The sequence below is a fragment of the Gracilinanus agilis genome, chromosome 1 (assembly GCF_016433145.1).
Source record: "Gracilinanus agilis isolate LMUSP501 chromosome 1, AgileGrace, whole genome shotgun sequence".
Classification (NCBI taxonomy): domain Eukaryota; kingdom Metazoa; phylum Chordata; class Mammalia; order Didelphimorphia; family Didelphidae; genus Gracilinanus; species Gracilinanus agilis.
Genome location: NC_058130.1, coordinates 739,155,633 through 739,227,721, shown reverse-complemented (window position 1 = coordinate 739,227,721; position 72,089 = coordinate 739,155,633). Strand labels below are relative to the sequence as shown.

Here is a 72,089-nt window from a genome sequence, read left to right as displayed (position 1 = left end):
GTCTGGGGTGGCGTCTAGCAGGAGGATGGCCAAGGGTCTGAATGTGTGTATATGTGGGGGCCGAGGAGGATCTTTGGGAGCATCTGGCAGGAGGGGTGACTGAGGAGCTCTAGTGAGGGGAATTTGACAGACTGGTTGGGGGGAAATGCCTAGGAGGAGGCAAGGTTTCTGGGTCTGCATCTGTGGCAGCAAGGGGTGTCATTATGAGGGTGCTGAGGAGAAGGAAGGGTGACAGTGAGTAGGGGGATTGTTAGTCTGGGGCCCCTCCTGGCCATCACTTCTGACTGGAAAAGGAGAGAACCCAGCTGAGCATGGGGACTTGTCCAGGAGGCTAATCAAGCTGCAAGAGGCCCCTAAGGCAGTGCAGGACACAGAGCTGGCTTGAAGAGGACAGTGATGGGGGTATGGGGTGGTAGGAAAATTTAACTTGAGTCCTGGGTTGAAATCTGACCTCAGACACTCCCTAGATTTGTGATCCTGGGCAAGTCACTTAATCCCCATTGCCTAGTGCCTACTGCTCTTCTGCCTAGGAACCAATAGACAATATTGATTCTAAGAGGGAAGGCAAGGATTATTAAAAAAAAATTTTTTTTAAGTTTAACTTGGAAACCCAGTTCTGCTTACCTAGCTTTTAATTCTATGGGGCTGGTGGGGTTTAGTTTCCTGTGCTTTTAAGTCAAGGGAAGGGCAGGGCCTCTACTTCAAAGATTGTGTCTCCTGAAAAGGGAGTTAATTATTACCTGAAGCCCAACTGAACCCACCTTTCCTGGCTGTGCTTTCTGTGTTTAACTTCCCTTATCTTTTTGTTCCTGGGGTTTGGCCCCAGAGTGGGGATTAGTCATCTCCTGCCTGAGGCCAGGTAGATGAAATACCCTTGTTGGCTTTCTCACAGAGCCTACTGAAAACCAGATCTTCCTCTGTTATTTAGTATGTTCCTCTGTCTGGGGGAAAACCATTTTTATGTTTTGGAATTGGAATGTTTCTTTGAGATCAGAGGTGGCTTGATGTAGTGGAGATAACAGTAAACTTGGAGTCTGGAGACCTGAGATTGCATCCTTCTTCAAAGAGCTGTGGACCTAGGGCAAATTTCCTCTGTTAAAAGGAGATAATACCGGCACTTATGTCCCAGGATTGTTATGGGAATCAAATGAATTTAGGAAGGTGTTCTATAAGTCTTAAAGCATTATACAGATGTTATCTGTTATTGTCTAATTCGGGGGCCCAACTCTTATTTTCTTTTAGAACACAGAAGACAATGTCGGTCACCAGCCACGAGACCAGGAAGTCTCGATCCAGCTCTGGCTCCATGAACATACAGATTTTTCACAAGCCGGGCCATGCAGACAGCCTCTTGACCCATCTGAACTTGCTTCGACAAAAGTGTCTTTTCACTGATGTGGTGCTCAAGGCCGGGAGTGGTGTTTTCCACTGTCACCGAGCTGTGCTGGCTTCTTGCAGCTACTACTTTGAGGCCATGTTTGGAGGGGGCCTGAAAGAGAGCCGAGAGGGCCTCGTGGACTTCGGGGACAGACTGCACCCAGAGGTATTGGAATTGTTGCTCGACTATGCCTACTCAGCAAGGGTGCTAATCAATGAAGAGAATGCAGAATCTCTCCTGGAGGCCGGAGACATGCTGCAATTTCATGATATCCGGGATGCCGCTGCAGCCTTCTTGGAAAAAAATCTGCACCCAGCCAACTGTCTCAATATGCTGGCCCTGTCTGATGCCTTTAACTGTGAGAGGCTGTTTGAGCTGTCCTGGAGGATGGCGTTAGCTAACTTTGCTTCTTTGTACAAGTCTGAAGATTTCCTTAAACTCCCCAAAGTGAGGCTGTTAGAGCTTGTGCAGAGTGAAGACCTGGAGGTGGAGGAGGAAAGCCTGGTATATGAGGCAGTTGTTGGCTGGATCAAGCATGACCTAACTGCCCGGCACGATGACTTGCCCGCACTTTTGCGCTCTGTCCGCCTAGCGCTCCTGCCTGAGGCTTACCTCAAGACCCAGGTGGCTCAAGAAGATGTCGTAACAAGCCACAAACTAGGCGGGGAGATCGTGGCAGATGCCGTGCGCTGTAAGATGAGGCTCCTGCAGAATGATGGGCTGGTGACGGGCTTCTGCGCCCGGCCCAGGAAGGTCAGCCAGGCTCTCCTGCTCCTTGGGGGGCAGACATTCATGTGTGACAAGATTTATACCATTGACCAGACAACCAGCGATATCATCCCTAGGACAGATATTCCAAGCCCCCGGAAAGAATGTAGTGCCTGTGCCATTGGCTCCAAAGTCTACGTCACTGGTGGCCGGGGTTCTGAAAACAGTGCCTCCAAGGATGTGTGGGTCTATGACACCCTTCATGATGAATGGGCCAAAGCCGCCCCGATGCTAGTGGCCAGATTTGGCCACGGCTCTGCTGAGCTGGCTCATTCTCTCTATGTAGTTGGGGGCCACACAGCTGTGAGTGGCTCCTTTCCGGCCTCCCCTTCCGTGTCACTTAAACAGGTAGAACATTATGACCCTCAGACTAACAAGTGGACTTTGGTGGCCCCACTCCGGGAAGGGGTCAGCAATGCTGCTGTGGTTGGGGCAAAGAAGAAGCTTTTTGTTTTTGGTGGCACCAGCGTGAACCAGATCCATCTGCCCAAAGTGCAGTGCTTTGATCCCTGTCAGAACCGCTGGACAGCCCCTACCACCTGTCCCCAAGCATGGAGATACACTGCAGCTGCTGTGCTGGGCAGCCAAGTGATTGTGATTGGGGGGGACACGGAGTTCTCAGCCAGTTCTGCCTACCGCTTCCACAGTGACACCTTCCAGTGGTCTAAGTTTGGGGATGTGACGGCCAGACGGATCAGCTGCCGAGCAGTCACCTGTGGAAATAGGCTCTTTGTAGTGGGGGGCTACTGTGGAACTCAGCGCTGCAAAACTCTTGATTGCTACGACCCTACCTCAGATACCTGGAGCAGCATCACAACCGTACCTTATTCCCTAATCCCCACGGCATTTGTCAGCACCTGGAAATACCTGTCGGTTTGAAGGCCTCCCCCGCAGGAGAGGGAATGAAGAAGGTAAAAACCCGAGTTTCTTAGTGAAGCCTTGGCCAGAGCCTCCCTCTTGTCCCCGTCTTCTGCTGGTTTACAGTGAGACAGAGGATGAAGATGGTGACGTGGGTCCTTCCTACAGCCAAGCCAGCCTTCTGCTGGATTGCTACTTTCTCAGTTCTTGCGGTGGTTTTGCTTTCAGTTAAGTTTCCTGAGCTATATTTAGATCTCCTTAGCTGTGGATTTTTGAAGTGCAGTTTGTGAGGAAATGTCATCAGTAACTCAGACCACATTATAAAACTGCACATGCGTAAGCTGGCTTCTTCTAAAACAGATTTACCGTATCCAATTCCGGGGTTCATTATCTGTAAGTTCAGGGCAGGCACACAGGTTCAGTAATGCCTCAAAGATCAAAGAGTGAAAAGTAATGTGAGTGGGTTGAGAATTCTGAATGGAGGCAAAGACTTGGGTGGGAGCAGTGAAAATGTTCGTGAAGATTCAGTCTGGTTTGGCCACACTGCTCATCGGAGCTTGTCCGGTTCCTGTGTGGCCCCAAGATGGCTTTTCAGGGATGTGCCCTTTATGTGCTGTCCATGGCATTTTATGGCCTTTTCACAGCTTGAGTGCTCTGCTCACACTGATCTTAAACCTTTGAAGGGCTTCTTAGTCATGTCCCAGACAGAGCCTCTAACTGCTTAATGAGCCATGAATTACATTATAGAAACTGTGCTTCCAGGTTGTTGGTCATAGATAAGGACCTGATTTTCTCGGGGCAAAGGGCAGTTAATTTTCACTTTCCTTTGAAAAACATGGAAGCTTTTTTCTGTCCTATGACAGGGAAAGGAAAGGACCTTGCCAGGCATTTTCTGTAGTACCTCATATGACACCCATCTCAGTGCTGTGCACCTAGCAAATACTTTTTGAATTGAAAGCTTTTGTCTGTATGTACTAAAAGGAGAGCCCACTTCTCTAGCCTTGTGATTCTAATTGGGATCTGTTCTACCTATAGGCTCTGTGTGCCTCAGGCAATGTTGGTCCTTCTCTCTCCTGCTCCCTCCTACAGCCTCCCTTCACTCTGCAGCAGTTAACTACATGGTGCCTTCCTTTATTCTCAACAGGTGGCCTGGCATCTACTACCATTTTCTTGCTAGAGGATCCTCTTCAGCAGCCAAGTGTCACCTGCTCCTAGAATGTTCCATTGGCACCAGAATCCTGCCTTGCAGTTGGAAAAGTGGCATCTGTTATGTATGTGGTTCTGGGAACACAAGAAGAAAGTGGGCTTGCCACCTAATGAGTGAAGCCTTTGACTTCTGTTGGTTATATTTGGGGCAGGTGCAGTGAGCCCAGTTGGCTGGTGAAGAAGGGCCTAGAGACTACAGTGCAAGACCCTTGTTGCAGGGAGCACAGTAGTCGTCGTCATCGATTGTCCACTCTTACAAAGGATAAGGTGCGGCAGTAGAGAGAAGCAGGGACACTGACTTTTGAAGCAACACACCAGCACCTCCCTATCCCCAAGTAAGGCGATAGTCCCACCGATGTCCTTGATGCTCTCTGGGGCCTGCTTTGCCAGATGTAACATATCTTTGTCCATGACAGTGGCTTTGGGACAGTGAAGAATGTTAACCAGTGTCAACCCTTCTGGTGGATGTGGCGGATGACCTTGCTTAGATTCAAAATGAAATGACATCCAACATCAAGTGACTTGAAAATGCCCTACAGGGAGTTCCCCGAGAGATCCACAGTGGAAGCATCTCTGTAGAGTCTGTGTAGCTTTCCAGGATCAGGCATTTGAAGAAGACTCCTTTTTGGGATAGTATAAGACTTAATTACTGTAGACATCCCTTACTTAAAAAAAAAGTCTTTGGGGACATTTCTTGTCTTGTTTATTCCTTACTTTGATTTTGATATTTTCCTGACTATGGAGTTTTTATTCTGTATTATTATTCTTTATTAACTTTTAATTATTAATTAACTGCTTCATTTATTTAAAAATGATTAACGGCATCTATTTAAAAACATGTCTGTTTTAGTCCAACTGTGGATAAACTTTGTTTTTTGTAAATTGAGTCCAGAGTAACTTAATAAAACCAAGTCATGAGAGAAGAGAGGGCAGTCACTTCTCTTTGATGTGCCCTGAGTTCTGACCACCTTTCTGCAGCCTAAGATTAGGAAAATAGAGATTTCAGTTTGGCTTTTAGGCCACATCACAACTGCATGGGACAGAGCCCCCATTGAACTGATCTGGGGGCTGCTGCTGCAGAGGCAGTGCTTCCTAGAAAGGAAACAGTGGAATCAAGAGGCCCTAAGCAGGAAGTCTCCAAAGTTTAATCATAATATTCTAGGGTTTCCGTACTTTTCTCCTTTCCAGAGTTGCAGACAAGGACCTATGTATTGACTCACCCAAGATCATTTAGCAAGCCTGACCCCTACTCATTCAAAACTGTTCAGACCTAATGAAGTCAGGCCAAGCATTTCAAAATTGGTTCTAACAAAACAGTGGGTTTGAGGGCCCTGGTCCATCTTGATGAACTAGTCAAGACTTAGAGTTGGAATGTGACTCAAAGATGAAGCCTCGTCTCATTTTATAAATGAGCAAACAGGGTTTTGACCCAGAGCTGGCGAGTTTATACCTTGGCTTGGACCTCTGCCTTCCTGTTATCAGCAAAGAGGCCATACAAACATCTCCAGTGTCTCAGCAGTAACCCATGTGCACACGATGCCACTTTGGAAACTCGATGTGCTTCAGATAACAAGACCGCTCCTGGGAAAGGAGGGCAAATGAGAGGATGTGCCAAATTCAGAATTCTGCTCTCGGCAACTGCTGTGGCGTAGTGAATGAGACCTGGGCCCGGGTTTGAACGTCACCTCAAACACTTCATAACTGTGACTCCCTGAGACAACTGTGTAAGGCTCAGGCTTTTGTTTTCATACCTGTAAAAGTAGGAATCATCATAGTAGCTACCACACAGGGTTGTTGGGAGGCATCGAGTGAGAACGTATGTAACCTCCACGTGTTCCAGATATACACGTGTGTTAAAGGAGAAAGAATGATGCTGAAAGTAGTCCCTCATTCCTGTTAGAATTTAGGCTCCAGCTCCTGGATTTTGACTGGAGGCTCTTAAGAGTAGAGAGCAGCTTGGCCTGGGCAGAATCAGTTCAGGAAAGATGCCTGCTCTTTGCTGAAGGCAGGAAGCCTACCTACTGCTCATGCAGGGGTAGGGGGACGTGTTTCTAGATGACTGGCTCTCCCTTAGCCATCAGCTGACATTTACACATTCAGGTCCTATCAGGTCCACTTTATAGAGGAGGGAAGCGAGGCTCAGAGTTGTGGTTTAGCGTTATAAACTCCACGAAGGCAGGAACTAGGTTTTAACCAAACCTTACACCAAATAGGCCAGCACTCCACAGAGCTGGACATATCTCCAATAATTTGCAGAGCCAGCCCCCAAACACCCTGCCCTTCTGACTGGGGTTCTTTCCAGGGCACCATAGGGTGCTCCCCTAATAAACAGGTCGTGTGGTGGCGTGAAGAGGCTGGGGCTCCTGGAACTGTTTTTTGGTAGTTCCTGAAGGTTTCCAGAAACACTAGTGTTCCAGTAGACAGATCACTCCCTTTCTGATTCTGTGCTTTCCCAGGCCTGGAACGAATTATCTCCCCCAGCTCGCTTTGGCTCACACAAGCTTCTTTTCTGGCATTTGGGTTGAGCACGTCTATGAATGCTCCATCACTCTAAGGACTCTTGGGGCTCTCTCCTCGAGATTCAGTTCTTTCAGATAATTAGCATGTGGCTGCTTGAGCCTTAACTTGTAACTTAACTAATTAGCTTTAACTCTTCCCACCTGACAGGACCATTATCTACTAACACATCCATCCAGCGGTCCAGGAATACCTTCCTTTCCCCTTTTATGCCTAGTCCCATCCTTTCCTTCCCCATGAGGGCCTTCCTTACTGAGACAAAACCATTTCCAGAGCCCTGTGTAACAGAAATCCATTCCCCACCCCTATTCTGAAGTGTTATGCTGGCCTCAGTACAAACATTTCTTCAATTATTAGCTCCCCATCCCCCAAGACATACCCTTCATTTTATTATTTTTAAACCCTCACCTTCCGTCTTGGAGTCAATACTGTGTATTGGCTCCAAGGCAGAAGAGTGGTAAGGGTAGGCAATGGGGGTCAAGTGACTTGCCCAGGGTCACCCTTCATTTTAGCTCAAATATTCAACATTGTCATCTACTTTATTACGTAGTTGTACTTATGTGTCACATTCTTCTAGTTGAGGGCAGGGACTGTGCTCCATTTTTGTCTTCCTCAATGCCAAGAGGCTTAGGCAATCAGAATGCTAAATTGAAAAATCAAGACTTGGGTTCAAGTTCTGCCTTTCAAATCATGAAATAGGGGCTGAATCTCATTTCTTGATCTGTAAAATGAGGACAACAATGTACAAATACCTACTCTACTGAGCTGCTGTTTGGACCTCAATGAAGGTCAAGCAGTTGGTAATCCCAAAATGTCATCTTTTATTATCCTATCACTGTAGGTGTTTCATCCATTTTTACTGAATTTCACCAAATCCAAGAGAAAATCTTCCTATCCAAGTGGTATAAGGTGGGGAGACCATTAGAAAACTAGCCCAGATCAGGCTTGAGCGCTGTAGTGGCCCCCATGGAATATTTATTGTAAAGCCCAGAGACGTCCAGTGCATTGCATTGGGAAGACGAGGCCTCTGAGGGGTTCGTGGAACGACGTGGACTCAAAGTGCTCAGAAGGAGGCATGGGTAGATAGTGAAGAAGTGCCTGACCCCAAGTTCGTGGGTCTACACAGAAGCATTTAAGTATATTATTTAAGGCTCGCATGCGCAGTGCAGTGTTAACTCCATGAAGGAAAGGGGCGGTGCCTCCTTTTAGGGTTCTTGGTCACTCCACACAGGACCCAATAGAAGGCCCTAAATAAGTTATTTGTTTATTCTTAAAAAAAGATATTTACACAATAACACTAAAGAAACACAACTGAAAGACTTAACTGGTCAATGATGGATCGCGTTTCCGGAGATTAGTTACAAGGCACTATGAGGGCCGCTGGCTCGATGAGCCGGCCGGACTCGCTGGCCCTGGATCCTCAGTGGGCAGGAGAATCTGAGGCTGCCAAGCCCAAGCCCAGTATCCGGGGAGCGGCTGTATGCATGTCCACAGCTCCCTGGCTTGGGGTTGGGTTAGCCGATAAGGCTGCTTACGGGCTGCTTGTCATTGTGCTAAAGGGATAACGCTATTTCTGACTGCGGTTTGAGGAGTCCCTTTCCTTACAGCTATAGGTGTTTACTAGCCTGGGAAGGAAGGCCAATCTTCCCTTGGATTAAGTTGTAACAGGGTAAAACAGGACAAGGAAAGAGGTGTTGGGAAATGCTACACTAAGTCTATGGAACTAAAATCTGTATCTAAGAGCAGTAGGTTGATACTGGCTGGAGACTCTTCCCCTCTCACAGTCCCCAGTCCGGCCCGGCCGTGGCCTGAACCAAAGAAATGGAGGGATACGATGTTCTTAGCAGCTGTGCTGTTCTTGTCTCTCAGCTCAATAGAGTCGCAAGGTGAATGCGGCTTCTTGTGATACTGAGATATGGATGCTGGATTAGCGGCCTATGGCCTACTTACCCTTTTGCCACCCACTCCCAAGGTCCCCTTCCTCAAGACCGAGGTCCTGGGTGGCTCCGTCCATGGGCGTTTATAGAGGTGGTCCCAAATGTCTTTTGCCCTTGGCTCATGCCACCCGGGGGGGAATTCCAAGTTCTGTAACCGACAATCCTGTCACTCAAGCTGTTCTCCATTTTGTCCAGAAGTTCCTTGTTACAGAAACGACGAAGAAACTTCCTGACACAGAAGATGGATACCCACAATATAGCAAGGGGCCAGTGCGGGAATTTGTTTTGTGCTTCTTATAAAAGTTTTGTTTTTAATTTTTCCTCTTGGGGTGAGTGTGTGAGAGAGAAAGTTTTTTGTTCAGTGAAAGAGAGAAAAATTTAAAACCAACCAAAATAACAGTTGAGGCTGGAAGACTGATTTGCTCAAAGCCTGAGGTGCAACTTCTCAGCTTTATCATTACCTCCCCCCCCCCCCAAACTTAGGCTCAGACATATTTCAACCTGAGACACAGGGCTTATTTTAGTAATTTTTTATTGCTATAAATCAGTACTTGGGTTCCAAGGCTGTTCTGAAATCGTGCAGCTGAGAGCCAGCACAATCATTGTAAAAAAAACCCAAACAAAAACAACAAACCAGGGGGTGAACTAAGATCACAGAACAATTAACGAAGTGCACGGGTCAACAGAAATATTAACATGTGCTTAACCATCAATTTTACAAATAAAATTAGATACTAACAAGAAGTGACAGGGCTATTACTGGCAGGAGAAGAATATTTACAACAATGCCATTCTAGCAGAACTGAGGACCCTCCCCAACCACAGGGAAGACAGTATGGTTGAATTTCAATCCCCTGAACCTCCTCGCAGGAATATTCACTAGATCACAAAGTCACTGGACTGGACATCAAACTCTCACAGCTCAGTAAAGAACAATGACGTGAGCACAGCGACAGAATTACAGACAAGAAATTTTCCTTCCGAGATCAAATGAATTTAAAGTAAACTTTTCTAAAGTGCTCTAAAACTTCAGTACAAAAATAGAAAACACTGATTACAAAGATGGCACAAACAAAACTGAATGTGTGGTACATTTGTGGTACAAAGGGCAATGAGAATGGCTGATGAAAAAGGCTTTAAAAATGAGAACTCAAGCTTTTCTCTCAGAACTTCACTTGCTGAGCACAATAGGAGTTGGAATGAATGCTGTGATGGTTGTTAAATCCTTTCTTCAAGAGGAGTGAGAAGAGATTGGGTAAAGATCAGAAAGAAGCATTAGGAACTCATTTCTGAGCAAACAGCAAAGCAGAAAATTCCAAATGCTAGAAAGGGCATTTCCCTTGCTAGAGCAAAGGTAAGAAGGAAGACAGTTTCTGCTTTCAGTCTCTGTTGCAAGTTCATGTGGAATAGGTTTCACCAAACCAAGCCCACTTACTTGCCCCGACTTTCCAGGTGAAACACAGCACTGCCCTAATAACACAAAGTAGCACTCTGGTGGACAAAGCAAAACCAGGAGAGCCATCCATTTTTATAGAGGAAAAACGTGGCCACAAAACGTTGGGAGAATGGAAAAGAAAAAAGAAAGGTCTCTGATTCCAAAACTGTGGTACCAGGCAATCTCTCAGGACTACCGGCCTTTTCTTCTAACCAAGAGCTTGGGCTTGTCTGTTCTCCAGTCTGCCTTTTCCCCACCTCCCAAGAGTGTTCTGTGTGTAGTATATGGTAGGCAGACAGCACATCTGGCAACAGCAATGGTAGAATCCCAACAGCCTCAACAAGGATGTGACTGGAACCTAATCTTGCAGGTGGCAGTTCCCAACGGTGGTCAGTAGCCAAAGGTACTGGGTTCTCAGGGACAGGCCCTAGAGAGGCCAGTCCAAGGCTACTTTTGAAGGAGTCCTATAGTGCCTCTTTGCAAAAAGCTTCAGGCAAGACAGATGGTGGCTTGTAATTCAGTTTCCCAGGATCAGTAAGGCTCTGGTTTTGATTAAAATAGGAGTTGGTCCTTAGATTTTTAACAAAATTTATTAGGCTTAATTGGATAAGTGAAGATGAGAGATAGAAAAGGGACCTAAATCTAATCTTTCCATGTGGCTCCTTCCTGTAGACCCCAGCACGGAAGGTTGTAGGCAGAGCACCAGAGTCACAGAGAGGATGAACTTCCTGCTTAGCCTTTTTTATAGCCTCCTGACTACCCTGCTCCTGTCCTAGCCATCCGGGTCAAGTTCAGGCTGACAACAGGCATTCAGGTAGTCAACAAGAGATGATGCCACCTGTGTGACCCCAGAAAGGGGGGGAGGGTAGATTTCCTTCACACATGTCAGTAATATAACAGTTTGCCAGGACTAACTCATTTTCTTACCTGTGCCTATGTTCCCTTCATTCCCAATATGTTGCTGCCAGATCTGTGTAGACACCAGCACTGAAACCTCCTATTTTGTATGGTAATAAATGCCTCCTTTAGCAGGACATTCACTGTAACAATCTAGAACACAAAGGATCATAAAAGACAGTAACCTATTGCACTCTCAACCTTGCTAAAATTTTTTAAATTTAGCATCTTCTTCAATGATCAGGAAAACATCCCAATCTCGAGGTTCACTATGAACCAACATATAATTTGCTTTGGGAATTTGTACCACACCCAGCAAAGCCTCAGAAGTGGAGAAGAGCTTCTGACTGCAAATCTGGGACAGCCAAGAAGGCACCTCCAACAGAATGGATACACTCCCTCCCTTAGCCTATGGGGCCTTAAAACTAAATGTTAAGGCCCACTTGGACTCCTGGACTCTAGGTACACCTTCCAGCTCACATGTGGGCCAAGAATCAACGAGCCTAGGATGACCCTAGAATGGGTAGTTTGCTGGCTGGTTGCCTGACTGCTTTCTGAAATTGCATCTACTGGCCTCAGTTCTGTAAAAACATATTCAAAATAGATTTCTATTTCTTATCCAAACAAGGTCCTATTATTTAGAACAGTTCCTTAGTTCATTTATGGTTTAACTTCCAATTAAAACTTTTTCTAAAAAAGAGATTAAAAACTCAACCAAAGAATCATTGCAAATTCACCAAAAAAGAGCATATCATGGTGGATAACAACATATCATCGATTTGAAATTGATCTCCCTAGGCCTGTGATGGTGAATCTTTTAGAGACCAAATGCCCAAACTATACCCAGATGCCACATGTGCACTGCCTCCTTACCCCAGATAGGGGAGGGAGGAAGCGCTCCCATTGGGCTGCTGGGAAGAGGGGCAGGTGATAGGAGAAATGTCCTTAGGAACAGTGGAGAGGGGGAAGGGAGTAGCCCCCTCTGGCAAGCGTGCCACAGGTTCACCAACATGGCCCTAGGCCATGTTCAAGTCCATAGTGGTTATGCCTGAAATAGAGAAAAGCAAATGCCCACATTGTTACAATGACCTTTCGGGAGCCCCTAGGTGAACACTGTAGCAAAGGAAATCTGGCTTCATCTGAAGCAGATGTCACTGTGGAGGAGATGGAAGATGCCAGCCAGCACAGGGTCTCTGCTGCTCTGGAGTCTCCATGGAGAGAAGATAGAACCAGGAACACCTGGAGCTACAGCAGTTTAGAAAAAGATAACATCTTCCTTGTTGGCATCTTCTTCGGAGGTGAGGTGCATAGGTAGCTGGGCTGGAGGGGAGAGGATAGGAGTACTGTTTGGCCTGAACATATTTCCTGGGCCGAGAGGGGAGATCTCTGGGGGCTGGATGTCCACTGGGATACAAGATTCTGAAAAATACAAGATCAAGGTGATCCCAACTCAGCAGTCACAAGTCATTCTAGAAGATTGCCCATAAAATATCCACGAGACCCTCCTTGCTAAAGCCTTACCTGGATGTACAATAACATTCTGGCTTGTCAGGACAGGACTTAGGGACCGGCGGTTTCTTATAGTGTTTTCTTCTTTGCCCATAAGCTTACTGAGCATCAGTTGCTGTTTTAGGTCAAATGAGGCTGAAAAAAAGGAGAAGGATTTCCAGGGACTCTATATGGAGGCTCACAGATTGTCTCCCCCTAAGCTGCCTCCTAGGTCTTGATGAAGGACTGCTGCCAGGTTTTGGGCAGGAATATTTTAGATAAGGGGAAGGAAAAAGTTGGTCTTTTTTTAGAGCCTCCATTTGTTTACATACAATTAGACATAAGATAGTACCCTCTGTCCATATGCCTACCTTTCATCATGGATGTCACAGCTTATTATGCAAAGCCAAGAATTACTTCCTTATCTTAGAAGCCTATCCTGAATCTATGTTTCAACCTCAAATTCATATCCAATTAAAACACAGAATGGTAAAGACTCCACCAGATACCTCCAGTTTTGCCTCCCTGGTCTACTGCTAATCAAACATTGAAAAGTTTTGTGGCAATTATTTTATTCTTGGTGTATATATCTGATCCACTTAGCATAGAGTCCCTTCTCTCACTTTCTTTCTCCCAAACAGCAGTAACTGTATGAGTAACACTCAGGAGACAAAAGGCCTAAGACCTGGAGTGTGTGATGCATGAATAATAAGCCAAAGAGAATCAGGGGTTCTTCTTTGTGTCTCATGTCTCATCTCTCAGCTTCTGTACCACAAGATAAAAGAGCTTCTAATTCTAGGGAAATTAAGTACAATCTAAAGCTCCTACATTTTTTTTTCCCCTTTTTCATTTGTGAACAGTCTTCTGTGCTCTTTGCCATAACCAAGGCCCACCCTGTTGTGGGAACCCATGCAATAAAGGACTATAGCCATCAAGAGGAATAGTAGACAGACTACAATTACTCAGGACCAAACCACACCCCAGGCTTTGAGAGGCACCATTCTACTCTGTGGGCAACAGTATAAGGGGCTCCCTGACTTCACATCTGAAGCATAGCTAAAAAGGATGTTAAAGCAGCTTTCAAGTAGCCACAGCTGTGGCTTTAGTGTTGTCTCTCACTGGTAGAAACCACAGCCTCAAACAATCTTCTTGGGGGCAAAAATAACTTATGCTTCTATTTCTGCATCTTAAGAAGCCCTTTAATGCTGGCCTAGTCTAGCATGGCCCCCACCGAGGCTAATGTTAGCTCATTTGAGGAGTTCCGTCTCTTATAATCCCTCCATCTCTCTTTCGACCAAGACAGAAAAAAGTGAGGTCTGTAAATGGGCGACCTCAGCATTGTCACTAGGTTAAACAGGTTCCATTTTCTCTTCAAAGTTCTTCTTTCAAAAAATGAGCCTGTGGTAGTTTGTTACTGATAAAGACTCCCAATTAATTGTATTCAACAATAGCACTGACTTTAAATTCCTCTCAAGGCTACTTCTCTGTCCAATGGTTGACTGGCTTCTCCTCTGTCCCAGGGAAAGTGGCCAATGAGCCTTCTATCAGGACTCCAAGGACCAGTGTTGGGAATGGGCATTGGGGATTAGTCATCAGCTGTGATCTCTAATAGAGGAGCCTGGCTCAGCCCAGAGCTGGACACAAAGACTGCTCAGGTTTTCCAAAGGACTTTCTGCTCTAGACATTTTCTGAAAGCCCCAAAAGGAGAGGAGAAGCAGTACAAATACTAACTGGAGCTGTCAGACCGCTGGGAACCTTTGCCTTTTCCTCCCTTCTCTTTGCTCCCCTTGGTGAACACAGCGAGCTTTGTAGGAATCTGCTGCTGGACAGCAGCTTGCTTCTGGATCTGGTTGGTGGCACTCAGTAGCTGAATCGGCACATCATTCTTCACTGGGCGACCCTCTGCTGTTGTGCTGTCCCTACGAGCCACCTCTGGACGCTCCACATAATCAGATCCAGACAACAGTGTGCTGGTCCTTCCCAAGGGTTTGGCTAGGTGTCCAGCCCCCTCAAGGCCTTCACCATTGAAACTCATGGAGGTGCTCAGTATATGGCCCTAGAAGAAAAAAATCACATTCAATTCTGACTTGGCTCAATCCATCATTACCATTGTTGCTCCATTCTTAGTGTTTACTTTAGTGCTTTTCTATTTAAGCATATCAGGAAACATTGCTTCAAGGTGGAACCCAAAGTTCTCCTCTTCTAAGAAACCTTGTGATAATCCCATCAGAAAGTTAATTCTCCTTTTGTTGAATTCCTGAAGCACCTACTATCAGCATATGTGGCCTCTTTCCTCAACTAAACCAGAATGATGGGCAGGGAGTATGATTTGTAACCTTTGGTAGCCTCCAGAGATCCTAGACATTCAAGTAATTTTAAATAAGTGAATATTCAATTCGGGTTCTTCAGAACAGTCAGGTTATACTTTGGTTTGCTTCAATAATTGTTTATAAAGACTTTTTATGATTCACTTTCCAAATCTCTTAAGACTTAGGACTTCCTTTCTAGGTCTCATTTTGAGTTAAGAAATCATACTCATCCTAGAGCTGGAAGGGCTTTAAATCATTTCACCAACATCCTTGTCAAATGACAAAATTCATTAATTCAATGGTTAATGTCCATCTAGAAAAGGAAACTATGGTCACAAAGAGCTGGCATGATAGACCCCATCAATTTTGCTCTGCTCATGAAAGACAGACAACCAAAGCCAGAGAGCTCCATTTAGAGCAGATTAACCTTGTTTCCTTTTTTTGGGCATGGTTACTAATTTAATAAATCAAAGGAATGTTGCAGTTATAGTTTAACTAGATATTTTGCAAAGTATATGATAATACAAACAGATGGAATTGGTTGAATGGCTAAGCCCAGAGTCTGATGGAAGGTGGTCTCTAGTGGTACAACCCAAGGATCTATGGTATTTAACATTTTTATCACTGATTTGAATTAAATCAAATATGTATGTGACAAAAAGCTGGGAGGATTAGTTAGCTCACTGGATGACAGGGTCAGGATTAAAAACTACCCTAAATCAAAAACTCAATGAGTTAGCAATGTGAGACAGCAGCCAAAAACCTTCAAGCTGTAGTCTCATCCTTTATTTGTGCAATTTATTATGAGACTCTTGCAGTTATCCATCTTGAATTTCCCAGTAGATTCAATTTTAACTACTTCCCCCAATAAACTAGTTCTGTTATGAAAGCCAGAAATTCCTTTTTTTTAAACCCTTACCTTCCATCTTAGAATCAATACTGGGTATCTGTTCTAAGACAGAAGAATGGTAAGGGGTAGGCAATGGGGGTCAAGTGACTTGCCCAAGATCACACAGTTGGGAAGTGTCTGAGGCCAGATTTGAACCTAGGACCTCTGTCTCTAGGCCTGGCTCTCAATCCATTGAGCTACCCAACTGCCCCCCCCCCTCAATTCCTATTTTTGATGAGAAAAGCTCAATATTCAGCCAAAGACTAATACAAAGAACAACCCATTTCCCATGTCTTCTCAAAACCAAGTTCTCCAAAAGAACATCATGACCGTACCTCTATTCCTTCGGGAGGTAAGGTGCCAGACACAGTGTTCTGTTTTTTCAATTTTTTCAGATGTTCAATCCGGTCCTTTTCCTTTTCCACGGCTCGCTGGGACTCCCGGAGTCTCTCTAGGTCATGCTGATAGGCTTCTCGCTGCCTGTCCAGTTCCTCTTTATCCTGGGTCAGCCGTTCCTTAAGCTGCTGGGACTCATTCTCGCGCTCCTGGAGCCTGGCCTCGGTGTACTCCAGTTCTTTCTGCTGCCGCTCACGTTCTCGCTCCCATCGTTGCTGTTCCTGTTTGAGCTGATTCTGGAGTTTTTGGACATTGGCCAGTTCTTCTCTCTGTTTCTCAAAGTTCCTCTGTTTTTCTTGTTCTAACAGGAAGTTTCCACGTGTTGACTGCAGCCTATACTGCTTTTCTCTCTCCAGGATCATGGCCCTCTGCATTTCAATGTAGCTGTCCTGCTGAGCAACCACTGCCTGAAAGACCCAGCACAAAGGATGATCAATGAGAGTCAGAAACACCAGGGGCCCCTATTAAACAAGGCTGAGTCTCTGTCACCATTAAATTGTAGTCAGCACTGATCATAGTTTTCTTTTTTTAACCCTTTCCTTCTACTTTAGAATCAATACTAAGGGCTAAACAATTGAGGTTAAGCAATTTGCCCAGGATTATATAGCTAGGAAGTGTCTTGAGGCCAGATGTGAACCCAGGACCTCCTGTCTCCTAGTCTGGTTCTCTATTAACTGTGCCACCTAGCTGCCTAATTGATCATAATTTTAAAAATATGATTAAAAACTATGCCCTGCCTTAGACTATAAATTATATAAAAACAAGTAATTAATCTACTTTCTAAATGTGCATGTTTTACCTGAAGGTTGAGAAGTAATTGTGACAGCATCTGTATTCTCTGTATAAGCTATGGAGAAGGAAGAAAGCAAGGTTTTTACAAAGAAAACATCACTGGCTTGAAACTGTATTTAGGTGGGGGGAACAACAACAATGACTGTTTATCAAGTACTCACTCAGTAAAGGCATTGTGCTAGGTGTTGGTGATGCTACAAAATTTAGATAAAGACCACATGGAGCTAAGAGTCTAGCAGAGGAAAAAGACATTCACTGTTGCATTACAGCCTAAATGCATTCAGTGATTTGGTGAGGCTTGAGATAGGTCACTACTGACCAAAGGGAGCAAGGAAGGTACAAGGAAAAGATGGCATTTGAGTTGGGCTTTATTATTAATATCATTATTATTTTTTAAAAACCTCTACCTCCTGTCTTAGTAACAATTCTAAGACAGAAGAGTGGTAAGGGAAAGGCAACTGGGATTAAGTGACTTGCCCAGGGTCACACAGCTAGAAGTGTCTGAGGCCAGATCTGAACTTGGGTCCTGACTCCAGGCCTGGCACTCTATCCATTGGGATATCTAGTTGCCTCTGAGTTGAGCTCTTTTCCTCTGAGGAAAGACAGGTGGTATTCAACAAGCAGGAGGAAATGGGAGAGCACAATGTGTGTTTTCAGGTTAGAGAGGTCAAGACCAAGTCAATGGCAAATAGTGTAGAAAAGAGTAATACAAATTAAAGCTGGAAAAGATGCCAGATTGTGAAAAGTCTTGCCCATTGAGCAGAGGTACCTAAGCTGTGTGCAGTTGTGCTCAGGTCTTTTAGACCTATATATAAAAAGATGTTTCCTGGCATATGTAAAAAGGGTGAACTGAGCAGAAATGGAGGTAAGATAGGAATATCTGTTAGGATACTTATAACAGCTCCGGTGGGTGGTAAAAAATAAGGACCTGGAAATACAGAAGACAATGCAGAATACACCATGGAGGTGGAATTGGCAAGCCTTTGTAAGGGACTAAATACAAGAAGCCAAGATAATGTCCAAGATAATCAAAATGGGAAACGGGGTGAATATAGATGCACCAAACAGATACATTGGCAATTGGAGGAATAAGTTTAAGTTTGGTTTAGGACATCCTGGTAGATGTCTTAAAAGCAGTTTTTAGAACCTCTTTAAATAATAAGCATTTATTTTATTTTTCCCACTTCATATTAAAAAAAAAAAAAAAGAAAAGAAAAGCCAAAGCCTTATAACAAACATGTGTAGTGAAGCAAATGAATGCCCATACTGCCTATGCCCAAAATGCTCATCAGGAGAGGAGGTGAACTCTGGAGCTCAGAAAAGAGGGCAAGATGAGAAATAAAGGTAAAGAAATCTTGGCTATAGAGATAAAAGTTCAAGTTCTGAGATTAAAAAGACTGTTAAAAGACTTGAGTATATAGAGAAAAAGAAGGCCAAGCACAAGTCTTTCTGTTCTGTGACCAGTGTCGCAAACTCAGAACAAAGAAAGAGATCCAAGTGAACCTGACCAAAAAGCAGTCAGCTAAGAAAAGAGTGTTAAAAAACCATAGACACCAGGAGGCTCTAAAATAGATGAAAAAACCTTCACTAGCTTTGGCAGTGATCTCTTCCAAAACTGACAGCAGTTTCACTAGGACAGGATCACATAAGCCTGGGGAGAGCTGGGTGGTAAAGAAGAGGGCCCACTGGCCACAGACAAGGGAAGAACTCACATTAGCACTGAGTTGAACCTAAAACGACAAGACTGAGAAAGCAAAGGTGACATGTCAGGGGTGAGTACCTCAGATTCCAAGATGCTTGACAAACTGTTGTTCCAGTCCACTCGGGTTCCCTCTGTCTGAAAGGATAACTACAGAAGGATACAAATTAGTTTCTATTACATAGAAAATAACATACAATTATGCTGTTAATAATAGTGTAGCATTCTATGTAACATGTAATTATATTTACTAGAGTATATTATTTTACACATTAACAGTAATATATGCTTGCAGAGTTAATAATATCACAGTTTTACATTTATAATTTTAAAACAAGAGAATAATTGAAAAAGTCCTAAGCTATTGAAGCTTATATAGGCTGAGGAACTTGCCCAAGGTCACACTGGCAGTCAGGCCTCCTAGGCTTCCTAAGACTCATCATTACTTTCCACAAGATTGGACACTGAAGGAGAGCCCCAAGCACTCATTTATCTCCCTCAATGGACTCCTCTCCTACCTCCTCCTATCTTCTCCATCCTGTTGGTGATGAACTGCCCACTCCATCCCTCTCATCCTCCTCTTCCCCCTCTATGTTGCAGTCCTTCCAATGTGCCTTCTAGAATGTCTGCCTCACAGCCAAGGAGATGATTTTCATCTTAAAGCTTTTCCTTTCTTCCTCCTTCCATCTCTGGATGAAACCTGGCTCTTCCTGATGGCACTGCATCAGCCCTGGTTGCTATTCCCAGGAATGGTTGTAGTCTCACTCACATCAGCGAGTTCACTATTCTTGGTGGGGGAGTTAGCATACTCTTTGCTCCCCATTCCCATGCTGTTGGATTCAATTTTAGAAGACAGAGAATCAAAAAGAAGAAAAACATACTATTTGTGATCCCTCTTCAGAATCTCCTGAAAGGTCACCAAGCTGTGAGTCTGAGCTGGTAAAGGGATTTCTCCGGTCTTTGAACCAGGTATCACTATTGCTGACCTTTTTCTTAAAACTGGCATCTTAAAAACAGACCAAAAAAAAAAAAAGTCCTAAGACAGTCTTGTTAGGATGCCACATTTCGAACATTTAGTTTTAGAACCAGAAACTAGCATATATGATACTAGAAACAAACTTGCCAATTAGTAGAGCAACCCTCAAGTTCTCAAATTGGTGACTAGATAATCACTCTGAAACCCAAGGGGTTGTGAGTTTCCACTGGTTACTTTTACAGAAAGCAGAAGATGAAGCTTCTATGACTCAAGACAATAGCATTAACCCTGAGAGGAGACCTGTCAAGAGTGCCAAAAACAGGACAGAGTATAAGAGGTAATTTGAGATGGATTCAAGTATACTTTTAGAAATAGCTCTCAGAGTCTACAGAAAGAGGGGCAATGAAAAGTCTTTCCAGGGCCTGCCTGTATGGCAGGGTTTTGCCTAATTTACAGTGTTTCCAAGCAAGCTATATAACATTAATTCAAAGAGCATCAGTGGAGAACATCAATGGAACAAATTAGGCTAAAAGTTAGGGGCTATCTATATATGAACCAAGACAAACTAGACTGGGAAGCATTAAATTCATGCAAAGATGGAGTTCCCGATGATGTCACTTTTCTGCGCGCGTGCGCGCGTGTGTGTGTGTGTGTGTGTGTGTGTGTGTGTATGTGTGTGTTGTGTGTGTGTGTGTGTGTGAGAGAGAGAGAGAGAGAGAGAGAGAGAGAGAGAGAGAGAGAGATTGATTGAGATTCTGAGATTCAAAGGGGCTGTTAAAGCTCAGATACAGGCAGAAAGAGGAATATACTTTATCATTTGAAAAGTTGAAAAGTTTCCCCTAACTCTCTTCCCAGGGTGTTTGGTTGCTTACTTTTATTTGTATTTGCATTATTGTCATAGCCTCCAAAGGTCTCTGCTCTCCTGGGTAATAACAGATCATCCCCACCACCACCACCATCTTCACTTCGACAGCTGACACTGCCCAGCTGTTTATAGATCAGGTTCTGGATATTCTCAACTAGAGAAGAAAGAGAGTATAGTATTATTGCCGCCATATAACAGGGTAGTCAGACAACAGAAAAGAAACACAGAACATCACATCCCTTTAACAGTGACTTGAGTTTTGGTATTTGCTGAAACCCATCTTTATTACTGCTACCAAGAGAAACAGATGCCAATGTCTAAACAAGAAGTTAAAGACATATTATGGGATCTCTAATTTCTTTCCCTTTGAAAATGACCACTAATTACCACTAAGGTTCATATCCTGAGCTGTGTTTAGAGAAGTGTTGATAGATTCACACTGAATTAAGCTATGCTCTCTTGCTCAGCCCTCAAGAGTATACATTAGCATGGTGTCAGGCCTCAGAACAGGCTTAGTCAGTGGAAGAGACAAAGCAAAATAACCCATAATGAAATTTTATCCATTAACAATGCCAACCCATCATAGATTTGGTCTATCAGTGCAAGAAAGTTACATTTTCTGAAACTGAATTGATTTCAGATTTGAAAGTGAATTCAAAATAACCAAGGAGAAACATTTGACAGCTTCATCCATTAGCACACATGTGAAAGCATAACTGAGGGCCAGCACTGTGCCTGTATCAACTCTTGCAAGTGAGTTCCAGGCCTGGGACAATTCACCTGTTGAAGGACAGACTAGGTGGGCCTCTTCCACTCCTTAACTCCAATAAAGTTAAGAGATACACCCACACAGGGCTTTGAACAATCTGGGTGCTCAATTAACGAAATACATGTAGCACAGTGTATAAGACAAAACAGTGTAGAAGGAGATCTACAATATTCTAATCTAATGTGACTTCCTAGTAGCTGTGTGCCTCAGCTGAGTCACTGACACACTCTCTGGGCTTCAGTTTTCCTCTGCAAAATGAAGGGGTGCTAAATGAATTCTTGTCAATTGCTCTATTCTATGGCTCTAAATAACATCTGTTATGTGGAGATGCAAAGCATGGAGAACTTTGGGTGAGGCAGTCCCTGTATCTTTGCAGGGACTCCATGCTTTGCATCTCCACATAACAATCTTCATAATTAGAGAGTGGGGCTATCATGTGTATCCCTGGCCACCATTTGGAAGGGTCTTTTACTACCTACTTTCAGATACTGCCGACTTCAGAATCATCTCGCCTTGTAGATTCTCTGAGGGTTCTCCTCCTCGGAAAAAGAACCTGGGCCGGGAACCTTGAGGAAGATCTTCAAAGCTATTCATCTCGGACATTTCCAAATAAATCTGTTGTTTCTCAATGAGACTCTGAGCAATCAGTTCATCCTTCCGGCTTAAACGCTCTAAAAAAGGAGTCAAGTTAAAAGAGTGTCAAGTCTCTTCCATGTTAATTTATGATTTACTCAACAGAGATTTCTCAGTGTCACTGATTGTTCAAGGCCAAAACATGCACCAGTGTTAAGGTTACCTCAGCCAGATGGGATTTTCACAAGAGGATGTTTCAGAGGCAAGTGTGAAACTGGGTTGGACTACCTTAGATTTTAAAAAGCATCATTTCTCTTAAAATCTTTTGAATGCTCAAAAAGTCTAGCTTGTGCCCAAGTCTTGTAACTTCTTAGAAGAGCCTTACACCATTCAATGCAAAGAAGGCAGGTCTGAAGAGCTGACTTGTGACAAAGGTCAGTAATAACCAATCATGTGTGTACCCTGCAGACTATAACATTTATAAAGTGCTATCTTCACAACCACCTGGCCGAGAATTATGCCTATTGTAGAGTTAAAGTAACTGAAATACCTGAGGTCAGATTTAAACCCAGGCCTTCTGACTCCCACTTCAGCACTTGTTCTACTTCTATCACATTATGCTGCCGCTAAAGGGCAAAGGGTCCCTATCAGAGTGTGCAGAAATCTCAAGAATACCTTTAAATGATAATAAACCAGAAATAGTTACTACCAATGTGCTGGTTTATCAACATTGTTCTGAGATGCATTCAGGAATCAGGAGACTTGGCTTCAGCCTACGTGCAGTATGCTCCCTGATAATCCACACCAGAACTTTATTTGCTCTGTTAAATGGTCCCCAGGAAGACCCTGACGATGCAAAGTCAATGGCCCTCAGAAGCCTCTGTTGATCAGAATGGCCCTTCTATTTATGTTATGGACTGCACCTCTAGGTTAGAGAACAGCAGACTTTATTTTAGAGGACCCTCAGCTCCAGAGAGGTCACTGCCTAAGGACACTGGCTTGGTCACTGAAGAATTTATTTGGTCCTACAAAGTAATTAAGATTCTTCTTAAATCCAGTTCTGGTACATACTCTTCAAATATACTATGTGCTCATTTTTCCTGGCAGCTTGGCTAAGGCTAATTTCCACTCATTTGCTTGGTCCTCCCTCCTGATTCCTCAATCCTATGTCAACAAGCTGCCTAAGGAGGATCCTTGAATAGGATGAGAAGTATTTCTATTTTTTGCCCTCACATGAACATCTGAAATAATCTTCTAGGTAATGTTGGATTGAAACCAAACTATAAGCTGTTGGCAACTTTGAGGAACCCTGGATTTGGGCACAAATTGAGCTCTGCCACTGATGAGCTGTGTGAACCAGAACAGGCCTTTTTGCTTCTCCATGACTCAGTTTCCTCATCTATAAAATGAGGGGCCTGGTCTAGATGACTTCTAAAGTGTCTGCCAATTCTAAATTTATTATCCTAAACTATGATAAGGTGCTAGATCTTAGATTCACAAATGACTTCTTGGGAGCCTCAGTAAAGGGTAAAAAGAAGGCAATACCTGGGATCAACCTTCCCCTCCCCACCATCCCAAAGCAGACTCTCTCAGTAGAATTTGCTTCTGGCCCCTTTACCTTGGAATTCTTTCAATTTTATAGTTCGGGCCTCAGCCATTTTTCTGTCTTCTTCAGCCTCACTGAATGGCTCTTCTTCTCCATCAGGGCAACTGAGGAAAGAAGGGAGAGACACTGCTGTGATCCGAGTCTGTGCTTTGCTCTGGACCATTCTCTGCTTTCTTAAAAAGGGACGCTATTCAAAAATCCACTATTTGACAAAAACTGCTGGGAAAATTGGAAAACAATATGGGAGAGATTGGGTCTAGATCGGTGATTCCCAAAGTGGGCGCTACCGCCCCCTGGTGGGTGCTGTAGCGATCCAGGGAGAGTGGTGATGGCCACAGGTGCATTTATCTTTCCTATTAATTGCTATTAAAATTTAAAAAAAATTAATTTCCAGGGGGCTAAGTAATATTTTTTTCTGGAAAGGGGGTGGTAGGCCAAAAAAGTTTGGGAGCCACTGGTCTAAATCAACATCTCACACCCTATACCAAGATAAACTCAGAATGGGTGAATGAACTGAATATAAAGAAGGAAAACTATAAGTAAATTAGGTGAGCACAGAATAGTATACTTGTCAGATCTCTGGGAAAGGAAAGATTTTAAAACCAAGCAAGTTAGAAAAAATTACAAAATGTAAAATAAATAATTTTGACTACATTAAACTAAAACATTTTTGTACAGACAAAACCAATGCTATCAAAATTAGAAGGGAAACAACAAATTGGGAAAAAAATCTTTTTAACAAAAAACTCTGACATGGGTCTAATTACTCAAATATACAAGGAGCTAAATCAATTGTACAAAAAAATCAAGCCATCCCCCAATCGATAAATGGGCAAGGGACATGAATAGGCAATTTTCCAATAAAGAAATCAAAACTATCAATAAGCACATGAGAAAGTGTTCTAAATCTCTAATAATTAGAGAAATGCAAATCAAAACAACTCTGAGGTATCAACTCACACCTGGCAGATTGGCTAAAATGACAGCAATGGAGAGTAATGAATGTTGGAGGGGATGTGGCAAAATTGGGATATTAATGCATTGCTGGTGGAGTTGTGAAATGATCCAACCATTCTGGAGGGCAATTTGGAACTATGCTCAAAGGGCTTTAAAAGACTATCTGCCTTTTGATCCAGCCATAGCACTGCTTGGTTTATACTCCAAAGAGATAATAAGGAAAAAGACTTGTACAAAAATATTTATAGCTGCGCTCTTTGTGGTGGCAAAAAACTGGAAAATGAGGGGATGTCCTTCGATTGGGGAATGGCTGAACAAATTGTGGTATCTGTTGGTGATACTATTGTGCTCAAAGGAATAAAGAACTGGAGGAATTTCATATGAACTGGAATGACCTCCAGGAATGGATGCAGAGTGAAAGGAGCAGATCCAGGAGAACATTATACACAGAGACTGATACACTGTGGTCCAATCAAACATAATGGACTTCTCTACTAGCAGCAATGCAAGAATCCAGAGCAAGGCTGAGGGACTTATGAGAAAGAACACTATCCACATTCAGAGGAAGAACTGTGGGAGGAGAAACACAGAAGAAAAACAACTGCTTGAACATGTGGGCTGATGGGGATATTATTGGGGATGAAGACGATAACTCTAGTCCAACTATCAGTAATATGGAATTAGGTCTTAATCAATGATACATGTAACTCAGTGGAATTGTGCATCTGCTAAGGGGGTGTTAGAGGGGTTTGGGGGAGAGGGAAAGAACACGAAACATGTAACTATGGGAAAATATTCAAAATAAAAATTAAAAAAAAAGTACCCTATTCTTCTGAGGGTTTTAACAAAAAGAGGTGTTAAGAATTTTCTCTAATTAAGTAAAACCTTCTGTTCATCATTAGATTAGGAAAAAAGGCAAAAGGGGCTAGAGGAAATAAACCAATCAACATTGCAGAAGACTACATACACAAAGCATCACACTAATATTTATGAGTTAAAAAGAAAAATGTATGCACAGCCTTCAACATCAGAAAGCTCATAACTTAAGATGGGGAGAACACAGACAAGAGAAATGTAAGAACACACTCAATAAACAGAAAGAAAATCCAGTCAATAGTCATTTGAAGGCTCTGTGCTAGGTGTTTTCAATACTTAACCTCGACTATATGCAATACAGATGGATTTATGGAATGGGGAAATGTGGATGAGATTAGCCTAGGAAGACTTCCTAGAAGTGGTGAATTTCTAACAGAATGGTAAAACAATTTGGCAAGAGAAAAGGAACAGCATTCCAGAAAGAGGGAACAGAATTCAGAAAATACTCAGGAAGTTCTATAAGGGCAGAAAGCAAGTTTGCCTACTCAGAGATAGCTAAAAGCCAGGGATTGAAGGTCCCCTGAGTAAAAGCACATAGGAAGTATAATGGGGGAAAGAAACAAGACAAACATGACAAATGGGGGAAATCAAGTCTGCAAACAACTTGCTGCTGTTATGATGAATGCTCCATCTGGAATCCACCCAATGCCCACACCTCTGGACTTTTACATAGGTAAACTAGCAGTGAATGCATGGGGATTTTTTTTTTATAACTGTCAGGACCTACAATCTGGCTGGAAACATTTTCAGCATCTCAAAGGCTAATCTACTGTCAAACACAGACTGCTCTTCTCACTGACGGGACAATACAATCTGTTCCTTTGAGATAAAAAAAATATCCCCCACCCCACTCCTCTCAGAGAGGTATGGAAGACAGTAGAGGAAGCAAGAGTGCTATCTATTCTGGCTGCCTAACAGAATCTACATCAACTATTTAGTTTTTTTAATTAAACAATCTCTTGGTGGGGCTTTTAAGATAAAAAAGATAGTTAATTTTCTTTTGACCACGAAAATAAAATATTCACTCTGACGTGAGCAAATGTACAAATGAGAAAGAAGACCCTCCTAAATTTTTTATGTACCTTTCCACAGCTCTGCGGATCTGGGCCATCCAAGAATTTCTCTCATCTTTGGAGCAGGTATAAATTTCATACATTTCTGGTCCTTTCAGGGAGGCACTGATCAGAAACATTGCTTTTTCCTCATTTGCTACTTCCCTAACAATTAGCTTTTGCAATGAAATAACAGGTGGCTTTGAGTCCTGAAAAACAAAATCAGAATGGGGAGGAGGTTACCATCACTTTCTCATACAACTAGCTGAGTATAATTTCTCTCTAGAAGCAGCAGCCTGTTGGTGGGAGTACAGATGTGCCCTTTTCATTTTCAACCTAAGGAAGAAACCTAGTAATAACACATAGGAAAACATGTTACCAGCAGTTTTGCTGCAGAAAAGGTGAAGGCAGAGCAATTCATATTTTCTGACACCATGGGGTCACAGAATTTTTCATTAGTTAATGCTGTGTTGTAACATTATCTAAGAAGTAGAAACAGAGATGATACATTTTTAAACTATTTGCATTTGGTCAACAACACTGCCCAAGAGAAGAGTTGAGTCACTTTCTGTGTCTCTTCTCATCCCTTCACAGCTGATTTTCTGGGAAAAGCCATCTTCATAAAAGCTAGTCTACAGAGGAGGCCACTGGTACCACCTCATCCTTAGGCGGCTCTATTCACAACTCCTCTGAATCTCAATACCAAATCTAATAGTGTCTGCTCAATTCACTCTGACTACTTAGAAACATCAGATTCAATTCATCAAATATTTACTAAATTCAGTAAGTTGAACATTTATCAATACCTACTTATTACTCTGACCACCGTTGAGATCCTTGTTGCAATCTCTTACCAATCTCCAGATTATTCTCCCTTTTTTTAAAGAGTTCAATCTTCTTTCTCCAACCCAACTTTTGCCCTCATTCTCGGGAACTTCAATATACATATTAATATCCTTACCAAAAACCTAGCTTCCACCCCATTAACTTCAACTCCCCTGTCCTACATCCTCATTACACCTCAGCTCCCCATAGAGATAGTAACATTTTAGCTCTTACCATCATCCATAACTGTTCCCCCCCTAAGCTGGAAGTCTGAAATTTTCTCAGATTGGATTCCCTACTGCTCTTTTCCTCTGCTTCCCTCTACTTAAACCCGTTTAATGTGGCTTCCAGTCCTGCTCCACTCAAACTCCTCTGTCAATTCCAGACCATCACCATTACCTCTGCTCCAGCTGCCCTTTCTTTCCCTTAGAATTCTGACTCAATGGTTAACCACTTCAACTATGCACTAGCATTTATCTTCAAATTCTTTGCTTGCCCTCTTGTCCTGATTCCACTCAAAACTTGTCACTGTGTTGATTAGGTCCACTACAAATTTGCTACCTAATTTCAAATAGGCTTCACTGATGTATGGAAATTTGACAATTTTTATTCTCGCCTATGAACTTTCAATTGACAAAATATATAAAACACCAACATGCTGTCAAATGAATCTGCCAGTGTACATGACTAAAAATCAAGAGTGACTGAAAAACACCTAGAAAGCCAATCACATTGCTGCTTCCACTACTCTTCTGATTAATGTTTCTCTCTCCTACATGACTAACTTCAGCTCAGCCCTGGATACCAAGCTTCACTTCATGCCTTCCTTTCTAGTATCCTACAATTCCAGCCTTTAACCAGGAAGCTCTGCTCCCTAGACTGGTGGTCCTTCCTTTTCTACCCCTTTTCCTATCCAGGTCTGGAAGCAAGATCAAAATCAATTGTTGTAGCTCCTGAATGGAGTATGTCCCCCCAAAACCTTATCTACCATCCCAGTAAACTTAAAATGTCTAGACCAAAGAGACCTTCCCAGATCACCACTCCCAGAAGTGTTGAGTTTAAGATATCTGAGACATCCAGTTTGAGATAGATGTCCAATGGGCAGCTTGAGAGATGAGTGTGAGATCAGCCCAGAGTTAGGACCCAAATAAACAGATATGAGAATCATCAGCATTAGGATGATCATTGAATCCTGGGGATCTGATAAGATCACCATGTGAAACAGTATAGAGGGACAAGAGAAGAAAGGGCAGGATAGCCCTCTGAGACACCAATGATTAATATGTATGACCTGGATAAAGATCTAGCAAAGAAGATTGAGAAGGATGTTGTGAGGATCAAGTGAGTTAATATGAGGGGGAAGGGGGAGGGGTGTTGGGAGAGAAAGGAGGGGAGAGGTGGGGAGAGAGACAGGCAGAATGAGCACTTAGCATAATGCCTGGAACATAGTAGGTCCTATATAAATGCTTATTGCCCTTCTTCCTCAACTCTTCCTGTGAAAAACAGGGATTAAAAAGACACTGGCAGAAGGTATCTGACTGATGTGAGATGAGGAATAGGGAAAAAGAGAAAGTTTTCTGTGAATGGCTTCAGTTTTTCAGTTAAATAAGAAGAATTCTAAGCTAAAAGGGTGGAAGGAGAGTCTAAGAAGGGATGGAAAAAGTCTGAAAGAGCCAACTTGGAGTGGTGATGGTGGGAGATACAAAAAGACACCTTGGTGCAGTGAAGGTCCTATTTCTTTGAAGGGAACTACAAGTCCTCCGTTCAAATTAGTTCAAAACCATAGATCGATCCTCTTCAATCGCTCTCACCTCTTATTTCTAATCAGTTGATCAATTTTACCCCCATATTCATTTCTTGCATCCATCCTCTTCTTATTTATTCAATTCCCACCTTAGTTTAGGCTCTCCCCAGCAGCTTGTCTGGACTACTTGCTAGTGTCTAGCCTCTCTCTTTCTACTCAATCCTTTATACTGCTGTCAAAAAGTCTCCCTAAGGCACACCATACACTCCTCAACTCAAATCTTCAGGAGATTGCTATTGCTTCTAGCATAAAATAAACTCCTTTCCCTGGAAATTCAAAGTCCTTGATCATCTGAACCCAGACTACCACCTTTCCAGGATTATTTCTTATTATTTCCCTTCTTAACCTTTTTATACTCCAGAGAAGATGATCTATTGGCTTATTTTCTGACTTGGCCATCTCCCAGCTCAACTGTCAATTCCTACTGTATTTCACCACCCCCACCCCAATTCTTCCTGTCTTCTCCCTTCTCCAAGTGCGCCTAAAAAATACAAACTCAAGCAGACCAGGTTTCATTTTTCTTTGTATCCTTGCCCAAAGGATGCATTTTAAAAATGTGGAAATTAACTTCTTGCTGGCATCACAAACTCAATATCACTGGAGAAGCACCATGACATAAAATAAATAAAGATTTTTAGAGCAAAAAGGATCTAGGCTCAAATCCTAGCCCTAATACTTTCTACATACATGACAATTCTAGGCAAATCACTTCCCCATTCTGACTTTCACTTTCTTTTCTCATCAATAGAGAGAGGTCTCTTCTAGTTATCTCCCATTTCCTTCTGATCTGCTATAAAAGATGCAACTTCTCTAGGGTGAGGTGAGGGGTAGAGCTAAAATGTGATTAAAATGACTGAAAGAGCCAAGATGACATGGAACTTCCCAGGTAAGCCCTCTTGTCCTAAGGAGAGTGGTAACTCTTTAGCTGAGTTCTAGTCCTGGAGCATGGCCTGGAGCATGAGAGGTCCTGTGCCTTGAGACTAGCTCTTACTCCTCTACATTGGGTGGGGTGGGGCGGGGTGGTGGAGGTGCCTCTCCACTGGAAGAACCATTTTAGATAAATATAAACTAAATTCATAATAGGATGACTCCCTTTAAAAAGCAGCTTCCTATCACATAGGAAACTTACAACAGTTAGATCACGGGCCTATTGGTTGAAACTAATGCAGTTCTTCATGTAGAGAACTGTTTTCAATTTTTGAAAAAGGTAATTGGCATCAGTTTAATCAGAAAAAAAAAAAGAACAAAACCAGGTCTGCCTGCTGCCCCTGCCTAATCCAAATCTACACAGCAAGCAATCAGGATCATGAGGGCTATTCAGAAGGGTACACCAACCAGAAAGTAATTTGAACCAAACTAACATTCACTAAAAGGGATCAGAAACAAAGATGGGCCTTGGACCTGGAGGTCTGGCAGTAGGTGTGCCACAGTAATCACATCTGGACATGGGGCTTATTAAAGCTGCTTAGAGAAAGCGCTTCCAATCTTCTAGCATCCAGTTGGTTCCTGGTTACCATGGTCATGAATTAAAGGCAGAATGGTATGTACTGTTTCTAGGATAAAATCGTGGGTCTAACTCCCCTCCCCACAAATCAGGCCCTTGAATTAACACCCTGCTTGACAAAAGAGCTCTTAGAGTGGGATTCTAGCACCAATATATGTGATGGCTGTGTAGTCTGGATGCTGAGGAAGAAATGGAAAAATGCAAAAAATATGCTGCAAAAGGGTCGATTCCTTCTGTTAATAATAAAACTTGTTCACATTTTTAAAGTACTACAACTCCTGAACTCATTGAAACTCTCTCCCTTTATTTTCTGTCTTACTCAGACAGAAGAGCAAAGGCTAGGCAAATGTGGTTAAGTGACTGGCCTGGGTCTACACAGCTAGGAAGAGAAACTTAAACTCTCAAAAGCATGCCCGTTTTAGAGAACAAGAACAGTGGAGGGCAATGGAATTCTAACCCCATCCTCAGATCTGCAATTACACCACAGAATGAAGGAAAGTTGGAAACCCTTCCTTCATAAAAGAGAGTCTACCTGGTAGTTGTAGAGAACAATTTAAGGCCAGAAAGTTCTGTGGTATGCAAAACTATCATTTCTCTTGATGTGTTAGCAGCATAGCTGCCCTCAAAAGTTATAGAAACACATGCCATCCTGTGCAATATTCTTCAGTGACCCATGGTGCCTATTTGCTTTGCCAGATTATTGCCACTGAACTTTTGTTCCTCAGTATCATTATAGTCAGGTTTTGGTGGGACCTTCACTCAGAGGCAGGACAGGGAAAAGATTCCAAGATTGCAGTGGGTTCTTTGGTTACACAACAAAGATCATGGCATCTCTACTATGAGAGAAAAGGAAACTTCTGCCTGCATCCCTGTACCAACAACTTGACTTGTCCTTAGTCTCCTGACCAGTCCACTGACATGCTCACTAAATGGCCTTTCCCATTTTCCATCACTGGCATCGATGCTGTTATAGTCTTGTTCAGAAACAAAAGGCAGCCGTCTGCAAGCTGGGCAATAACAGACCAAAATTAAGCAGCCTTTGGGAGATCTTGACCTCAGGAATTGTCAGTGAATGTTCCAGAATGACTCTCTGGAAAAGACACAAAGTACATACCACAGATGCAAAGACGTATTTTTGGTCTTTCTCTTGTAGCAGCAAAAGTACATCAGTCAACAGGACGGCAAGAACATCTATCAAGAAAGCGGGAGAAGATCAGGAAATGCTGTGAAGAAATAGACAACTGAGAAGGCTAGGAAGTCAAGAGGGTTCAATCTGCATCTCTGAGATGATATCTCTGGCATGTCCCCTGGCCACTATGGGACTCACAGTCCTCATCTGTAAGGTGAAGGGACTCCTTAGACTGTTTATGTGCAGTCTAGACAGGTTCTTCTTTTTTTTTTTTTTTAAACCCATACCTTCCATCTTGGAGTCAATAATGTATTGACTCCAAGGCAGAAAGAGTAGTAAAGGCTAGGCAATGGGGTTAAATGACTTGCCTGAGGTCACACAGCTAGGAAGTGTCTGAGGCCAGATTTGAACCTAAGACCTCCTGTCTCTAGGTCTGGCTCTCAATCCACTGAGCTACCCAGTGCCCCCTAGACAGGCTCTTTTAAGTACAAATTTTGCTCTCCTGAGTCTAAGACGCTCTTTGGAAAGAGAAGTTCCTGACCTTCCTTCAATCTGGATTAGAAAACATGGAGATATGTTGTTTTCCCATTTCGGCCACAAGAAAACCCTGCAATAAGTCAATGATCAAGGTAGAGTCCATTTCTAAAGGTGTTTCCCAAAGGAAAGAAAAGGCTAACTATAATCTTAGACATGGAAAATTGAGCAAGGAACATTTCTGCATTGTTTGTAACAAGTTCTAAAAGGAGTGCATTCCTATGGCTTAGCTACAGGGATATCCAACTGTGGGTTACTGGAAGGAAAGAAGCAGATTTGAAGCTAGGCCTCCTTTGGCGATCTGAAGAGATTCTGCCTTTTAAAAATAACCTTTCTTCTTGCCCTGATCTTTTGTGGGCAAAAAGGTGTTATGGGGTTGACAAGACATGGGTTGATATTTATTTCCTTGACTGCAAACCCTAAGTCTCAAAATAATGTGTTTTCATGGAAAAGAACCCAAGAGCTGAATACACTATTGCTAGTTTCAATATTTTCCTAAATTAGGAAAAGAAATGATTTGTACAGTTAATTTGTTATCCCACCTAAGAACCATAATGGTCTCATCTTGGTGCAAATAAAACAATGAATCTAGTTGTTTTCCCACTCAACAGGTGTCTGCTGACTGACCCTGGCAAACCTAAGTGACACCTGCCAACAATCCACCATGTCTTTTGACCTGATGAGATGTTTACCTTTCAACCGCCCTGATGCAGTTTTCCAGCACAGCATTCCATCGAGATGGAGCTGCCTGTGGAGCATATCCTCCTTCCGGAAAGTCAGTCCATTTTTGAGTTTGCCAGAAGATTTGAGGTCCATTTTGCCAACAATCTCTTTGAGACGCTGCCCCTTCTCACATTCATTCACTTTAGCATCAACTTGTGTGATGATGTCTTTTATTAGGCCAAGAGCCTGGTTCAAGTCTTCATAATCTTCAGTACCAGCTACCATAGAAAGGAGAGTTAGTTCTTCACATTTTTTAAAAAATTCAGCAAATCTAAGAAATGACAGTCTCAACCTTCCAACAAATTTAGAAAATTCATAGGGCTTCCTAAAACAAAGAACTACTATTTGTGCCAATACATAGTTCTCATTTTTAATGCATCAAAATAAATGTAGCTAAAGTGACCCCAAAATATCCTCCATAGGTCAGGGCCAGGGGGGAAATTCCGTAAGAAGTCTGCTCAAAGTCAACAGAAGATCTTATTTGGAGTATAATAGATAATATATGGAACAAAAATGAAATGATCACAGTAGTTAATTATCAGGTAGTAATAGCAAATCTGGTACCTTCAGTATTCTGAATAATACGCTCCACCAGCACAGGGTACTTGGTAATGCGCTGAGTAACCAGAAGAATGCACTCCTGAACACCAAGCCGTCTCACAATGGAGAAGTTGCCAATTTTCTATGGAAAGAAAAAGCCAAAGCTTACAAATGTTAACTAATGAGCTGCCAAAATTCATTACCCTAGGCAGAACTTTTAATTCTTGAGCAACCAAAATTCAGTCCTCTACTCAGACCAATTAACATGTCAATCTGCTATTTCTCCATATTCTGATCAGAAATACCCAGCCTTCTGACATTGGTGTTATGGGGTATTAGGTTGCCTGAACACTTTTGAAAACATATACATTGCACTTATCTGATATGATGGTTTTCAACTTGTAAAAATCAAGAATAAAAAAAGATAGGGTGCATCTTCCAGGGAGAACAAGGGATTAAGCCTGGTTGGAACACGCCTCCCCCCCCCCCCAACACACACACACACACACAAATACTGGCAGGACTCTAGCCATTAATCCAGAAAAAACTGAGAACATGACCTTTGATCTATCGGGGCTGGACAACCCTAGTGACAATGTTGCATATTTGCTTCTTTTTTCTATTGAGTGAAATTATTTCATTTGGATATTTTTCTGGTTTCTAAGATTGGCATATGCCCTCCAGGAGCCTTCTTCTCTCCCTCCCTGTTTAGTTCAGGTTCCTTCTGGATCAAATTCCTATGCTTTTATTGTTTTTTTATTTTAATTTTTAAAATTTTAAATATTTTTCCATGTTTACATGATTCTTGCTGTGCTTTTAAAAAGAAATATTCTTTTGAACTATTTATGACTTTGCTGTTCATGAACAAAAAGAATCAGATGGAGCCAAGTTTTCAAAATTTATAGCTCCTGGGTTCTGACTTCTTTTTACCTTCATCATGTTTTGGAATTTCTTGTTTTGCTGGAGCAATTCCTTGTAATGACTGACGGCTTCATTGTGACCACCACAAAATATACCATATTTTTCTTTCATTCTTTCTCCATTTTCACCTGAAAACTAACATAAAAGAGATGGAAAAATAAATCTCAGGAAGCCTATTTATAATCACCACATAGGCTAGTCATTTCATCAGGCTTCAAAACAAACTAAGTGTCTTAATTTACTTACACTTTTAGTTTCTCCTCTAAAAAAGAAAAAAAAAACCTTTGAGGCACAGAGCTCAGCTTCACAACATGACAAAAGAAAGATTTTACTAGGTTGCAAAAAGAAACAATGCTTTGATAACATAAGCCAGAAAGATAAAAATATCTCAAAATCCAGAAAATGTTGAAAAAGCTGATAAAGAAACTCAGGTTGCTATAATATGTGTTATGGATAAAATAGAGGATACCCTAAAGTTGGGGGATGCTCTTCTTCCCTTGCTGAGTGAAGGAGGGGCAAAAGGTGATTGAGGTAATAGGAGAGGTATGAAAGGGATGGCTGGGTTTAGGGAGGAATGGATAAGGCAGTATTAGGATGGTAAGGGTACAGGTGAAGGTGTTCAGGAGAGGCAGGTGACACAGACTAGACACTCAGGCTAGAGACAGAGGATATTGGGGTAACAGGTTGAACCCTTCCAGGCAGGAAAGGTACTTTTATAGACACAAGGAATAGGGTGAGACAGAAGTGGTTTGAATCTGACTTGAGGGCTTTCTTGTCAGTTTCTTAAGTCCTCAAAGGAGGAATCACAAAGCTCCTCCCTGTCAGTGAAACAAAAGGGATTCAGGAGGAAGCATTGGGCAACTACTTCCTCCCAAGATGGATGCCTCCAGTTTCCCTCAGGAAATAAAAGAGAATTATTCCTTCCCCTTCACCCTTGCTTAATTCTTCAACACAAAGATTCTCCAGAGGGTTTAAATTAAGTAACAAAGGGTTTTATTAATGTTTCAGGATTGGTCTCAAGGAGAGAGGGGTTCAGGATTTCTGTCAGCTGCTATGGAGAAACTCAAGATGGGGGAGGGTCACAGAAATGGGTCAGACTGAGAGAGAACCTGCTCTCTCAGCCTGGGAAGATTTGGCTACTTTTAAGGTAGAGGGTATAGTAAAGGGATAGTTTGAATTCAAGGATGTCCTACTTGTCTATTGAGGAAAACTAAACCCACAAAGTCTTTTCACTAAAACCCCAAAGCCACCCTGCCTTCCAAAGCCCCGGGAAAACAAGCAGGGAAAACAGGGAAATAATATGGAAAAGGTCAGGGAGAGGTCCAGAGAAATTAGCCAGGGACAAATTATCCAAAGACAAGGCTCAGGCCAAAGCAAACCGAAAGCCAAAACAGAGCTCTGGTTGATCCTTCCGCTCTGTTCAAGCATCAGGGAACCAACTGAACTCTCTCAGAATTCTAAGACTCAACTGCCAGAAGTTTTCAGTTGGCCCCCTACAAGAGCAAAAACCCCTCTTGCAACTTTTGCATTACATATGGATTCTTATAAAGAATACAAAATAAAATCTGGCTTAGAAATTGATTCAAGAAAGAACCCTGGAGTCAAGAGAAAGATTTGCAATTCTCTTTGGGAATTTCTACTTGCCATTTCAAAAGTGACCCAAAGCATGCATACCACCTGGGAACACGCTTGGTACATTTTGCTCCTTTCACATAAAATTTTCTGCGAAGAGAAAAGATCTTCCCAGAAGCTTACTACTGAAACAACTCCCTAAAACAGGCATATACTATCTAGTTCTCGACAGGCACAAGATATATGCCTACCTACTGATCAGAGATGCTGAAATTTCTATTTTACATTGATGTTTCCCAATTATCATAGCTCCCACCTGTTGTACCAAGAGGTCTCCAATTTTCTGGATCACATAATTCTGATCACTGCCCTCTGCCAAGGATTCTCGGCGTCGTTCTTTTAAGCAGTACAAAAACTGCCCATGCATTTCCAGCAAGTCATCCACACATGGAAAGATGCGGTTGAGGACTCTGCTACTAAACTGCATTTCTTCCTTCAGTGCTTTGGAATAGACTTTCAACATTATCTTCAGAGTTCGGACATGGTGCACTTCAGTCTGCATTAACTCTGGAGGAAACACAAACTGCCAACATTGAGAAGCAACTCCAGCAGTATCACAGTCCTTCCCTTCATCTATCTCTGGTCCCCATGCATTTGTCCAGGCTAACCTGACATACCCTGAATTCACTTCTTCCACCTCTCAGAATCCTCTTTCTGCAAAGCTCAGCTCTGGTACCACCTCCTTGAAGAAGCCTTCTCCCAGATAAACCCCACTGATTAGTGCCTTCCTCCTCCTCAGATTACCCTGCAATTATTTATTTGTCCAGGCAATGTCCTTTCACCATAATGTAAGTTCTTGTGGATAGGGAATATTTTCTTTTTGTTCTCCTATTCCCTGTTTAGCACAGTACTGTACAAATATCTGAAACCTTAATAATACCTAGATTAGAATTAATGATTCTAATCACTAGTTAACATTGATTTAATTTTCAAGTTTTCCAAGTGTTTCATATATACAAATTACTTCAATAGATCCTAGTAAGCCTAGGAGGGCTGCTTGTCTAAGGTCACATAGTAAGTTAACACTGAGCAAACATCACAGGAAGTATTAACAGAAAGTCCAGCAAATCCACTAAGCCTAAGCCTGAGTGAGAGGAGCTTGGTGCAGACATAGCAGCAGAGGTAAAAGAAGGCGAGAAAGAGAGGGAGAGCAGTCTGGAATTAGAGTGTAAGATGGTGCAAAATAGATCTGGAGTCCTAAGACTTGGGTTCAAATTCTAGCTCTCCTAATTATTACCTGCATTGTCTCAGGCAGAGATTTAATCTTCTAGGCAGGGCCTCCCTTTCCTTATCTAGAAAAAGGACAGGAATTGGCCTAAGTGATCTATCTAGTCCCTTTCCACCTTAAATCCCACAACCTTACCACAGAGGCTGGTTTCTCTGTGCAGTTGGTAAACTGACCTCAAAGGTGACTCCAAAAGGAGTTCCAAAAGTATAGGGAGCAAGTGGTCAAGACAGCATGAGCACCTGACAGGTGAAGATGTAGAGTAAGAGAGAGGGAGAAAGAGAGAGCAAGAAAAGATCTGCTGTCATGTTGTTTTACAATTAGTTCTATTCTCAGCAAAATCTTAAAAGTGTATTATTAAAGGGATAGTCCATGAACATTTAAAAATGTAAACAGTGAACAATAAGAGCTGGCTTGGACATAACAATATGTCAGAGCAAGCACTACATTTGCCTTTTTTTTTGGATTGGGTTACTAGACTGGCCTATCAGGAGAAAGTCACAGACAAATAATACCCACAAACAAATAGTACTGGACTTTGACAAGCTAGCAATGTAATTAAGGGAATATAGAGACCACACCTAAAGTCTGGTGCTAGGACTATGTTTAGTCTTGAGCCGAGTATTCTTTGACTTGGTCCTGGGCCCTATGCTATGCAATTTTTTAAATCAATTAATTGAATAGAGGAAGAGAGAGTATCTCATCATATTTTTGGATGTTGTTAAAAACAAAGAGAAGGATATTGTTAAATGAAATTTAGCCTGTTAGATAAAAATTTAGATTCTAAAAGATCTTAATAGGCCAAAAAGATGATCTGAAGTAAATTCAAAAGGGAGAAAATAAAGTTTTACATTTGTTTAGGAAAAAAAAGACAAACACCAGTAGCAATGGAAACAACAACTAATAAAGCACAAGAGGATGGAGAGAAGGAAAGACTTAACGCTGAAGGCTTTCCAAAGTGAAATGAGGTAACTCCAAAGAGAAGTTGGGGAGACTGTAAAAGAGGGAGATGAGATGATCTGATGTTTCATAATATTAGATATGATTTGTTTTAATTGCATTGTCCTGCTTAATTTACAATGTGCTTTAGAATACTATATACTATTTATGATATGTCAAATAAAGCTGAATAAATAGGGCAGCTATGGCATCTTCTATAAGAAAGATGGACAGGTAGGGGGCATGGTGCACAGAGAGCTTGGCCTGAAATCCGGAGAACCCAGGCTCACATCTGGCCTCAGACCCTTCCTAGCTGTGTAACCCTGGACAAATCACTTAATCCTGTTTGCCTAGCCCTTGTCCATCTGCCTTAGATTTGTTGCTAAGACAGAAAGTAAAGGCTTCAAATAAAACAAATAAATAAATGTATATCTGGTACTTGGACAATCACATTTTAAAGAAATGTCCTCATTGGGGGCAGCTGGGTGGCTCAGTGGATTGAGAGCCAGGCCTAGAGACGGGAGGTCTTAGGTTCAAATCTGGCCTCAGACACTTCCTAGCCATGTAACCCTGGGCAAGTCACCTAACTCCCATTGCCCAGCCTTTTATGGCTCTTCTGCCTTAGAACCAATACACAATATTGACTCTAAGATGGAAGGTAAGGGTTTAAAAAAAAAATGCCATTTTTTTCTGTGGAAAAATCTACTCGGATATATATAATTTCAACTTAAAGTATTTTCCCCTCAGGGATATTACTTTCCCTTAGTGCAAGGACTGATTCCAAAAGAAAATGCAATATGGAGGCTTTACTGACTCCAGCTGCTATGCTTTTTAATGTAACCGAGATGGCTATACAACTAGGCTGTTCCACAATAATAAAAGTAATAATAATGCTTTTGGGACTCGGAAAAAGAAATGAAGCTTATTCTCAATCAACCACATTTTTATTGACTATATTGTAGAAAATGTAAAAGACAGGCACAGCTAGCTCTTGATGGAAATGTGAGTTGATAAACCAATCTGAAAAGTAATTTGGAATTGTATGAAAAATATGGCTAAAAAGTTCATAATTTCTGATTCTGAGATCTCACTGCTAGGCATATTAACTTCCCTAAGAAGGTCAAATGAAGATCCCATATACACCAAAACATCCATATTAACGTTTTTGTGTGTGTGTGTGTGTGTGTGTGTGTGTGTGTGTGTGTGTGTGACAGCACAGAACCAAAAAAAGTAAATGCAAGAATGCAATGGGGGGGGAGGGGGGGGATGGGGAGCTCAGTAGATTAAGAGCCAGGCCTAGAGATGGGAGGTTCTAGGTTCAAATCTGACCTCAGACACTTCTTAGCTGTGTGACCCTGGGCAAGTCACTTGACCCCCACTGCCTCACCCTTACCACTCTTCTGCCTTGGAGCCAATACTCAGTATTGACTCCAAGACGGAAGGTAAGAGTTAAAAAAAAAAAAATGCAATGGAACGTTATTGCACTCTAAGAAAAAAAAACCATGAACTCATCTGAATGGGCATAGAGTGAAGCAAGCAAAACCAGAAAAATAATATATATAATGACAACAACACAAATAAAAAGAACAAAAATCCAAAATTGAACAATGCAATTACAATGACTAAGCCTGGCCCCAATGAAAAGGTAAGAAAACACAACTCTCTCCTTTGTAGAAGTGGGGAACAATGGGTGTGGAATAACATATAAATGGTCAGACCTGAAGTCTTGGTTAGTTTAGTGGATCCACTTTTTAAAAAAGAACTTCTTGTCATGAGGGATGGCTTGCTAGGTAGGGAAGAATATATTCAGAACCAAAGGTGATATAAAACCAAAAGATAATAATAAATTTCAAATTGGGAAAATTCAATATCTCAGTGTCTATAACTTATAAGAGATAGCTTGGTGTTGATGAGCTATTTATAACTTACATGGAGTTAAAATTTATTCATGTTATTAATAATGCAAGTTTGCTAAGTGTCAAATGCATGGGAAATACTACAGAAGAGGAAGGAAAGTAGATTGTGGTAAGCTGGGCCAGTCATGGAATGATTAATGAAGATGGTTAGACTAGAGCTATACTTTGAAGATTGGGTAAAGGTTTTAAAAGAGGCAGTAATTCTCTCAATCCTTAGAATAACAAGACTCAGAAGGCCCTAAGTCCTGTCTTACACTAAAAGGTTAAGCCAATTTAGGGTTGGGGAGTGATAACACAAGTTTAGGCAGCAATCACCAAAGCACTTAAAAGTAAACGGACATGGAATTCCTCAGTTAACTCCTGCAATGATTTCGGCCAGGTCTACACCTTGCTGGCTGATATAATAACTTCACAGTGATATTTGTACACCAATATAGCTCATTTTAATTTGCTTTGGGCCAGCAGATAGAGCACTAAGCCTGGAGTCAGGAACACATCTTCCTGAGTTTAAATCCAGACTCAGACACTTACTCCCTCTATGACCCTGGGCAAGTCATTTAATCATGTTTATCTTGGTTTCCACATCTATCAAATGAGTTAGGAGAAGGAAATGGCAAACACTATCATCCCTTTGCTAAGAAAACCCCAATGGAGTCACGAAGAGTTGGACATGACTGAAAAACAACTATCTGCCTGACCACATAATTAGTGGCCATGGGCAATACAAACAATATTTGAAAAATGCAAAGAACCTGACAAGTAAGATTACTAATGCAGTTGTCCTGTCTTACCAATTGCACTACTGGGATCATATTCCCCACATGTGAGGAAGAAACATATCCTGTTGTGTCAATATTCTTATGAGATCCTGAAGAGGATCTCACTTCTTCCATTTGAAACAATGGCAAACATTAGCAAGAAAGAATTTTAAAAGTTATGACATTCTTATAAGTATTGTCTCAGAGGATCATGAATAACATAAGTGGTCAAGCAATGTTAAGTCTCCACCAAAATACCTCCCACATCACAGTCCCTCACAGCCCTCCAATAAGGGTGCCAAGAGGCACTCCTTACAAAACAGTGATGGTTCACAGTTTTAATCAACAGCCTGGCTCAAGATCCTAAGTGACTGTAATCCCACTTAGTCCTGGAGTCCAATCAGAAATAATGAGTTGGCTAGCTTCTGTGAAGGCAAAATTGATTCTATACTTCATCAAGTACTTTTAAAATGGCTATTCTGTACAGAGCATTGTGCTCTCTGATGAGTGCTGACAGATACAACTTGAAGGTGTTTAAGGCAACAGAATAACAGCAACAATAATGCTTTTAGAGTGGCAATGTGGAGGTAGAAGGCTAGTCTTGGAGGAGGAAGAAAAACCTGGTTTCAAGTCCTGCTCTGAAATAGGCAGATGGACAGATAAACAGATGGCATATAGATGGGATGGAAGAACAGGCAGAAATGGATGGAATAAATAGATATACACACATACAGATAAAATAGACAAATGGACACAAATAAATTGATAACATATACTAGCTGTGTGACCCTCCCAGTTTCAGGTATCATTCGAGTTGCTTGTCTGCATCAATAGAGGGTTTTTGTACCAGAAATCTCCTACATCAATGAAATCACAGGTCCAAATCAAACAATATTACTACCAACTTATATTTATAAAATAACAATAACTTGCCATGCATTCCTGTCTTCCTAACTACCCTGAGAGGTAGGCTAGAGGTCTAGTCCCCATTTTACAGGTAAGGAAACTGACAGAGAGAGCTTAAGTGACTTGACTAAGATTAGAGCTGGGACAACTCAAGTCTCTCAGTACCTAGTCCAATACTTTTCTGGAGCCCAGAAGAAACAGCTTCCTTAGCACAATGACCAACACAGTGCTAAATAGAACCCCTTTTTGAACATGTGGACAAATAAGTAACTAGAGAGCATTCCTAATAAATGGAAAGCTCCCATTCTTACCATAGATGACATCTTGTCTTTTTAATACTTCTCTTTTTTGTTTCTTTGCATATGCTGGTTCTACAGAAAGACTCCAGGACTCAGCCTCAAACTCCTGGGCATCTGCTTCTATTTCACTTCTTAGTGAGGCAGAGTAGGAATCTAGTTAAAAAACAGGAAGAGACTAATTCATTAGAGGCAAAGTCCTACTCTATTCTACCCTCCCTTATGCCTTTTAACATACCAACCTTGTAGCATTTGCTACAAGGAAATTATTTGAAATCCTAGAAATAAAGACATACCTTCCACAAAAATAGATTCAGTAGTAGATGATGCAAGTGAAAGAGAATCATCTGTTGTCTGCTTGAATTTTATAAATCCAGAATCAGTTTCATCCATTTCTGATCTAAATAAGAAAAAAAAAAAAAAGAATTCTAGTCTGGCCAATTAGAGAAGTTTGGTTCTCTGTTTTATATATAATTTCTGTATACATTTTCTCTGTTATAGGGATGATAAATTAGGAACACAGACTTACATTACATTACAACGAATGGGGGGAAAAAGTATTGAAGGCAGGTTTTTTGTGATAATTTGGAACTTATTTTAATCTGTAGGATTGATATAATGCTCCAAACCTTTAGGACATAGGGTTTAGCTCCTTGAAGTAAAGAGTAGAAAAATAGGCCTCATATCCTGTGAACAAAAATGTAAATAAACCCAGTGACTCTGGGTTAGCTTCAAATACCACTATCTGGGGAATTTGAGGCAAAGGACCCTAATAAAAAGATAAGCACTAGCATAAGGAATTTGAAACAGTGAACACAATAAGAAAATACAGAATCATAACAGCTTTTACAAATGAAATGACTAAACCATAGAGCACAAAGCCTTTTTTTTTTTTTTAGGTCAGAATTTCACTAACTAAAGAAAAGTAGTTTGCAGCTTTACAAGTTCAGAATTTTATTTTTAAAGAACATTCTAAAATAAATTAAAAATGTAATTGCATGAAACACTGAATGCTTAATCATATTTAATGACAGAGAGGGGAAAATCAAGATGATATATATATATTAAGCCAACTTACCCAAATCTATTTAGAGTTCCTGCAGTGTTCATTGCCGACTGAAGCCTTCCCCTTGTTGAGATAGTCATTCCGACATGCCGAGGCAGGACTGGGGTGCCATTAGATCCCAAGAGGGTGTTCCGAGGCTGTTCTTTCAAAGAGGCTGCTACGGATGCAAACACAGAGTTGGCACTCAGAAAATGAGCAGGACAGTGAAGATTTCCAGTTCTTAAGCCCCTCTCAGAATGTGGCCGAAGCGCTGACAAGATCTTGGATGTTAAGAGTTCGTTATCCAAAAAGACATTCTCATTCCATTTCCTAGAAAAAGAGCCATAAAAAGATAGCTCCGGATGAGCCGAGATAGAACTGTTTCGGCTGCTGCTTTTGGAGTTTGTATTGCCCATGTTGACACCTGGGTCCCTCCAGCTGAGCACCGTGAGGATCTGAGAGGCAATGGCTTTAGAGTACCGTGTGATCCTTCTAGAAATATAAAGCTCCACTTAACTTACTGTATTGGCTAAATCAGCAGGTCTGAAGGGCAGGAAATTGGTCCCTACTGTGCCCATTTAGTGTGGAAATGGCAAAGTATTTTCTCCACTTATAAAACACCAAACCCATCACTGTTCACAGGTGATAGAAAGTAAAATCATTTTATATCCAATGTGAATAAATAGATCAGAAAAAAGGAGCTTTTGTGTAAGCTACATTATACCTGCACAACAGTGACTGACATTAAGATTTTTTAACCTGAGGCGACTAGCAAGTATAACATTTGGCTGAACTGTGATCAAACATCACAAATAGAATTGTGATATCAAAACTGACAATAGAAAGATACTGCTTTGAAGACTTATTGTATGTGCTCATTTAATACACATTAAATTTACATATTAAAATTTAATTAACTAAAAAAATTTAATGTGTAATACCTGGAGTTCCTCCCATTTGCTAACTGATAGATTCAAATGATATATTTATCTCTTATCTTTTTTATTAAAAAATGCATTTCTCTCAATTAAAAAACAATTATTCTGTTAACATTTCCTCTTACTCCAAATACCAATCCTCAGCCAAACCTGACCAAGATGGGCTTAGGGTCCAATTTGATTCTCACCACAAAAAACTGCACCATGGCCACATAAAGAGTCATACATTATGAGGATTAAAATACATCTGTCCTGTGGCTGGCTTTGGCAGAAGGTCTACTATCATTTTGCTTTAAACTAGAAAATCCACCTACCACAGAAGGAAAAGAGTCAATCCATTGGATCTCAGTGGTCTGTCTACAAATTGGCACTTTTAGCATGAAACAAGCCCAGAAGATGAAGAGTGAACTAATCTTCACTTAATCTCTGTTTCAGAACTAGAATTAGAATTTAGATCCTAGGGTAGGCTTAATATGAACTGGCACTGAAAAGAGATCCTAGCTGTACGTTTTTTACAGAGAGATAAAGATAACAGGGAATTTCAATGATCAAATTTTTAGGAGGGAAATGATGGAGAATAAATGAGTTTGTAAATATCAGTTAAACAATATGATTCAGGTGAAGTTAGATTACATCTAACCTAGGAATTCTTTATTACAACTTAAAACAATATTGGAGTGAGGGTCACAATAGTAAACCTGCACTTATATATAATTCTATAGTCTCGTGAGACTATAGAATTATATACAATTATATATGTATTTGTATATAATTCTATAGTATATATATATAATTGTATATAATTCTATAGTCTATGAGACTATGTTATAGTCTCATCGGAGCCTATAACAGCCCAATGAGCTAAACAACCCTGGTATTACTATTTGACAGGAGATGTTAGGTGCCTTGCTTGAGGTCCCACAACAAACAACTAAGCATTAAAGCCAGAAGGTGACTCAGGGTGGCCACTTCAGTTGAGTACCAACTTTTTCCTCTACAGAGGCATCAATCTCCTAATTTGGATTCAAAATGCTGATTTGGAAATAAGGTAGCTAGCACCTAGCATATGACTTTAGAAATCTGAGGGTGGGTTCAGAGGATCAGACTTAAAATTGGAAGGGGCCCTTAGAAATCTAATCCAGCACCCTTCATTTTACAGATAGAAGGCCGGAAGTTAAATGATGTCATTTAGCCAATCAGTCAACATTATTAAATTCCCACTAGGTGCTAAGGAATGTATCAGGGAGGCACTAGAGACAAAAAAGTAATAACTTCCGGCCTCAAGAAGCTCATCTTTGATCAGGGATAGTAAATGCAAGAATTCAAACTTGGATTTATAGGATCAGAGATATAGAGCTGGAAGGGACCTCAGAGAACATCTTGTCCAAATCCTTCCTTTTATAAATGAAGAAACTGAGGCCCAGAGAGGTGCCTTATCCAAAGTCATCCAGGCAGCAAGTGTAAGAAGCAGGAATAGAGCCCAGTTCCTATGTCTCCAAGGCGATTTCTCTTTGATTTGAGCCGTGCCACAGAGTGTCCATCCATCAGTACAAGCTGAAGGCTGATTCCCTGACATTTTCCAACAAGAAAAGCTACCCAGTCACAAAAACAAAGTAGACGATACTGTGGCAAAAGTGCTGGACTTAGTGGTAAAGGGATTTGGGTTTCAGTTCTGTTTTTGCCCTTTAGCTAGGGTACCATAGGCAAGACCTTTAACCATTCTGATCCTCAACAGAAACAATGACACTTGGGTACCTCCATCTGAGAGCTGTCATGTCATGTCATGACAAGTATTTATCAAGCTACACTGTGCCAGTTACTGGGCTAGGGGTTGAGGGTACCAAGAAAAGCAAGACCAAACACACAAACAGCTCCTGCTCTCAGGAAGCTCAGTCTAATGGGGAAAGATGATACCATGATGCACCCCTTAAAGCTATAAATGCCAGCTATTTGTAAGGCCACCTACAAGAGTGGTTGAAAATCCTTAAAAAAAGTATGTTTTTAAAGTGGCTCAGGAGAGAAACAAATATGGATAAGTAGGAATACTAGTATTATAGATTTAGAGCTAGAACCAATCAATTAATGAACACTGAATACAATACAAATAATGAATACAAAATGAAATCACCTTGGCTCCTGGGCACCAAAACAAAGGGATGGAGTGCGGCATGTGAGAAACAGAGAACTCAGCCAGTCTAGCTCACTGAGGCTGGAAAGATAGGATGAGGCCAGCAGGTGCAGACTTTAAAAGCTAACCAGAGCTTCCATTTATCCTAGATTGAGAGTTCTTAACCCTTTTTTGTGTCAGTCAGACCCTTCCGGCAGTCTAGAAAAGTCTATGGATCCCTTCTCAGAATGATGTTAGTAAAATATGCAGTGGTACAAAGGAAACCAAGATATCAAACTCTACCATATAAAATTTAATTTACTGATGATAAGAAAGAATTCATAATTTTTTAACATATACAATGCATTTTTTCTATCTGACAAAATCAAGGAATTAGGTATTCTGATAAACTATATTTCAGTTCTAGTCTTTACAGCTCCTTTACATCACCAATTGCCCTCTGGACTGTTCCATCTGGATGACATTGTCAGTTTAAATTCAACATATCCAAAAGAGAATCCAAGAATCTAAACCCATCACTCATCTAAATATTTCTATTTCTATCTTACAAGGACTCCACCATTTTTACAAGCATGAACTTACACTCAAATCTTCTTTCTTCCTCCCCACTATATTTCATCAATTTCCAAGTCCTATCAATTCCACCCCCCCCACACCACCTCTCTAATTTGTCCCCTCCTTTCCATTCACAGGACCACCACCCTAGTTCAGGCCTTATTATGCCTCTCTGGATTAATGTAACACCTTTCTAATTGGTCTCCACATTCCTCCCTTTTCCAATCTATCCTCCATAAAGTGGGGGGTGGGGGGGAAGGAGAATGGGGATATGACATACTCTTCTTCTTGCTAAAAAAATAATTTCCTTATAAATTCTAAGATAAAATACAAACTCCTCAGTCTGGCATTGATGACAGCCTACTACAAACCTGGCTCTCAACTGCTTTTCCAGGCTTATTTAATAACGTTCCCCTTCAAATGCTGCCATAGAGGCCAATTATTGGCTCTTCTCCAAACATGGCATTCCAGTTTCCATTCTATGCATTTGTTTGTCCAGCCTATTTTCCCAGCCTGGAATGAATTTTTAGCTTCCTTTTAGGCTTAGTTCAGATGCCATCCTTTTGTGAAACCTTTTCTCATCTCCTTGATTCTTGCATTTACTTATCTACACCCATGAATTACATTTCTATTAGAACAAGCTTCCTGAGGTCAGAAATGGTTTCATTTTTATCTTTGTATTAGCATGCATCAGAGATGTTAAGTAAAATGCTTTTGAATCAGTGCCAAGAAAAGAAAAGGCAACTGATAAAATATTTGTTGACTGGATTTTCATTTAACTAAACAGTTTGGTTACTAAAAAATTATCACACATGGATTATTTCATCTTCAATTAATTAGAATACATGACATCAAATCTATAACTGAACATACTTAAATCTGACTCACTGATAATTAAGATGGCATCTGAGGATCTTTATTAATCATTAGCAAAAGTTATACATGTAAAAAGAACTACAATATGGTGGAAAGAATAAAAGGCTTGGCAGTCATGAGACCTGACTTAGGATTTTACTCCTAACATTTCCTTACCATGTGATCATAGGCAACAATTTAAATTTTCTGAGTCTCAATGTTTTCATCTGTATTAGTATCTGCACCAGATTGTTTAGTCCCTGAGGTCAGGGACTGTCTTTTGCTTCTATATCCCCAGACTTAACCCAGTGGTTGGCACATAGTAGGCACTTAATAAATACTTGTTGTCTTGACTCTAACTGACATGGTTTTGGCTGGGAAAATGTTATTAAGAACCTTAATAGATATAAATGGGAGCTATTACTTTTCTAAGTAAAATTACATAAAAGATCATTTATGATACTTGAAAAGATGCCTTTAAAAATACACATGAGAGGCAGCTAGGTGGCTCAGTGGATAGAGCCAGGCTTGGAAACAGGAGATCCTGGTTTTAACTCTGGCCTCAGATACCTCCTAGCTATATGGCCCTGGACAAGTCACTTAACTGACTAGTCCTTACTGCTCTTCCACCTTGGAACTGAAACTTATCATCATTTCTGAGATGGAAGGTAAGGGTTAAAAAAATGCACAAAAAATTTCATTTTAGGAAGTCTTCAATATATTCATCTAGACATATTACATGTCTTTCAAACATTTCTTTTCTAGAAAAGTTTGCCAAAGTTCTTCAATGTACACTCATTTTTTTTTTTAACCCTTACCTTCCGTCTTGGAGTCAATACTGTGTATTGGCTCCAAGACAGAAGAGTGCTAAGGGTAGGCAATGGAGGTCAAGTGACTTGCCCAGGGTCACACAGCTGGGAAGTGTCTGAGGCCAGATTTGAACCTAGGACCTCCCGTTTCTAGGCCTGGCTCTCAATCCACTGAGCTACCCAGCTGCCCCTGTACACTCATTTTTGATATGGCCTAATTAACACTTTTACCTGGGCCATCCTACTGCCAAAACAACTTTGACTTTTCAAATGAAAACTATCAGTAATAGGCAAATGCTTTCTGTGATGTAGGAATAATACAGGTCATGCCTCTGCAGCAAACTGCCAACCTGGACTCTAAATTGAACAGCCAAATGTCACCAGGAAGAGTTTCTTTAAGAAACTACCACCCCACATCTAAAAGACAACAAATTCAACTTGTAAAGCCTGGTCCATTATGCCTTTGGCTCTAAGAGAGATAATCAGAGCAAATATTCAGAATAACATGCTGCTTCTCTGAAATAAACATCCCATGAGCCAGAAGTCAGTAATTTCTCATTTGCTCTATGCGCCATACGGTGAAGTACAAACATTATAAATGCCTGGCAGTATCTTCCCTAACACAAACGCCATCTTTGGAGTTTAATTAGCACTGTCTGCACACTGCTGAGATTTCATATTGATTGCTGTCAGCCTATCAGTCAACTAGACTGAACAACACAGAGCTGTTTCATGGGAGACTCGGGGAAGGAACAGACACTAAAATAAGAAGTGAAGAAAAGTGAAAATAGGAGAAGTTGTCTGCTTTAAGTGATGAGGCCTCTCCTGGCAATAGCAGCAGCCTTGTCTCACAGCAAGCATCCTGGTGTTACCTCAGTTTCCTTGCTTATTAAAAAGCCTTCCAGAAAACGACAGTGTAAGTACTGTATGTCCTAACCTCAGCTCTAGGACCTTACTTGGCCCCAAACAAATACAACAGTACTCTAGCTAGTAGCCTGATTTTAATCAATTTGTAACAATCAAATTTTTAATGAATTCTTTACGGAAATCTCTCATTGTACATATTAAATTTCAAGACAGACCCATGAGCAACATGACAATATGTTAGTAAAGTTTATTGGTGTCACTAACCTGTTAAAGATTATCTTAAAGAAAGCCTTCCTCTAAAAAAGCTAAAATATGAAATAACCAATTTGATTAATTTTAAAGTTTGCCATATATATAAAAATGATTTATAAGTTAGATATGCAAAATACCAACTCTGAAGAAAGTATTTTACATACTAATTGTGCGGATTCCTACTGCTTCTTGACAGTAGATGTGATTGTTTGCACAGTGGCCAAAAATTCCTCCATCATGCTAGTCTCGTCAAAAAAGCCCCCCAAGATAGTCTAATAGAGTGCTGCCTCTGAAAGTGGGAGCATCCTGGGCATGGCAGCAACAAACCACTTCAGAAAGAACTGGCCCAGGGCAGCTGGGTAGCTCAATGGATTGAGAGCCAGGCCTAGAGACGGGAGGTCCTAGGTTCAAATTTGGCCTCAGACACTTCCCAGCTGTGTGACCCTGGGCAAGTCACTTGACCTCCATTGCCTACCCTTACCACTTTTCCACCTATGAGTCAATGCACAGAAGTTAAGGGTTTAAAATTAAAAAAAAAAAAAAAAAGGAAAAAAAGAAAGAACTGGCCCAATGTCATTTTGTACAAATTTTTAATTCCTCCAAATCATTCATTTTGATGATCTTTTTTTTTCAGACTGAGAATATCTCGTTCCAGCAAGCTCCAGCTATAGGTTAAGTTTTAAACAGACAATCAGGAAAATGAAGTAAAAAGAAGTTTTCAGTTCACAGTTCTAGTCTTTTCTACGGTCTGAGAATAGATCCAATCAATAAGAAGCTAACACACTGATTTCTCTTAACTACCTCAATTTGATTGAACACAGCAAGAAGGCTTAAACCAAAGGAAAAAAATATAAAAATGAGAAAGCAAAAACAGAATCCTCACTTCTTGGGGGAAAAATGTTACCCTGTTTCTTAGTAATTTTTGAATCGGAAGCATTGCAAATTAGAAATATTGTCCTCAACATAATTAAAATTTTTTAAAGTTAATTCCAACGTATCTTTTTAAAACTGAGAAATGAGATATTCAAGAACAAACCTTGATAAAGACTCTGGGCTGAACTCTGTGAAGATCCTGAAGGTTTGTGCTGGTAATCTTTCTGCTATAGAAAAAGAATACAATTAACAATGAAAATTACTTAATGCACAAATTTTTGAGCTGTATCTTATTAAATAAGCATAACCATCACTGTATCATTTTCTAAAAATGTCAATAAATTTAAACTACTTTCAAGCTAGTTTATTTTCAAATTTCACTAGTTCTTTCTTCATTTACCAACTGGCATTTAAATTCAGGATAACTTGTTTTCTAGTAACTAGTCAAAACAACACTAATAAAATTTTTAGCAACAATGGGAGAATTAGCAAAGATTTATGACTCTAGACAGCTAAGTTGTTAAGGCAACTTTAAGGTTTGATATTTCATAGAGGGGCACTTTAGCAAGTAAAGAGAGAAGAAACTAATTTCCAAGTACTTCACTTTAAATAATATTTGCTATTTTTAGGATCAGGAATCAATCAGTGGTTTATCTTGACTTGGTAGTAGCCTCAAATTAAGTCATAAATATACTGAGTAGGGTATATAACTAATCTTTGGTAGAAAGGTTATAAGCCAGAGTTTGGAAATAAAAAGTCTGAAAAAATTAAACCTAGAGTTCTTCTCTTTAGAAAGTGAGAACCTAGTCCAACTAAATAAACTTTAAAGAACAAGAGGAATGTTTGGAGAATGAGGTTTATCATTAATCCAATTTTACGGTTCACCTAGGTTTAGACATAAAGCATACATTTCAACTTTCCTAGTTGAAAATCTTTTACTAAGGGACAGTTGGGTAGCTCAATGGATAGAGAGGGGGCTGGAAATGTGAGGTCCTGGGTTTATCTGATTTATCTGAGTTGAGATATTTTCTAGCTGTGTGACCCCAAGCAAGTCACTTAACCCCAATGTCTAGCCCTTACTGCTCTTCTGCCTTGGAACTCAGTACTGATCCTAAGACAGAAAGTAAGTGTTTAAAAAAGAAAAGAAAACTTTTTGCTACTAAATGTCTCATTAGAGCAAGGGTTCTGTCTTAATATTCCCCATATCCCCTAGAGTGCTTGCTTGTACATAGCAAGCACTCGTATTTTAAAAAATTACATGGAAATTTAGAAGACATTTCAAGGCCTTACTCTCCCCAAGAGTTGCTATTTACAAATGAATGCTGCTCATAACAGCTACCTCTTGTCATTCTGGTGATTATGAAGAATTTACTGTCCAAGTCTGAAGTATCAATTATCCATGCCTGACACCAGTAGCTACTCCTTTGAGGGGTGACCATCCTTAAAATAGATTTACAAAATGGACATTCTTCATGCCATGAAACATTATTAGTTTCCATTATTGGAAATACTTTTAGTCCACATAAGGCTTTTATTTTAGAACAGGCACTGAAATATCTTTGCAAATATTTCCTCATGCATCTTAACATCATTTTTGAAAGATGTTGGTGAAAAAGCAGTCGTTAATAGACCAATGTTAACTCAGAGGGAGGGCACCACTTGAGTGCCCCAGGGATCCCTTGGATGAAGACAGAGATGGCATGCTCAGCAGATCTTATGAGGCATGACTAACACAATGGACAACAAAACCAATACCCCAAACATCTATGAAAAGCCAAACCAAGTTAGATGAAATTTAAGAGTAGGGCTAATCACAAAGTTTTACACTCAAATTCAAAGAATCAGTTGTACATGCTTAAGATGTTAGACAATCAGCTGATTTTTCATAAGAAAAAGATCTGATGATTTTAGAGAATTGTAAGCTCCTGGGGTCATCAGTGTGATACAATAGCCTAAAAAGCAAGAGCTCTCTTAGAACTCATTTAACACCCTACTCTGTCCTAGTTGAATCACACCTAGAGTACTGTTGTCAGTTCTTTGAGTCAAATCTTAAGGAAGGACACTGACCAGCTGGACTGCATGCTAAGCAGCAAACAGAATGATGAGGGGATAGGAGATCATGTCCTCTAATCTGAAGGATCAGCTGAAAGAAGTAGGGATATTTTGCCTAAAGAAGAGCTACTTAAAGGGGAGATGTGATAGCTCTGTCTTCATGTAGGAAGAAGGACTGAATTTTTCTGGCTTCAGATGTCTGAACTAGAACAATGAGTAAGAGTTGAAGAGAAAGAGATTTTGGCTAGATTTAAGACTTCCTGATCAGTTGTCTTAGAGGGGGCCACCTGAAGAGATACTCAGTTCCCTAGCAACAACAATCTTAAAACAGAGCTTGGATGGTCACTTCTCAGGTATTTTATGGAGGAACCCTGAGCAGGTATGCATGACTTCTGAAATTTCTTACAAAGGAGATGTTAGAAAGGATGCTTCAAATTTTAGGGATAGGAAAATTCTGGGAGATGAGAAATCAATGTTGCAACCAGGCAACAAGCTCTATTCTTAATTCACAGTATTATTCTAGTAACTTAAGTTATATCTAATGTTTAAGTTGAAAATATCTGAATATTTGTCAATTATTTTCTTCAGAGAAGAGTTGGGTTTAAAACCTACCTTGAGTTTATTGCTATTACTGCAGTCGGCCAGTAAATTCTTACAATTCTTATGAACATTCACTGCACAGTCTGAAATTTTTAAAAAAAGTCTAAATTATTCCATAATATCAGCCCATAAAGGAAGGAGTTATTTTTCAAAATTAAGGGAGAAAGAAGGAAAAGTCTAATATTTTAAATCAAACCCCACAATCTTCTTCACTAAAGATAAAAATTTATAAAGCAATGTTACTGGTTGAGCCACCCAAAGAACAAAGAACAACATTCTTGGCATGAAACCAGTTAGTCATATAACATGACCTCAAAGTGCAAATCAGGTACAAACTCATTCTTCAAATACAAGGATTTTTGTATGATAAAAATAATGACCTTTGGGCAAGATCATCCATCTATTTAACAAAAAGGTCACCTTTATTATATTAGTTACTTAAAGTTACTCCTTTTTCAGAAAATTAAGATGAATGAAGCTAACAAAATTTCCCCTAATTTAGGCAAAAACTATATGATTGGGCATCAACTATGTTAAAATCTAAATAACCCCAAATGCTTGGGGGAATAGAAAATTCTGCTCCAAACTCCAAAATCACACCTATTTCTTCCTATTTCATTCCTACCGTTACAATCAAAGCTCTCATTCTCTCAGAAGCCATTTCAACTAAATTGTTAAGAGGAAAGCACTTCAACTGAATGACTTCACATTCAGGTGTGAATGATTCAAGGTCCCTCAATCAAAAGAACCTCTAACAGGGAAAATTCTGGACAGCACAACAGAGAGGAAAATGTAGGGAGGTTTTTAGGGAAGCTCCATAAAGCTGCTCTTGTTTTCCCCTTTCTCCACTTCTGGTCCCACGGATTCTCTAGCTCCAAATATTTTCAAAATGGTTCCTATGTGAGTGAATAGACACCACACCTTAAATATCTAGTTTTCCCCTCTTACATATGGCAGCAAGAGCTCCAGGTTGTCACTGTAAAGTATGAACCACTTGAAAGTAGAGAGATGTCTATATTTTATGCTCCATGTGATTGGCCATTAAACCAGAATGTCCTTTTCCAACTTCAAGGTCTGCATAGGATCAAAAAAAGATCCATACAGTTTTGGACTATGTGCACCAACTTAGTAGTTGAAAAATTTTAAACCAGGCATGACAACAGCTGGGGGAAAAAAAGTTATTTTACTGAAAAACACTCAATTCTAATTGAGTTGTACTCAGTCTCATACTGCCTTCCTAACATGAAAAAGTTATTGGGGAAGAATAATTCCTACAACCAGCCATTCTATACCTACAAAAACCTTCCAAAACATCCTATCAAATCTCAGTGAAGAAAATCAAGCACTTAACAGAAACTAATTTCTCTTACAACAAAAAGCAGGCTGTTAAAAATGTAATGTGAAAACACATTATAATGCCAGAGGAAACCCTGTCCACCCTCAAGGTATTAGGGAAATTATTCAAGGACACTGCATCTGTGTAAAAGGAAACCTGAAATAGTATTAAGGTCAATGAGATCAACAAAGACCTACTACTGGAAGGCAATATCTGAATTCCTGCCCAAGGACAAAGTTCACTGACACTAATTTTTTCCAAAAGACCATGCTACAATAAGAAATAAAATAACTGGTTCTTTTAAAGAACATTGGACCTGACTGCTCCCTCCTGGAGAGGAGGACTCTTATTCCAAACAAATCTGAATTATTAATGGGGATCATTTGCCAGGGTAACCTGGTTCTTTTACTCCTAATTCCAAAGGTGGGTCTAGAGCAGTGATTCCCAAAGTGGGCGCCACTGCCCCTTGGTGGGTGCTTCAGCGATCCAGGTGGGGCTGTGATGGCCACAGGTGCATTTAGAGGCAGAGAATGACTGTAAGGGGGTGGTGATAGTATGTGTCAGGGGGTGCTAAGTAATATTTTTTCTGGAAAGAGGGCAGTAGGCCAAAAAAGTTTGGGAACCACTGCTCTAGAATGTAAATAACAAAGCATTCCCGTCAGTACTGTTATTTCCAGTAAGTGAAAATAAAGTTTATAACTTTAACCAAGAGTCTTTAATTGTGCAAAGGCAATGGCGCAAAGAAATCTCAGGGAACTAAAATGGTCTGTTCATAGAAAATAGGCCCAAGGATTGGATTGGGAACATCTCAACCTTCCAATACTTCTTGCAATACTGGCTCTAATATAAAAGAAGTTAGTACAACAATCTTACGTGAGGAAAATTCAAGAATCTATTCCTTTTGTAATTGCATTAGTCTGAGTTTTAATATACAGTATTTTTCTTAAACCCTTACCTTACTTTACAATACTGTGCATTGGTTCCAAGGCAGAAGAGTGGTAAGGACAGGCAATGGGGGTCAAGTGACTTGCCCAGGGTCACACAGCTAGGAAGTGTCTGAGGCCAGATTCTCAATCCACTGAGCTTCCCAGCTGCCCCCCTTGTTTTCAAATATTTTAAAAGTCAAATTTGAACTCAGAACATCTCATCTCTGGGCCTGGCTCTCAATCCACTGAGCCACCTAGCTGCCCCTAATATACAGTAATTTAAACAGTATTGTATTTCATCTCCATGGCTAGAGGAAAATTACTTACATTAAAGGTGGAATACAGCTTTAAATTCTCTTACAGTTTCTAACAGCCAATTTACAGTGAATGTCAAAGCACAGCACTGTCCTTGTCATTTGTCTTCAAGATGGAGATGAAATCAGAAAATTATTCTCACATCAACAGACTTGTTTTCAAATATTTTTTTTAAACCCTTAACTTCTGTGTACTGGTTCATAGGTGGAAGGGTGGTAAGGGTGGGTAATGGGGGTCAAGTGACTTGCCCAGGGTCACACAGCTGGGAAGTGTCTGAGGCCAGATTCTCAATCCACTGAGCTTCCCAGCTGCCCCCCTTGTTTTCAAATATTTTAAAGCATCTGTTTAACTAATATACTTTAATTATCTGGATGTAAAGTTGTTTTTACCTTCCAAACAGAAGCTGCAGGCTCTCCAGATATAAAACCTAACAATACTATATAATGCCATCACTTTACTTTTTATAACATTTTATATCTTTCAAAGTGCTTTCACATTACATCTCACATTTTGTGGTCTAAGGTAACTGTGATGTCACAGAATTACATAACTAGAAAAGGTATTTCAGTGAGGAGGCAGAGGCAGGTCTAAAATTAAAATAATCCAGACATATGGAAATCAATTCTATTGAAGGAGGGTGAAAACAAAAGCCCTTCAAGTACAGAGAATCTAGCTTAATTATAAGGAGTTAGGCAATAGAAATATATTATCATTACCAACGAGTTATTGGTATCTAACCTAAATGTTTTCTTGCTAAAAATTAAGCCCATTTTCTTTTGTTCTAGTTTAAATTCAGTTCAACAATTCCACAAATAATTTTAAGTACAAAGCACTATTCCAAGGGCTGTGAGGAGGGAAAGTAGTTCAAGAATCTAACCACCTCTCAAGAGACACAAGTACAAAATGACAAAATCAATGTGTAGCCTTGGGCGAGTCATTTCAATATGGACTTCAGTTGACTAGTCCATAAAATAAGCCAGCTGTTCTAGAAGACATTTGAATACTGCTTCACATACTTCTCATGATCTTTAACAATGACCAGGGAGGGAGCTGGTATTATTCTCATTATACAGATGAGGAAACTAAGGTTCAGAAGGTTAAACGATCTTTCTGAGGTCACAAAGCTAGTTAAGAGGGGGCAGATTTTGAACCTCAACTTCTGATTCCAAGTCCAACACTGACAAACTCTCTATGGTTAACTCTCAAGGAGGGCGGGGAAGGGAGAAAGGGGGAAGGAAGAGAGAAGAGCAGCCAGGATTAAAACTCACCCAAGTGGATAGACTTTAGTGTAGCTTTCAGACAATAGTTATGACAGAGAGATTAGAGCACAGACCTGGAGCCAGGGCCATATGCAGGAAGCCTTCAATGCCAGGCAGAGGAATCTGGACTTTCTCCTCTAGGTCAGGGCTTCCCTACTTGTTTTGTATAATATGTATCTGCAATATGAATATGTAAATGCACCTCAATTCAACATCTTCTAAATTCCTACCAAAGCCAAAACAACTCTGTTTGATGTTGGGATGTAAAGATAAATTTAGCCCAAAACCTGCCCTCAAGGACCTCACAATTATAATTAGGAGAATTAGACAAACTATAAAAGGTTTGAGAAATCGAGTAACTTTGGGCCCCCTAAAATTGGGAGTCAGCAAATGGCTCCCCATGTATGTTTTTTCGTGCCAATGTTAAGCTAGGAATTTTTTTTTACCTTTTAAAAGAATGTTTTACGGACAACAAGGTGGCTCAGTAGATAGAGCACCAAGCCTGGAATAGAGAGGACCTAGTTTTAAATCTGACCTTGGACATCTCTTAGCTGTGATCCTGGGCAAGGCTTTTTTAACCCTGTTTGCCTAGCTCTTGTACCTCTGTCTTAAGAGTTGCTACTAGGACAGATGATAAGAATTTTTTTTAAGTGATGTTTTATTATAACTTAAAACGTAAAGGCCATAGGGCTACATTGGATCCTCAGACATTCTGACACCCCCCCTGCCTGAAAATATTAAATTAAGCTCCCAAAGTACTTTAGTTCACATGACAGTTTTGTGATTTGAAGAGATCTCATTTCCCCATTTCAACCCAACATTTTCCTGACCCAACTTTCATCCAGTGTATCTCACCTACTGTCACTTCTGACCTCATCAAGAATGGCAATGATTGGTCCCATCGAGATTTCAAGTTCAAAAGTTTACCATGGCCTAATTAATCTGAGGGATTGCTGCAATCAATGTGGAGAGCAATAGGATGAATGTAATACTGAAAAATTAAAATTAATTTAGAAGCAATATGAAGGCTGGATTAAAGTGGGAGAAATTAGTCCTTCAAAATATCTCTCACAGTCCTAAAGAGTCGACTAAAAAACTAGTTGAAATAATTAATAACTTTAGCAAAGTTGAAGGATATAAAATAAATCCAAACAAATCAATAGCATTTCTTTATATTACCAACAAAAGTTCAGCAACAAGAGATAGAAAAAGAAATCCCATTTAACTTTAGATAATAAAAACTACTCGGGTATCTACCTGCCAAGACAAACCCAGGAATTATATGAATACAATTACAAAACACTTTCCACAAAAATAAAGTCAGATCTAAACAATGGAAAAATGTTAATTGCTCATGGCCAATATGATAAAAATGACAGTCCTACCTAAATTAAAATCTACTCATTCAGTGTCATACCAATCGAATTGCCCAAAAATTATTTTATAGAACTAGGAAAAAAATAATAAAATTCATATGGTAAAACAAAAGATAAAGAATATCAAGGGAATCAATAAAAAAAATAGCCTAGGAATACCAGATATCAAGCTGTATTACAAAGCTGTAATCAAAACAAACAATTTGGTACCAACTAAGAAATAGAACAGTAGATCAGGGGAAGAGATTAGATATATACTCAATATATAGTAGTAGATAGCTAGTTATTTGGTTGTTTTATAAATGCAGAGATACAAACTTTTGAGACGAGAAATCACTAACAAAATCCCAACAAAAACTGCTGGGAAAACTGGAAAAAAGGTATGGTAGGGCCTAGATATAGACCAACATTTCACACGCCATACCAATGATGACAAACCTTCTAGAGAAGGAGTGCCAGACCCCACGCCCCGCCCACAAAGTACGATGCCCACCCCCACCCCTGAAACCAAGTGCTGTGCCCGCAGGGGAGGGAGAAAGCACTCTCATTGGGCTGTTGGACAGAGAGGTGGGTGAAGGGAGGAATGTCTTCAGCTAGTGCAGAGAGGGGAGAGAGGGAGTGGTTCAAGTGCTCTGCTTCCCTCCAGCTCTGCTGCCTGTGAGCCACCCACCTTACCCTCTGTGTGCTCCTATTGGGCTGCTGAGCAGAGGGGTGGGTGATGTGAAAAAATGTCATTAAGCACAATGGAGAGGGGAAAGGGAGCAGCTCTATCCAAGTCCCTCTGCCTTTCAAGTAATGAACTCTGGGGATGGGAGCTAGGGAGGGAAGGGTGGCCGAATACCCACAGAAAGGATACTGTGTGCCATCTTTGGCACCTGTGTCAAAGGTTCGCCATCACTGCCCAAGATAAGGTAAGGTAAAAATGGATACATGATTTAGATACCATTAGCAATTTAAAGGAGTATAGAATTGTCTTCCTGTCAAACCTATGGATAAGGGAAGAATTTATGATCAAACAAGAGACAAAAAGCATTATAAGATGTAAAATGGATAACTTTTATTATATCAAACTAAAAGGGTTTTGCATAAACAAAACCAATGCAACCAAGATTAGAAGAAAGGAGAAAGCTGGGGGGAAATTTTTTATAACAAGTATCTAATAAAGGCCTTATTTCTCAAATATATAGAGAACTGAGTCAAATGTATAATTCAAATCATTTCCCAAGTGATAAATATTCAAACAGTGAAGAGACAGTTTTCAAATGAGGATATCAAGGTCATAAATTATCTCATGAAAAAATCTAAATCACCCTTAAAGAAATAAAAATTAAAACAACTCTGAGATATCACCTCACACCTATTAGATTGGCTAATATGACAGAAAAATCAAGTAATAAGTGTTGGAGGGGATGTAGCAAAATTGGGACATTGATGCATTGCTGGTAGAGTTAAAAACTGATCCAACCATCCTGGAGACCAATTTGGAACTGTGCTCAAAAAGCTTTAAAACTGTGTATTCCCTTTCACTCAGCAATACCACTACTAGGTTCGTACCTCAAAGAGATTTTATAAGGGGGAAAGGACTTGTTTGTGCAAAAATATTCTTAGCAGCTCTTTTTGTGGTAGCAAAGAATTAGAAACTGAGAGGCTGTCCATTAGGAGAGGAATGACTAAACAAGCTTTGGTATATGACTATAATGGAACACTACTGTGCTGTAAGAAATGATATGAAGGATAATTGAAGAATGACCTGGAAGGACCTATATGAATTGATGCAAAGTGAAGTGACCAGAACCAGGAGAACATTGTGCACAGTAACAGTATTATATGATGAACATTTATGAATGACTTAGCTATTCCTAACAATATTCAAGAAAATCCTCAAGAACTTATGATGAAAAATGCCATCCACCTCCAGAAAAAGAACTGGAGTCTGAATGCAGACCCAAACATACTATATTTTACTTTTTTTTTATTTGTTCAAGTTCTCTTTCACAAAAGGATTAATAATAGAAAGAAGTTTTACATTATTATACATGTAAAATCTATAACAGATTGCTTGCCATCTCAGGGAGGAGAATTTGGCTCAAATATCAAGAAAATGAAGGTTAACATTTTTTTATGTAATTGTGTTAAAATATTAACAAATTAAAAACAAAAACATCTCTCACATTCATTCCCACTACCATCAATCTGAGCCAGTGGTGTCAAAAGCTAATAGATAAAAAGCCACTAATCCATACATGAGGATCCAAGTGGGGCATAACGGCAGTACTAAAACATAATGTGTTTTATTGAATTTTAAATTTTGTTAAACATTTTCCAACTACATTTTAATCTAGTTCCATTCCCCATTGCTGCATGCTTCTGAGCTATGTGTTTGACACCACTTTAAACCACCACCTCACACCTAGATTAATATAAATCTCCCTTTTTTGAAAGTTCTCTGATTCTAGTATCAACTCTCCTCACAGCTCAACCTACCTAACAAAGATTTACTTGGCAACAGTACAAAGTACTTTTATCATATCACTCTTCTATTCAAATACAGTCAATGCAAGCAAGATGATTTCAGAAAAGGCTGAAAAGTTCTGCAGGAACTGATGCAGAGCGAAATAAACAGAACTGGAAGAACACTGTACACAATAACAGCAATATGGCATGATGATCATCTGTGAAAACTTGGCTCCTTTCAGCAGTGCAAATCTGGGACAATCATGAAAGACTTATGATGGGCAATGTTATCCACCTCCAGAGAAAGAACTGTTGGAGTCATCTTTCACATCAGTATATTTATTGTTTTATTTTGGGGCTTTGGTTATGTATGAGTTTCCTCTTACAACAATGACCAATATAGAAGTGTTTTGCATGGCAATAAAAATAAAATTTTAAAAATTAAATTAAATAATTTTTTAAAAACACAAAAAAAACCCAAATATAGTCAATGACTCCCTATTTTTTCCCATAAGGAAGTCTACATCCTCCCAAAGGCCCTCCATAATTTAGCCCTATTCCAATTATCTAAACTTATTCCCATTACTCTCTAAAGTAAGATGGCATGGCCAGAAAGTCTGTCTGGAAAAAAGATATGGGGATTTCAATGAACAATAAGCTCAGTGAGTCAAAAGTATGATAAACCTACATTTTTGCCACTTCTATCCACTGCTTTTAATTCTGACTTCTGGGAGAGAAACAAAGAAAACACATGGAATCCTTCTTAAATGGCAGTCTTTCATGTATAATACTTGAAAAGAGCTACTATGATCCATCCCTCCCAGTCTTCTTTGTGTGCCAAATATCCCCAACTGCTTCAACCAATCCTCATATGGCATGATCTCAACATTCCAAATGTTTTCCCCTGGAAACTTTCTCAAGCTTATCACTGTCCTTCCTAATGTCCTAACCTGCTAATACCCTTCCAGTTCCTGACTGTACTGTTAGCTCTCCTTCCTAGCTTTGTCACATTTACAAACTTAAGAATCTATACCTGACCAAAATGTTAAACAGTCAACCAATCCTCAGCAACTCCACTTGGGACTTCCTTCTAAGATGACAATGGGATCAGTACTGTAGAGTCATAGGACCCAAACTCAAGACCAGCTCTGCCACTTGCTACTATATGATCTTAGGCAAATCTCTCCAGGCCTCGACTTCCCTATCTGCTAACTGAAGACACTGGAATTTGTGATCTCTTAGAATTTCTGATTCAGTATTTATGATCTGATGATGTCAAATTAATGAGGACTTTTTAGACCTAGCCATCCACATGTTCTGGATATACCTTACTGTACTACTTAGTATCTAATCCAACTCTTTCCACCTTTTCCACAAGAGCAGCAGGACACTATCCAATGGTATGCTAAAATTTAGGTAAATCATATCATTAGCATTTCTCTAATTTAACTAGTCTAGTAAACATCAAAAAAGAAAATGAGGGTTGTCTGGCACGACCTGTTCTTGATGAAGCCAAGCCCACACTATGTGATCACTACCACTTCCTTTCCTTAAAGTTCACTAACCATCCTTTCAGTGAGGCATTCTAGATTTGAACAAGAAACAAAATGAAGCTAGCATGTAGATTCCACTCTTGAAATTTTCAGAAATTAGGTTATTTACCCTTCTCCAGTCTTAGTTCTTCGGGTCTCTATAATCTTTCAAAGTAGCTTAATGATCTTATAAAAAGATATGCACAAAAATAAAATAGGATGGAAAGGTACAGAGGTGTGGCAATCTTTACTAAGTGGAAGTGCCAACCCGATGATATCACATAATCAGTAAAGTATGTATAATAGTTTTGTAAAAAGTTGCATTCTAAAATGTTTAGAGAATGGTTCTTCTCCCTAGACTAGATGACCTCAAAGGTTCCTTTTGGCTCTAAACTACATTCTGGGATTCTATTGTTTTCTAAACTATGTATGAGCAAAAGTAAAAACATAACCTCACCTGACAACATGTTCCAAGTTTTATATTTCAATGTAATTGTACAAAATGCAAATAGGTCTAACTGTAAGCCATACATACAACATTATTCAGGAGCCTTAAATATGGAATTAAACTCCATTTAGAATAACAGAGGAAAATGAGCTAGCTCCAGGCCAAGTGAGATGCCTGGCTCCATGTTATGGAGAGAGCAGGAGGAAACTTTAAGCATCCAGGCTCCTCCAGGTCTCTCAGCTACCCTGAGTTACTTCACAAACATTTCTCTCACATGCAGGAATAGCTGGCCTTTGCCTACTGTATTCTACCTGGCAGGACTAAAGCTGCTACCAAATTGTTTTATAAATGGAGAAATGGGTTTCAGTCTGAAACAGTTCCTAGAAAGAGCCCAGTTTTCACAACAAAGCAGCAAAGATGACATCCCCACAGGTTTCTGTTGTTGCTATTCAGACATGTCTGATACCATTTGGGGTTTTCCTAGCAAAGATTCTGGAGCAGTTTGCCATTTCCTTCTCCAGCTCATTTGACAAATGAGGAAACTGAGGCAAACAGGTTTAAGTGACTTGCCTAGGGTCACATGGTTCTTAAGTGTCTGAGAATGGTTCTGAACTCAGGAAAATGAATATTCCTGACTCCTGGCCTGGCATTCTATCCACTAAGTTACCTAGATGTTCTTTCTCTTAATCATAACATATTTATATAGCATATTAAGGTTTGCAAAAGGTTTTACAACCATTATCTCATTTAATCTTTTGAAATTAAATTAGATTGCCTCCCCCATTTTTCATTATTTAAGACACAAATCAAAATAGCTAGCAAATTCACAATCTGGAAGTTGTAAAGACTGCACTAAAAAACCAAGATAATGGAAAGATCTCCAAAACACAGAAAGAATGAAGTGGTGGCTATGCGTCAGTACCAAGGCATGTCAGCCATGTGACAGGTGAACATTCCAGGACAGTGTAGCATGCCCTCTGATGGCTCTTATCCCGACAATTGTTGACTCTGTCATAACTAGAATGGCTACTTCTAACAGGAAAGAAAATAGCATCTATGGATAAGGAAAGCTACATGCTGTCTCCTTAAGGTGGGCTTCCTGGGCAGAAGCCCACGGGACTCTCAAACTAGGAAAGAAAAAGAAAAAATCCCTCTACATATGCTCGTAAGGACTTTATAAATGGATGAGATGGTTACACAAACAGATTCAGAGAGGGAGTTTGGATAATCTGCCCAGATACACAGCAGGTAAGAGTCATAAGGAAGGACAAGTTGGACTCTAGTTTTTCTGGCTCTGGGTGTAGCACTGTGTCATTAACCTAAACTCCTGAATAAGCCTGGGAGTGGGATAAGTGCTAGATTTGGAAAAATGGATTCCAATCTAGGCTCCAACAGTTACTGATTGCATGGTTTGGGGTAAATCATTTGACCTCTCTGGGTATCAATTTCCTCATCTGCCAACTAGGAATAATATACCGTAAAAATAGATACACTCATAGATTTACATATGTGTCCTTGGGCAAGTTGGTTCATCTCCATGATCCTTAGTATGCTCATCTATAAAATGGGGATGCTTGTATTGCCTGCCTCACAAATTGATATATAGGCACTGGGTAACCCCTAAAGTGCTACAGAAAGCGAATTACTACCTCCCTGTCCATTAAAAGATTATTGCTCACAAATGAAACATTTCATGATCTGCAAAATCACCTCTAGGTAAATTTTAATACCTTTCTCTACTACCAAGAAAAAGACCAAATCCCTCATGCCCGATCACACAAAAGGGAAAGGTCAGTTATGAAAGATGCCTTCAAAACTGTACTATGATGTACAAAGGGGCTGAGGGGAAGACTATAGTGTATGTACTTGGCTAAATTTGCACTTAGAAGCCCTCCAAATTACACAATAAAGTCACTCATCTAAAAGTCTCAATCTTGGGAAGTTCTTCTGAAGAATACATGGTGAGAACACAGAAAGAAGAAAGGAAAGCAAGAAGCAGCACAACAAGATGGAAGAAGCAACAGGTTTCAACTCATCATTCCCAAAGAAGACAAAATACAAAGGTTGGATGGGCAATGGGAAAACAGATACATTCATGTTAGGTCGGTGGAATTGGTCCATTTGTTCTGGAAAACAATTTGGAAGACCATAAAGTAGTGAAACCAGGTTCTGAACCCAGGCACTGACTCCAAAGTCACTGGCACAAAAGAATCACTTGAGTTGCTATGCCCTTCAACTTGGGAATACCACTAACTAGAAAGTTGAAGAAAGAGGAAAGATTCCACACATACAAAAATATTTATGGCAGCATTTCTGTTGCAGTTAAGCACTAGAAACAAAATAAGTACCCGCTGACTTGGTTGCAGCTGAATAAATGGTGGCATATAAATGTAATATTATAATATTATACATAAAGAAATGACAAGTATATAAAATTCAGAGATTCCTGGGAAGATTTTTATTTAATTGGTACAGAGCAAAGTAAGTAGAACAAGGGGAACAATTTACATGAGGGTCACACTAATGCAAAAGACCTGAAAACTCTGATTAACACAGTACCAAATCATGACTTCAAAAGACTTGATTGCAAAGCATGTCTTTCATCTTCCTGCAGAAAGGTCATAGAATCATAGATATTAACACTGGAAAACCCACTTTAGTGGCCACTTAGTCCAACCCTCTTAGATAAAGAAACTGAGGCTCAGAGATGTTAAGTGAGTCGATAACATTTATTAAGTGCCCACTATATGACAGGCACTGTGCTAAACTCTGGGGATACGAAAGAAGGCAAAAGGCAGTCCGTGCCCTCAAAGAGTTCACAATTTAATAATAGAGACAACAAATAAAGAAAGCAAGCTAAATGCAGGATAAACAGGAAGTTAATAAGAAAAAGAAGGCAGTAGAATTAAGGAAGTTTTCTTAAAAAAAGGAGGATTTTAGCTCAGGCTCTAGCCAAAAGGCAAAGAGATGGGAGAGCATTCCAGGAGTTTTACTACATGTATGGCCTCAAAACAAATTACTTTTAACTTCTCGAAGCCTCAGTTTCCTCATATTTAAAATGAAAATATTAAAATAGATGACCTCTAAAGTTCCTAAATCTTATGATCTTAGATGGGAAAGAGGATAATATTTCCACAATAAAGTGGAAAGTACACTGACCTCGGAAACAGGAGTCCTAGGTTCAAGCTTTGATGTTGACACTAAACTGTCTAACCTTAGTTTCTCTCATAAAACTAGAAACCTTTAAAGTAAGAGAAATTAGGATTGGGGAAATCTTAGCTGAAATCCAAAGATCCTGTCCAAGTCTCATTATATCACTATACTTATCTTATTATAACTATACATTATTTTATAATTATAACTAGATAGATTTCATTATAACTATAATTCATACTCAAATCTTTTAGTCAAGACCAAACATTCATTGTTCATTATATAGCATGTAGATGCATCTTATCTAAATCTGTCATATTGCTTAGTTTCCTACTATGCTTAGAAGCTGGCAATTTTTTTCCTGCTAAGAATAGGCAGATCAAATATTACTGGTAACAAAGTCCTGGCTTGTCATTCTCAGAACCAAATATATTCTTGAAGATATCAATTAAAGTTTCAATAATATATACCTTGAAATTAAAAAAAAATCAAGGCCTTAGAATATGAGATTCTTAAGAACTAGAAGATACTTTAAAGGCCATTTGTTTCAACCTCCTCCCTGGCATGGAAACTTGCTTTGAAATTTTCCAAGTTTCTTCTGATTGGGTTGGATTTTTGTTTCTCCAATTACAGCAAGTTCCTCCCAATAAAAGTTAAACTGTAAAAACTGCAGGCTAATCCTGAACTATGCCTGTTTTCCTCAAAATCATGGCCAACCAGGGTGGCCCCACACTCAGCTTTGGGGGTCCTGTCTTCATAAAGTACATCAAAACACATCTGGATCCCAAACAGGTGGTGCTGACACTGGACAAACCTCCTGCCAAAGAGCCAGCTCAGAATGTGGAGGAGGAAAGACAGGAGAGGACAGGGTGGGCAGCTCCCACTGTTGTGGCTAATGGGAGTGGCAGCAATAACACACTTCCAAAATATCATACCTTTAGGCAGAAAGACTCGTAGACTCTTGATATTCAGACTGTTACACTTGCTCCACCAATATTTAAAGGAATAAACCATCCTATTGCTCCATCTGCCTTCTCTTTTTACCCTCCTTTCAGACACTAGCTTTTTTAACTCATAAGCCCTCCAATCAATCCCAATATTCTAGACAATATTCCTATTCCTCTCTACTTTTTACATAAAACATCTAAATGAAAGGTTCTGATCTTGAGGCATTTTTTTTCATTCACCTAAATCTGACTAACCAAAGCACTGAGTCTTTAAGCCCTTTGATACAGTGGAAAATGTACTGCACAGTCAAACACCTTGGTTTTAGCCCTACCTCAGCCATTCACTCTCTGTGACACCTTGGTCAAGTCACTCAGCTTCCATGCCTAAGGACCTTTGTTCTGCTACACTTGTTATTACACCTGGGCACTGTCTGACCCCTAGGCCAGGAATGCACTCACTCCTACCTCCACCTCTTAGCATTATCCCCATATCCCTTTCAAGCTCTGCTCAAGGGCCACCTCCTAGGAGAGGCCCTTCCTTATCTCTCTCCCCTTTCCCAGTGGCTGGAACCTCCCCCCAATACTTTGTACTTATTTGTGGGGACACAGGTTGTTTTTCCAGAAACAATCAAAACTCTTTGAGGGCAAGGACTGTTTCCTTTTTAGCAATGTCACACACTCAGTAGGTGCTAGAAGAATGAGAGATCCACATTTTCCCACCAAACTCCTACCCCATCACCTCACCCTTTCTTTCTTAGCTGAGGTCCCACCATCCCCTTCCTGATTCCACAACCCTCAGAATCCTGGCCTCAAACTTCTCCCAATTGAGTGCTTTCAGCTTTAGAATTCCTGACCCTTCCCAAGGTCCTAAAGTCTCATCCCAGCCACCTTGGCCTCCAAATCCTCCCTCTCAGGCAGATACTTGCCTTTTCTTTTCCTTACTCCAAGCCCTTGTCCAGACATGTCAGGACCTCTTTCTTATCTCTACCCCATCTACACCCTTGACCCCTCAACCCAAAGAATCTCCCCACCTTTACTCTCCTGACCTCTTTTGCTCTCAGTCTTACTTCTAAATCCCTCTCCACCTCCAGACTCCAGGCATTTTCCCTGGCTTCCCCATACTTGGAATGCTTCCCCCCATTACTGGGTGGCTCTTGGCTTCTTTGAATGCCATCAAAAACCTCACCTTCTAGTGCCTTCTGTAAGCTAATTCTCTCCAATTATCCTTTATACACCTTATATGTACAGATTGTCTCATTGGACTGTGAGTTCCATGAGAAGTGACTAGCCTCTTGCCTTCCTTTCTATTTTCAACTTAAATATTTATTGACTAACTCCTCCAAACCCTCTTCCTTAATCCAGCCACCCTTCCCCATATCCCTGATTCCCTCTAACCAGCCTCCCATTCTCAATTTCAATCCCTGAGTCCCCATCTGAGCGGATCTCAACTCCAGATCTCTGATCATCAAGAATGTTTCTGAGCTCTCACTACCTCTAAATTCCTGAGAGCCCAATCTCCTGCTCAAAGCTCTGACCTTCTCAAAGAGGCTCAGCTCCAACTCCCAACCTCCTGCCTTCCTAAGCCTGGGGCTCAGCACCTCAGCATTCTCCAGGGCACAAGTTCTTCTGTACCTCCACAGCTTCCTGCCCTCCTGGGCCTGGGACTCCAGCCCTTATATACCCTTTTGGATTCCCTGAACCTCCAGGGTCCTAGTTCTTCTGTATCCCAAGAGCCCTCCCATCCCCAAAGTCCTAGCCTCTCTCTGCCCCCAGACTCCACGCATTCTCAGTACTCTAAAAGAATTCCCCAGCCCCCCCCCCCCTGCCTAAACCTAGGTTTCACCCCCTCTGCACTCTCCAGGGCACTATATACCCTCTGTACCCTGCACCCCCTGCCCTCCTGAAACTAGGCCCCTAAGTCTTCTGCATCCCCCCCTTCTAACCCCTCTGTAACCCCCAGGCTCCCTGAACCCTCTCCCATCCTCTGTCCTACCCGGGGGGCCCAGTACCTCTGTACCCCTAGCCCTGCCCTCAGCCCTCTGTACCCATCAACCCCCTGCCCTCCTAAGCCAGGGGCCCAGCACCCCTAAACCTCCCTGCACTCCAGCTCCCTGCCCTGAGTCTGTGCCCCGGCCCCCTAAACATCCTGCACCCCGCCCTGTCCCAAGCCTCGGGCCCAGACTTCTGAGCCCCTGGAGCCCTCTGCACCCCAAAATCCTGCCCTCCTTAAGCCTGGGGCCCAGCACTCCTAAACCCTCTGTATCCCAAGCCCTTCTAAGCCTAGATTCCAGTTCCCCTGAATACCTAGAACTTTCTGCACCCCGGGCCTCTGTCCTGCTAAATCTGGGGCCCAGCCCCCCTGAGTTCTTTGCACCCTAGCCTCCGGCCTTCCCTGAGCTCCCGGCCATAGCCTTCCCGCCCCCGAGCCCTCTGCACCCTAGGCCTGGCCTCACCCGGCCCGCCCCCGGCCCCTGCCTCCTCCCAGGACGCTGCCGGCCACCGCCCAGAGAGACTCACCAGGGCTCGCCGCCGCGAATACGAGCACCCTCACCACCCCACAATCACCACAGAAAGCCGCTGGACCCAGGACAAGGAGCGGCGACGGACTTAGAGCCGGAAGGGGACGCTGGCCCGCGCCCTCTGCGCAGGCGCGCGGCCGCAGGGAGGGCGGGACCCGAGCTCACGTGATCTCTGGTGTCCCAGCGCCAGTCTGTGGCCGGTGGTCTGAGAGCTGGCCGGGCCTCCCCGAAGGGAGGCGGGGTAGGGGGGCCGCTCGCCGGGTCTCCCAGTCCCTCTTGCACGCGCCACTCGCCCGGGGCTAGGCACAAGGTCGGGGCCCCCTTCCCGCTGAGATCATCCCTCCTGATGTGAGAAGAGGGGTCCCCTCCATTTTCCCGCCGAGGAAACTTGAGGTTCAGGCTCACGGGAGCATGAATGGACCCGCCGCTGAATCTCAGTTTCTGGGGTTATAAAAGGGGCAGGATTCACCTCAAATGAGATTACCTAAATCGATTGCTCCGCAAATTAAGTCCAGAACCCTGGACCTGAGTTTGAATTCTGCTCAGGAACTTACTAGCTGCGTGACCCTGGACAAGTCACTTCCCCTCTGTTTTCCTTACTCCCCTGGAGAAGGAAATGGGAAACCATGCCAGTATATTTGCAAAGAAAATCCTATTGGGGTCAAGGGAAGAGTCAGACCCGTCCGAAAAAAAACGACTGACCAACCAGCATGGCCCAGGCTCAGATAGCATCTGGCAAACTAATCCTACCCCTTGAGAGGCATCCATTCAAATATGGAAAGAGGCCCTGAGAGTGGCCCAAGGAGGAAGGGGATGGGAAGTCCTGGGTGGATTTAGTTGGAGGAAGGGTGAAGGCCTGGTTGCTGGAGACTTGGTGATTGGCATCAGATCCCAGCTTCCTAGGATCAAGCTTAGGGGGTAAGGAGGTGGCTGAGGAGGAGGAGGAAGAAATGGGACTGATGGGGATAATAATAACACCTACCAGACAGAGGTGTGGTGAGGTTCAAATGAAAGACTCTGCCCAATGCATTTTGCAAAGCTTTGAGCTAGAGCTCTACCTCTTTTTGTAGAAACATTTTACTTTAAGCTCTATTTTAATCTATTTAAGTCTATTTTAATCAACAGACATTTATTAGGCACCTACAATGTGTCAGGCATTGGGAACAGTGCCAGGGAAACAGAAAAGCAAGAAAAACAGCTCTGAAGGAAATGACAATCTGGTTAAATGCTACCTGTTCATCTAATGGGGGCAGCTATGTGGTTCAGTGGATAGAGCACTGGGCCTGGTGTGGAGAAAACTTATCCTTCGCAAGTTCAAATTTAGCCTCAGACACTAGTGTGACCTTAGGTAAGTCACTGGACCCTATTTGCCCCAATTTCCTCATTGTAAAATGAGCTGGAGAAGGAAATGACAGCCCACTTCAGGATCTTTGCCAAGAAAACCCCAAATGGGATCATAGAAGAGTCAGACACAAATGAACTGACAACAACAAAAATTAATTTAATGGGGAATGGGAAGTGGATCTATGCAAACAACTATGTACAACAAAGATAGATACAGGAGAAATTGAGACAATCAATTGTGGAAAGGCTTTAACATTTAAGGAAGATTAAGAAAGGCTACTTGCGTGGAGATAAGGAAGAAGAGAATATACTTAGTAGGAAATTTTCTAGTTCAAGGAACAAGCAAGGTGGGAAAAGACTGGTAAAGTAGGAGGGGTCAGGATGAAGAAGGGCTTTAAAATTCAAAATAAGAGTTTTAAAATTCAAAACAAGAGTTTTGATACTGGAGACATCTTACCTTCAAAAGGAGGAAGGAAGGAAGAAAAAGAAAAGTGGGATGAGAAGGAAGGAATGAAGGAATTAATTATATCTTAACACACAAACCCACATCAAATTAGAAGATAAAAATGAGGAAATGACATTCCAAGCAATCACAACAGTGCCAAACCAATATACTTAAACAAACTGCTGAATGAAAAATGGGAAATGGTATATGAGTAAAGAACCAGATTCCAACAATCACTATTTTTTGGAGATGTTTAAGTTAACTGAATGAAGACCCCAGAAACTAATTCAAGGAACTAACACTTAATCTCCTTGCCAAGGACAACATTCAAAACCTGGCATAGGGAAACCTATCTAAAAGAAAACCACTGAAACTGTAAGCTCTTCCTCTTTTTTTTTTTTTTTTTTTCACAATTTCATGGGCACCAGAGACACTCATTAGATTGTAAGCTCTTTGAAGGCAGGAGCTATTTTTTGCCTCTTTTTATATCTCCAGAGCTTAGCACAATACCTAGCACACAGTAGGCACTTAATAAATGTTTATTGATTCATTGATTAACCTGGGAAGCATTTGACTGTCCATCTGTGATCCTTCACTCTTGGCAAATGACATCTACCTCATTTTATGGGCATAAATGTCCCTACTGAATCTTTTATGCCATTTCTGATGTGCAAGTCATATATGTGCTGCATTCTACTGACATGAATCTTTCCATTGCCCTTTGGGGTCACCTACAAATTTGATTGATTATAGACAAGCACAATTGAAGTAAGGGAGAACAGTCTAAATCTAGCCTCAGACACTCACCAATGGTGTCATTTGGGCAAGTCACTTCATCTCTCTTAGCCTCAGTTTCTTCCTCTCTTAATGGGATTATTGTAGCATGTACCTTCCAGATCCGTGAGTATAAAATGAGATATTTGTAAAGTGCTTTGCAAACTTTACAATACTACATAAAAGCTAGCTATTTGGAGTAGTAATATCAAATACTAGTTGTGTGATCCTAGGCAAGTCACTTAATCCTGTTTGCCTCAATTTCCTCATCTGTTAAAATGAGCTGGAGAAAGAAATTGCAAAACACTCCACATCTCTGCCAAGAAAACCCCAAATATAGTCATGAAGAGTCAGATATGTCTAAACAACAATAAAAGAAATAGTAAGTCTCT

At 40.9% G+C, this 72,089-nt stretch overlaps 2 protein-coding genes across 2 annotated transcripts; one reads left to right on the top strand and one right to left on the bottom strand.

Annotated features, from left to right (window-relative positions):
* Positions 1–1,255: 1,255 nt before the first annotated feature.
* LOC123232304 (ectoderm-neural cortex protein 1-like) lies at positions 1,256–5,121 on the top strand. Its single transcript, XM_044658710.1, has 2 exons — positions 1,256–3,057; positions 4,149–5,121. Exon 1 carries the CDS (start codon positions 1,256–1,258, stop codon positions 3,023–3,025), a length of 1,770 nt encoding a protein of 589 aa, XP_044514645.1. The 3' UTR covers positions 3,026–3,057; positions 4,149–5,121.
* A 6,893-nt stretch (positions 5,122–12,014) lies between these two features.
* ARHGEF18 (Rho/Rac guanine nucleotide exchange factor 18) lies at positions 12,015–43,371 on the bottom strand. The gene is made up of 19 exons (XM_044673016.1): positions 42,974–43,371; positions 42,192–42,295; positions 41,911–42,051; positions 36,112–36,362; positions 34,233–34,358; positions 33,327–33,444; positions 32,732–32,980; positions 31,491–31,567; positions 26,274–26,452; positions 23,371–23,462; positions 21,659–21,850; positions 20,418–20,564; positions 19,451–19,575; positions 18,651–18,719; positions 16,878–16,925; positions 16,018–16,485; positions 14,216–14,540; positions 12,518–12,640; positions 12,015–12,415 (listed from the first exon to the last, which is right to left on the bottom strand). The coding sequence occupies exons 1-19, from the start codon at positions 43,354–43,356 to the stop codon at positions 12,252–12,254; spliced, it is 3,381 nt and encodes a 1,126-aa protein (XP_044528951.1). The 5' UTR covers positions 43,357–43,371; the 3' UTR covers positions 12,015–12,251.
* Positions 43,372–72,089: the final 28,718 nt, after the last annotated feature.

Excerpts from the sequence above, each read along its gene's own strand:
- LOC123232304 (XM_044658710.1), top strand. The coding sequence starts at position 1,256 with ATGTCGGTCACCAGCCACGAGACCAGGAAGTCTCGATCCAGCTCTGGC.
- ARHGEF18 (XM_044673016.1), bottom strand. The coding sequence starts at position 43,356 with ATGGGCAATACAAACTCCAAAAGCAGCAGCCGAAACAGTTCTATCTCG. Across the intron at positions 34,359-36,111 it reads GAGACCTCTTGGTACAACAG|TTTTCAGGTGAAAATGGAGA; the intron begins GTGGGAGCTATG and ends CTTTTATGTTAG. Across the intron at positions 20,565-21,658 it reads GAAGTCGGCAGTATCTGAAA|TTGAGAATATCCAGAACCTG; the intron begins GTAGGTAGTAAA and ends TTTCTTCTCTAG.